We start from the raw sequence: 72,089 nt of genomic DNA on the forward strand, positions 1-72,089 counted from the left end.
CATAGGCACACATGCTTCCTCATACATATGCATGGGTGTTCCCCACTGGCATATAAACACATGCATCCTCGTACACATGCACACGTGTATCCACACCTGCACCCACATAGGCACACATGCTTCCTCATACATATGCATGGGTGTTCCCCACTGGCATATAAACACATGCATCCTCGTAAATATGCACACGTGTACCCACACCTGCACCCACATAGGCACACATGCTTCCTCATACATATGCATGGGTGTTCCCCACTGGCATATAAACACATGCATCCTCGTACATATGCACACGTGTACCCACGGGCGTAGGCACACATGCACCCGCCATACATATGCATGGGTGTTCCCCACTGGCATATAAACACATGCATCCTCGTACACATGCACACGTGTACCCACACCTGCACCCACATAGGCACACATGCTTCCTCATACATATGCATGGGTGTTCCCCACTGGCATATAAACACATGCATCCTCGTACATATGCACACGTGTACCCACGGGCGTAGGCACACATGCACCCGCCATACATGTTCAGAGGCATGCCTTTTCTAGTGCTGCGCCTGTCTCGCCCGCCAACATCTCTCCGCTTGTTTCACGCGTCACGGGGTTCCTTCTCTTTAATGGGGAATTAATAACCTGTAAGGATATTCACCTCTCCCCATCTCCCCTTTTCATCTGCTCGTTCTCTTGCCCTCACCCCTCCTTCCTTTCGCTGGGTTAGCTCTTTCTCTCCCTTCCACTCTTGCCCTTCCCTTTCTCCCTCCTCTCCCTTTCCCACCCTTCTCCCACTCCATCCTTCCCTCTCCCTTTCCATCTCTTTCCCTCCTCTCCCTTGCCTCCCTTCTCCCACACGTTCCTCTCCCCTTCCACCTTTCCCTCACTCCATCTTTTTTCTCCCTCCTCTCCCCTTCCACTCTCTCCCACTCCGCCATTGCCTATCACTCCTCTTCCTTTGTTACCTTTCTCCCACTCCTTCCTTTCCTCTCCCACTCTGCCCGTGAATCTTCCTCCTCTCTCTTTCCATCCTTTCCTCGCCCTTTCCACCTCTCTCCCTCTTCTCCCTTTGCTACCCTTCTCCCACTCCATCCTTTCCTTTCCCTTTCCACCTCCCTCCTCTCCCTTTGCTACCCTTCTCCCACTCCATCCTTTCCTCTCCCTTTCCACCTCTCTCCCTCCTCTCCCTTTGCTATCCTTTTCCCACTCCATCCTTTCCTCTCCCTTTCAACCTCTTTCCCTCTTCTCCCTTGCCTCCCTTCTCCCGCCACACTTTCCTCTCCCCTTCAACCTCTCTTCCACTCCATCTTTTCTTCTCCCTCCTCTCCCTTTCCACCTCTCTCCCACTCCGCCATTGCCTCTCCCCCTCTCGCTTGCCACCTTCTCCCACTCCATCCTTTCCTCTCCCACTCTGCCCGTCAGTCTCCCTCCTCTCTCTCTCTCTCCCTCTCTCTCCATCCGTGCCTCTCCCTTTCACCCTTCTCCCGCTCCCCCCCTTCCCCTGCCGTCCCTCCTCTCGACCCCCTGCGCTCGGTGGGATCGGCCTGCCCGGTGCAGGGGGCTGTGGAGCGGAGCCCTCTGCACAGAGCTGGCATTCCCCGCTGACAGCCTTTCATCCTTCCTTAGCGCTCCCTTTGGTGCGGAGTTTGCAGAGCGCGGCGCCCCGCCGGGTCCCCTAATCACTCCTCTATGAGTGACTCCAATATGCTCCCCCTTGATTAGGTGTGGGATGAAAAGGCTGGGGAGGGGGTCGCTTCTGTTTGCTTCCTACCCCTGCCCTTCCCGCCTCCCCCCAGCAGTGGGGTATAAAGCCCCCGTGCCCTGTCACTGCATCATTAGAAGAGTGACTGACTGGCTTCTGTCTGCTGCACGAGCTCCGCTCCTAGAAACCCTCCCTTGGACCTTCGCTGAGTGCCGGCGCTCCCCTCAAACTCCTGTGTACGAGAGCAGCAGAGAGACCCTGCCCCGGCCCTTCGGTGACTGTCCCGGCTGCTTGCTGCTGCGACTCGTGCTGTCTTCAGGGCGCTGCCTCCTTCTGTGCCCTCCGGTGATGCACACTCTGGGCGTCCGACTCTGCCTTGCCCTCGCCTCCCTGTGGCTGGTGGAGGGTGGGCTTCCTCGCCCAAAGGCTTTCCTGCCCATCCAGCCCGAGGTGGACCCGCAGCCTTCCAAAGGAGCTTCAGGTAAGGAGTCTCGGGGGTAATGGGGCCCTTGCTGGGAGACGCATAGGGTCTGCGGCGAGGGCACGCTCGCAATGGGATAACTCGGGTGTGTGTGGCAGTGCACTTACATGTTCGGGTGCGGATCTGGGGTGGTGCACAGAGCATTAAAGGGTGGAGGGGATACCCTGAGAGTGAGCGACCCGAGGGTGCTATGGCGTACACCGAACAGGGTCTGCGGGGTATTATATAGCTTCACATTCGTGTAAAAGTCTTCGAGGAACTACAAGAACTAATAACATAATAAAAACGTATCCGCGGCTTACTGCCTTCTACCCGCACTCCCGCAGCTCTTAGAACCTCGAGCTACAGCTTTTACACTGTATAAGACGCTTATCTTGAAAGCCTCCCTCGCAACTCCCCAGTCGGTCTCACTAGCTGCAACGAGCGAACTCTATAGAGCGATCTATATAACAAGCGATGCATAACTGTATCTGTATGTTAGGAGCGGCCTGTGCGGTTCAACCCGCGGTATAATGGAATTGCGCATCTGTGCTTAACCACTGTCTTCCGCTGGCGATACATAATGACCGATCTATGCTAAGCGATCTATTAATAACGACCGATCTATACTGAGCGATCTATGAAGCGATGCGTCAAATACCGAGTGGGCCTGGTGTTATTGATGTTCCACAGTCTTTCCCAAGCGATCTATAGTAACCAGTGTATGCCAACGTTATGTGTAAAAAAGTGATGTTGAGGGCGTGTGCAAGCGATCTATACACGCGAACTTAGACAGAGGTTCTAACAAGCACGTGCCAAGTGATCGCTGAGTGGTTTATGGCATCCCACTTTCCCAAATGGTATGGGGCTACAGCAAGGTGGGCGATGTTAGAACCTGAGCCGTGATTTCCGCGAATTAATTGTGAACAGTCACGCAGCTCATTGCAAAGCGCCGTGGCCGTCCAGTAATCTCGTTACATTGAGTCCTTTTCTTCCTCGTCCCAAAATGTCAGACTCTGAAATGGGGTGTTCCTTGTAGGGGGGATTGGATGTGAGGGTGACAGCTGGAGTATCGACTTAGGCCTGTACGTCTTAGTGGTGGAATCGAGGGGGAAATGCGCAAAAAAAAACATATATGGTCAAATTCTGTGCAAAACAGAGTTCAGAGCCTCGCCCTTCTTTCGACCCTAAAGTCCCACGATTTGAAGGATGTGTCAGGGTTTAGTTTAGAAGGGCTCGGCTCATGCGCCACGAGTCCCACAAGAGGGGGCACCCACTGCAGCGGAAAAGGCTGGACAGCGCCTCCGCCTCCCGTGAGGAGAAGTGACCCCCCCACCGCCAGCCCGCCACCTCACAATTTACGTTAGGGAGGGTAAATCGCCAGCCTCACATACCAGACAATACCAGACTAATGGCATCGAACGAGCCATGTTTTCCCCCAGTGGTAGACAGATGTGTGCAAATTTAAACAGGAGTCCATATAGACTGGGTGTGTCGGTTTCATCTCCATAGCGACTGGGTGTGCAGCAACGCGATTTAACACACGGCGTGCTTTGCTTTCATAAACCCCTTCAGTGATAAGAGTATGCATAGACTTGATTAAAGCTCAGACGTTGTGCATTGGAAAAAAAACGTAATAGATTGTTTACAGGCACACGACAGTTCTAATATTATCACGTGTTTCCAGTGTGTCACTTCAAAGTGATGGAAAAAAAACGGCATGCCATCATTGGCCACTTTCAAAGTCGACTTGCAATTGGCCAGTGCTGTGAGATATGTTTATCGCGCTAACCAATCGCAACAGTTCATGGTCATGCACGATTCCCGCAGCCAACATTGTATTGGGGTGTGACAGCGATCACATGTACACTGGAAGGCGGTGGGGCCTGCAGCAGACCCCAGGACCCCCGCCCGTAGCCTGCCCTGTTATTCCCCCAGGGCCAGCCCCCTTATACGGCACGTTTTATGCCTAGTATTTATTTATCATAAAACCCCCCTACGTGAGAAAGCAGAACTCCGACAGACATCTGGTTTTTAAGCTATAGGAATGTTTCCAGAATTTCTGCCAAGCTGCGGAACGTTTTCTGCAATGATGGAATTTGGCGAACGAAAAAAGAAGCCAGAGAGTTCGATTTTGGTTGGGAATCGATCGTGTATGAGATCGGGTCTGCGGTCACCGATCTCCGCGCTGTGGCAGCCATTTCACGCCTGTCAGTATCAATCAATCCTTTGTGATGCATTTATTCTCAAATCTGCGATGTACAAGTGTTTGTGATGTCACCTCAATCCATCCGAAGTCTTTCTTTCTCATCTGTGATGCCTAGGCCTGTGTGACGTCACACGCCCGCCTGTGATCTCTATGACATCATTAAGTAGGCAGCTAACTGGTGCCGTCTCTTCTGTGCGTTTTCATTGCCCCTCTAACCGGCCGCATTTGACGGGTGCCATGCACTCTCAAGGGTGGCTCCATTACCCACATAGACTTCAACGGGCGTTCATCTGCCCACAATACAACTCCCCGATGTCACTGCGCCTGGAAACACCAGTAGTTGAGAGATTGTTTTGAGCCACCCGGGCGCCATTTTTGAAAGCAGTGCTCGAGTCCCCACGTGTGCCCCCGGTTCCCCAAAGACAATCAGGCAGAGTACACATCGGAGCTGTCATGTTTGCGCTTCTCCGTGTTTCCGTGTGCTCCGGCTGTGACAACCTCTGTGTCAATTTGTCGAGATGTTTCAGTGTAAAGGGTTCCCTCTGTGTAGGGCAACATGGGGGCAAATGCCGCAGGGACAGGGGGCGTGTGTCCTGGTGATGTCTATTCATGCCAAACTATTGAGCGACCTGTTCACTGGGGATCGGCCGAAGCCTCGGGACTATGGCAGCTCTGAGGGTGTCGGATGTCTGCAAAATACAGTCAAAGTAGGCACCAAACATGACTCTGTTGTCTGCCATAAATTACATTTAAGACTGCCCACATTTGCATACTAAAGCAGGACACCCATGGCGTTATTGTAAAAACGGACAGAAGCAAACTCTGGAAAGAACAGCCATATGGACATACGAAGAGAGTTACGGTACACGCAGGTTTAGTGGCACTATCAGGCTGTGCTGGTGCAAAGGCTATTTTTTTTACACCCCTGGTACTTGCCTAATGGTGCACTTGCGGAGAAACACAAAATATATGTATGTACTCATAGGTAGTAGTAGAGCAGGTTGGAGCAACTCCAAGAAGAACATTGTAGAAACAAGGGACAATTCACATAGATACAATCACGCCAAGTGGCTTGAATAAGGAAAGAATATGCGGCATGACTAAGTTAGGCGAAAAGAGATAATGCAAGGAGGTAAAGAAAAGTATTGATTCTACGTCATCCTGCATGTGTCTGACCACACTCAGAGCCACGTTTCCTTATTGATTTATTTAAGGGTTAAAAAGATGGGAAATACTTTAACAGACTAGATTCAGGCGAAGGGGAATTTCTTGCAGTTTTAGGCCGGTTGATTTTCAGAACACGCAAGCTTCCAAAAGGACCGGTCTGGGACGGCCTCCTCTCTGCAGCTGTGACTGGGATCTCGTTCGACATCCATGTGATCATTTCTTGGCAAAGGATGGAAGGAACACCCTAAAAAAAAAATCAGATATTTGCATTCCTTGTGGGATGAGAGCAGGACGCCAGAGGACTCATCATTGTGTGTACACCGATGCAAGCGCTGCTCTGCGGTGGGAAGAAGCATTCCCGGGCAGGGGACGGGCGTCAAAGTGTCCTGTCATACGGCGAAAGAAGGCAACATGAGGAAGCCTGAGTGCAAGAATTTCCCAAAAATGAGCAAGCACAGTCTCTGCCTTTTAACACTGGTTTGCGTCATACCCTTAGCATAGAATCAGGTTGCAAGCACACAACGTTCCCATTGTGTACAGTATCGAGTAGAGGTGAAGACTACACACCTCAATGTAGCAGAAGAATCTTGTGCAATTGCAAGCTGAGCCATTGAGGCACTGGATACCCCAGGTTGGAGAGACAGCTGGTAGGATGGGCGGGTTGGTTTGGGCACTGATTTGCAGGTAGGGGAGCCCTGAGTCTACTTTGCATGGCAGAGAGCTTCACCTCGCTCCTTGTGTTTTGTACAAGATTGCCCCCAACGCAGGGTAGGGGAAACATCTCCTTTAAGAGTTTTGCCCGGGGCCATTAATCCACTTAACCACGGTGAAGCACGGGCTATGCCAACTTGGCATTTTTGGTTAATGGGCATGGTTTATATGTCTTGTTTTAGGTTGGTGGTATATATGGGTGGTTTGGTGGGGGGCTGCTGTTTTGTGGGATGTGGGTGGAAAACTCTGGTCTTAATTTGTGTAGAAAGGAGTCCCTACATTTGTTTGGTTTCTGGACAGAGTAACTGCTGGCCTTGGTTTGACTTCAGGGTAAAGAAGCAGACCTACCTTGGTTGTAGACAGGGTAGTCCCACGGCTTGGGTTAGGGCATGGGAGGGTAGTCCCATGGCTTGGGTTAGGGCATGGGAGGGTAGTCCCACGCCTTGGGTTAGGGCACAGGAGTGTTGTTTTACGGCTTGGGTTAGGGCACAGGAGGGTAGTGCCATGGCTTGGGTTAGGGCACGGGAGGGTGGTCCCACGGCCTGGGTTAGGGCACAGGAGGGTAGCCACATGGCTAGGGTTAGGGCACAGGAGGGTAGTCCCATGGCTTTGGGTAGGGCACGGGAGGGTAGTCCCACGGCTTGGGTTAGGGCACGGGAGGGTTGTCCCATTGCTTGGGTTAGGGCACAGGAGGGTAGTCCCATGGCTTGGGTTAGGACACGGGAGGGTAGTCCCACGGCTTGGGATAGGGCACAGGAGGGTAGTCACATGGCTAGGGCACAGGAGTGTAGTCCCACGGCTTGGGTTAGGGCACGGGAGCGTAGTCCCACGTCCCACAGCTTGGGTTAGGCATGAGAGGGTTGTCCCATGGCTTGGGTTAGGGCACAGGAGGGTAGTCCCATGGCTTGGGTTAGAGCACGGGAGGGTAGACCCACGGCTTGGGTCAGGGCACAGGAGGGTTGTCCCACGGCTTGGGATAGGGCATGGAAGGGTAGTCCCATGGCTTAGGTTAGGGCACGGGAGGGTAGTCCCACAGCTTGGTTTAGGGCACGGTAGGGTAGTCCCACGGTTTGACTTAGCGTATGGGAGGGTAGACCCATGGCTTGGGTTAGGGCACAGGAGGGTAATCCCACAACTTTGCGTTAGGGCACGGGAGGGTAGTACCAGGGCTTGGGTTAGGGCCTGGGAGGGTAGTCCCACGGCTTGGGTTAGGGCATGAAAGGGTGGTACCAGAGCTTGGGTTAGGGCATGGGAGAGTTTTCCCATGGCTTTGTTTGACTTTGGAATAAGGTTCATTATGTACATTCTATCATGAAATTCTTCTAAAACTGATGTTATTTTATGATTATAACAAAAATTCATCAAATTATTATGTTCGTATATTGAAAAGTTGTTTCAACAGCTAAATCAATAAAAAAAAAAAAATAAGGTTCATTATTATTTCCAGCAAAGAGGTGGTGGTGTGCCCATGTCTTTGTATGATACCCCCGTGGCATTACTTCAATCAAAGAGATGGTACCCTCCATGTCTTCATATGGGCTCCGCTTTTGGGTAAAGGATCCTTTTGCTTTGACTGGTTCTCATGGAGTGTGTCTCTCTTTCCACAGGTTGCTCGTTTGGAGGCAGGTTTCACGCTCTTGAAGACTCATGGCACCCCGATCTTGGAGAGCCCTTTGGGGTGATGCACTGTGTGGTGTGCTACTGTGAGCCGGTAAGTGTAGCAGAATGTCTTTCCTTTGTTTACTCATTTGTAAGGTTTGAAAAGCTCACCAGGGCAGGGAGAGCTTGAAAGTCCTGACCAACGTGTAGCCATGTTCCCAACAGTTGAGCACACCAAGAAACCATACAAAGTGTAGTTTGCGGCCAGCAGACAGAGATGTCACGCTAGTGCGCTGTGAAACATCATGTTGCTTAAGAGTCCAGGACAGCAAAGGGCTAGAACCTCCAGACGAGAAGAAATGAGTTCATCCTCATTGGCTTAAACGGAGATACACCAGCCCTTTCCTTCAGAGCTCCCTCTCAGTGGCTTTAATGGAGTTACACTGGCCAATTCCTATAGTTCTCCCTCAGTGGGTTTAATGGGGTACACCAGCCCTTCCCTTCAGAGTTCACTCTCATTCGCTTTATTGGAGTTACACTGGTCCTTCCCTCCAGAGTTCCCTCTCAGTGGCTTTAATGGAGTTACACTGGTCCTTCCCTCCAGAGTTCCCTCTCAGTGGCGTTAATGGAGTTACACTGGTCCTTCCCTTCAGAGTTCCCTCTGGGTGGCTTTAATGGAGTTACACTGGCCCTTCCCTTCAGAATTCCTTCTCAGTGGCTTTAATGGAGATACACTGGTCCTTCCCCATAGGGTTCCAAGGTCCACCCTCAGTGAGCAGGACAGATACATTGGCCTTTCCATCTAGGGCGTGCTCTCAGTGGCCCAAATAGAGCGAGACCATTCCTTCATTGCAGAGCACGCTCTCAGAGGACTAACTGGAGATAAACTGGCCTAACATTTGAGAGTCAACTTTCAAAGGCCTCATTGGAGATCTACCGGCTTCAGCGGATCCACACCGGCCTCTTCGACCCGGCAGCTCTCCGTAATGTCAGTGTAAATACGCTGGCCCCAATGGGGATGCACTGGCCGCTACCCCCATAGTCAGCCTGTGGCCTCCGAAGACCTACACTTACTGGGGGACTCCGCTCATAGGTGCCAAGTGGTCCCACGTAGTGTCTCATCTTAACCTAGTCCTGGCTCTAGTGTTGGCTCTCAGTGGCCTGGCTGGAGGTACACAGACATCTCCCTCCACATGTTTGCCCCAGTGGCCTGGCTGGAGGTACACAGACATCTCCCTCCACATGTTAACCCCCAGTGGCCTGGCTGGAGGTACACAGGCATCTCCCTCCACATGTTTGCCCCAGTGGCCTGGCTGGAGGTACACAGACATCTCCCTCCACATGTTAACCCCCAGTGGCCTCGCTGGAGATACACGGGCATCTCCCTCCACATGTTTGCCCCAGTGGCCTGGCTGGAGATACACGGGCATCTCCCTCCACATGTTTGCCCCAGTGGCCTGGCTGGAGGTACACAGGCATCTCCCTCCACATGTTTGCCCCAGTGGCCTGGCTGGAGGTACACTGACGTGTTCATTTAGTGCAAGCACTCATTGGCCTGGCAGGTCCGGCCTGGAAGCACCACCGGCCTCTTGGTGCGTGGCGGGCCACACAAAGCCTCCGCACGCGGCCTTCCCCTCTTTAAATTAGCCAGGCCCATAGTGGCAGGCGCCATTCTTTCCCAATTAGGACCGATTAGTCAGCGTGTGGCGAGAATCCACATTCCTCGGAAGAGGGACCCTGAAGCCCCACCCTGGGAGGCAATCATTGCCAGCGCCTATTCTCTGTGAGCTATGCGAGGGTAGGGGCCGAACTAGATGGGCTTTTCCATAGAGAGATGACAATAGGAGGGACAAAAAAACCTTCCCCCCTCCAGCTCTCCGGCTGTCCTCTGAATTGCGCTCCCTTGGCATTTGCGATCCAGTCTACGCTTCCCTCGACCAGAGGGCTTCGATATTCGGACAGGTTCATCGGGGCTCAGTACTCAGCCAAGTTACTTTCCCGCGGGCAGTGGGGCGCATTATATGGCCAGGTTCTCTTACACTCTTCCCAGTGCGGTGAGGCTCACTGTTGAGAAACGTTACTTTCCCTCACGAGGTCGGGCTCAGTGTTGAGAAACGTTACTTTCCCTCAAGAGTGTTGAGAAACGTTACGTGGAATGTTCCCTCAGATGTTGGGGGCTGAGTACTCAGACATGTTACTTTGCCTCACGAGGCGGGGCTCAGTGCCCAGGTACCCAGACATGGTATTTTTCCTCACGAGGTGGGGCTCAGTACTTGTACATTGTACTTTCCCTCACGAGGCGGGCCTCCGTACGCAGACACGGTATTGTACCTCGTGCGGTGGGCTCATTATTCTGTGAGGCTGCCCCTTCCCTGTGAGGAGGGGCTCTGCGTTGGGAAACGTAACTTGCACACACGTGGCGGGGGCTCAGTAATCCGACAGGCTGCCGCCTCGCCCCAGCTGGGCTCAGTATCCTGGCAAGCTGCGTGATGCTCTCTGGTGGGGGCTCACTCTTCGGACCCGTGCCCTCCCCTCGTGCAGTCGAGCTCACCCTATTCGCACAGGTGACCTCCTTTTCACACACAATTTGCTTTCTTTTTTTCCACAGCAGCGGAACCGAAGGGGAAAGGCTGTGGGCAAAGTGAGCTGCAAGAACATCAAACAAGACTGCCCGACTCCGGCCTGCGCCCACTCCATCCTGCTGCCCGGGCAGTGCTGCAGAACCTGCCCCAAGGGTAAGATACTTGGAGGCACCTTTTCTGCCCCACGCACCATCTCTTTTGATGTCCTCTCTCGCGTGGTGCACGCGCTGGGACACTCCTCCAAACTATGCGGTGCAGTGGCCCCCCAGCAATCAGTTCAGTAAGGGCATGTGAGCTTCGGGGTATTGGGGGCCCTGTTGCCTTGGATGATTCCTGCGCAATACTCCTTTATGCTAAGACGCCTCTGTGGTTTACAGGATTCGCCACGAGGACAGGGCATAGGGGGTGCGGCTGCAATGCACAGCAACACGTCCTAGGCCACTGAGCTATACTGAACATCTTTATGAACAGTGCATCCAATCTTTTTTTAATTTTTTATGTGCATTCTGGGACTTGTAGTCCTCTAGATAATGTGAGGAAAGCACGATTATGCTTGTAATATGTATGAGATTTTAAAGTGAGAACATAGCTTGAAATGCAAAGGGGATACAGGCAGGGGGTTACAAGTAGGGCGTACGCGGGTAGCAAAAGTGCTGGGTGGGGGAACTACCGACCCAGAGCTGGCTATGCTTCTTACCCCTGATCTGAGACTACTATTTGAGAGGGCTGCATACGCCACAGCGCATCGTGGCGTCGCACACCGTGCACTCCAAACACAGTGCCACGGCCTCTGTGATTGGCGACGAGCCGCTGCTTCCCAGTGTCCAAGGCAAGAACACAGCTAAGAAGAAAGGTTCGTCTTTCTTGGGGTTGCCTAGAAACCCAGCTGTGCTGGACACAGCAGTGATGCATGCTGTGGCATGAACACGTGACGGAGAGCGCATTGTTTTGCTTTTCACATTGCAAGTTCAGGACTACAACTCTCAAAAGGCAAAGAAATGGGCAGGGTCGACAGACTGGGCCTCAGATAACATAGGGCATGTTAGAATATGTAGTGTTTGTAAAGGTTTGGGGGGTGGTTGCTGTGAGTGTGAGGGGCTTTACAAAGTGAGATGCACGCTGGGGAATTGGCGCTTAGAGTGCTGTGGACGTTTCCGGGTAACTACTGTGAAAGGATTTTATATAAGTAAAATAAAGGGGTGACTTTTGCGTTTCAAGGCAATAGTACATAGCCATGTTCAAAGGGGAGGCGTGTACGCCCAGTCTGCATGAGACCATGAGTCTGCAACCTTTGGACTACGAATCCAATGACCCCATCACCTTGACTGTGATGGTTAGGGCTGATGGGAGTTGTAGTCCAAAACATCCACAGATCCAAAGGTTGCAGACCCTGACCTAGGCCTATAGTCCTCCTTTTCTCTCTCACACTTGCTGTATCCCAAACGTTAGCAGATGGCTCTGTGTCACACTACTACAGTCCTGGGACTTGCTTTCACGTCAGCTTCACACGAGTCCATGTTATTCTATTAAAGAAAGCCAAGACTACAGCTCCCAGAATGCACTTGATGGTGATTTGGAAGCCTAGGTGCATTACAATCACCTGGAAACCTTATGCCTCCCCCTCTGTTATTGGCTCTCAATGTCTCTCTGTTATTCTCCCTCTAGTGCCTTCTTTCACTTCCTTCCACCTGTCTTATGTCTACTTTCCTGTTGTGTTTATCAACTTATCTTTTGCTTCCGTGCTTTGGCTGCGCCTGGTAGACACCACGATGCATGGTCAGGGCAGTTGACTCCCTAAACTAACTTTCTCCTTTTGTACCGATGCAGTTTCTCACACGACTAATGAGAAGAAGACCGACCTCAACTACGATGGCTTTGAATATTTCCAGGAGAAGGACGACGACTTGCACAAGACCTACAACGATCGCTCGTACCTGAGTTCGGAAGACGTGTCCCAGGACGACAGCCGCGTTGGTAATTCTTGCACTAAAGTGGAGTTACTGGCTCTAGGGGCGTTGCACTGGGTCAGAGGCTTGCATGGCTTCCGAGGTTCAGGCTGGTGATTCTAGTTATGTCCCCTCCCATTCTAAACCTCGTATTCTCCTTGGTCACCAGAGACCATCTCTTTCTTCTCAGCTGTCAAAGACCCTCTCTCCAGCCATGCAATGTCCATGCCCATCTCGAACCATGGGGGGCCCGCCTGTCTTTCCAAATATGAACAGGTTCCTTATCTCTGCACGGGCTCCTGTTCTCCCAAATCATTGGTTGGTCTCTCCTCCATTTCAGCTATCATGACTAATCCTGCAACCAGACATGGTGTTCTTCCATCTACAATGGCCCTTTCCCCTCTCCAACATGTTTTACTCTAGTGTAATCCAGAGAATTGCACTACAGTAATTCAATGTCTTGCTCACTCTTCATTCAGTTGAGGGCCTTCTTTTTCCCCAGCACTATAAAGATCCTGTCTTCCAGTAATTGGATGTCCCCTCTGTCTGCACACCGATCAGAGGGTTGTATTCCTTGTAAATTGGCCATCTTCCCCATCTGGGGAGACCTTACTTTGATGTGTGGACTATAAGAAGCAGTCCTCTTGGTGCGTATGTTATTTCTTCCACATGTACCCTGAGTCTTCCTATTCAAAACATGCCCCCTGGATTACCCCAGTTGACATTAAAACGACTATTTTGATATAGTGTTTGCCTGTGGGTAACATGACCACCCATTTTGTTTGTTGTTCCAGTAGGGTCAATCTTGTTGAACATTTCCTGTTCATCTAGTGACTTGGGGTGGCCTTTCCTCACCCTTCTTGTTCAATGATTGCACTTAAACGAGTGTTACTGACTTCTCTAGTTGTGATGCTCTCTAGGCCATGTTTACTGGGTTTACTTGGGGGTGGACCTTTCCTCAATGCTCTTGCTAACTGGGAAGAGTGGCCTTTCTTCCCCCCTCTTATTTGTCTCTGGCTTGACAGTGTCATCACCCTCTTGTTTTGATGCTGCATTGGCGTTGTGCTTGTGGTTGCAGGGGGTGACGCTTTTTCGCCCCTCTTACTTGTCTCTTGCATGACAGTGTCCTCACCTTCTTGTTTTGATGCTGCATTGGAGCTGTGCGTGTGGTTGCATGGGGTGACTTTCCTCACCACTCTTGTCTTTCAGTTTCAGTTGCTTGAGGATAACTTTTGCTCACTCTCTTTGTTTGAAAGCTGTATGTTTTTTGTGTGCATTTGGTTGTATGGCGGATGAACTCTCTTTACCCCCCTTTTTCGTGATTGCAAGCCCCCCCCCTTTACGCACTGATATAATTTGGGATTTTCATGTGGGTGACCAATCCATGTCCTCGTACGGGATCTGTGCGCTTTAGATCATTTTTACCAACACGTTTTCTTCCCCCTGCAGAGTTTGTGGCACTTCTGACCAGCCCATTGCAGTCCTGGCTGCCGGTGTCAAGTGGCGTGGCCAAGGCTCGCTTCACCCTGCTCCGCTCCAGCCTCCTTTTCTCCATCAGCTATGAACGGTAAGGGCATCCCTCAGCTTTGCCGGTGTATATAGTAGCGTGTCTACACTGAAGGCTCTACAATGGTTATAAGTGAAAATGTGTTGCTGGGTGTGTAGAAAACGTACCTTGGATCCGAAAGTTCTGAAACTTTATGTAAAATCTACTCCAGAACACCTCTGTATGCAAAGGTTTTCTGGGGTAGACTTTACATAAAGGTTCAGACCTTCGCATGTAACAGCGCAGAACTTCCACCCAACCTCATAATCGATCAAGGCAGATCCTAACACCTGAGCTCCTGCCTGAACCCACACTTCCCACAGCTAAGCCTCCATCTTCCATTGGTCTTCCAAACACAGGCTTTCCAAGCGCACTCCCATACTCATTTCACAACTCATAACAAGCACTAATCTTCCTTGATGACTTTAGATGACCTAGGGAGGCGTCCTAGATGGTGCCACAGTTCCAAAAACCAAGCTTCCCAGGCAAACTCACAGTGATTAGCACTATCTGACCCAACACCAACTACACTTGCACGTTCTCAATGTCACTGGACCTAGTAAGATCATCGTTTTGTCCTTCCTTGTTCCCCTCCCTTGCCTCGTCGCGCTCTGAAACACTTGTGTATGAGCGTGATACAAATAAAATATCATATCATATCATAACACTAGTCTTCCTTACTGACCCCACACTATGCCTCCCCGGAGCCTTTCTTCCCAGATGACACCAAGCTTCCTAGGTGACCTCATAGAGATTAGCGCAAGCTCCTTAGCTGACCATACACTTCTTAAAGCCGAGCTTTCTCCGGGCCCAGACTTACCAAGACCACGCTTCCTTACGTACGTATCCTGCATTCCTAACACAAATGCTCTTTACTGACGGTAGATTATCGAACCCTGGGCTTCCTAGGTGACTCTGTGCTTCCTCACTCCAAGCTGCCACAGTGGCGCTACAGTGCTTAGAAGCACACCCTCCTGAGCTGACCTTCTACTTCCTAAAGCCAAGCTTCCATCCCAATCCCAAACTGCTGACTCCAGGCCCCCTTATTCACTCTACACTGCATAACTCGATAGATGGCTCTATACTTTCCCAAAACGAGCTTCCCTACTCAAGTCAGTCTCACTTTATTATCTAAGTACCCTAACTACTACACATTTCTTCCAGCTGCCCCCCTCCTGTGCGACCCCACACTTCCTAGCAGCACACTTCTTCCCTTGTCTGAAGCCTCAGGAGTGACCCCAGCATTTCTTCCTTCAAGGGGCCCGTACAATCCTACTTCCCATCCCAATCGTCAATACAGTGTGGTTCAACAATCCACGCTTAGATGATATTAACTATATGCATTGACCTGAAGTATGAAATTAATGACTATGTAAAATGAATTGAAGAATTATGGAGGAAAAGCAAGTATGATTTTCTGTGCACGCGAGGTGAAACATAACCTCAAAAATACTCATGTTAATGATATAATATGAATAAAGTTATAACCAACACTAATTAATGAACATGAGGCGAACATGAATGTGAAAGCATGTGCTCCTAGCCAGTTAAGTGCAATGTGGATGTTAATACCCACGCTGGCATGTGTGGCAAGCCCCCAGGCATTCTTGTGAAAGCCCTGGTGTCAAAGCCCAGTTCACATTTCCAATACATTTCTTACAAGCAAAACCATAATTAGGCTGATGATGGCTACTTATGGAGATGTGACCGCTTCCTCTCTTATTCAGGTGCAGGGTGTGTTTCTGTACATTCATTTCCCAAATTACTAAATTGCTTCCAGTTCCCATTGTGGCCTCCAGCTGCCATCGCCGCGTGCATTTCGCTGAATCTTCGTGTGCATTTAGCAGTCTTCTATTTCCTGTGCATAACCCTGTGCTTCGAGGTCATCAGTCGGTCGACAATCAATGTGCTTGCTTGTTAATTGCTAATTGTAGTTGTTTCAGGGGTTAAATCCCAATCGTTGTCATCACTGTGTGACGCTAGCCCCCAACCCCTCATTTTCTGAACCAAGTAGCAGAACAGCTTTAGCAGAACTAAGCGTGCTTCCATTGAGAACCCACCAATGACATCAGGGGTCTGCCACCTTTGGCTCTCCAGATGTTTTGGACTGCAACTCCCATCAGCCCTAGCCAGCATAGACAATAGTGAGGGATCCTGGGAGCCTCAGTCCAAAACATCTGGAGAGCCACAGGTTGCAGACCCCTGAATTACACGCTCTAATTCCAGTAGAAGGGGGTCCTGTGTTGAATGGAGAGTGCTAACAGAGCTGTGCTTTGAACGGGTAGCACTATCATCAGAGATGTCCAAAGACCGCACACCTTCCTTTCACTCTGCAACAGCCCTAGCTTGCAACCAAGTTTCCCGACTTCCCATCAAGGTGTCTGTTCCCCTCGCCCCTTTTCTTAGCCAAGCCCCAACGCTTCTGTTCATTGCCCAGAATTGACAGATTTGTGTGTTTTTATTGCCAGGTTGGGAAGACCCATACGTGTCCGATTCACGGATCTGGATGGCACAGTGCTGTTTGAGCATCCTGTCAACAGGATGGCCGCTCCGCAAGCAAACATGGTGAGTGTGGGTGTGTGGGCTTCATCGGAACGTTCGGATAATTTGCATCTTTCGACGCTTCTTGCCTCGCTTACCTGGTCTGACAAGTACCTCTCCTGCCTTTTGCTTCCTGCAGATCTGCGGAATGTGGAGGAATGCCCACAAGTCCTCACTCCACATGCTGAAGACAGCTCAGATCCACGTGTCCCTGGTGATGGCTTCCCGCTCAGAGGGCGAGATCCGGGGCCGGATCATCAAGCACCGTGCCCTGTTTGCAGGTAAGCGACCGACTCGGTCCCAAGTGACCCTCCATGACTTCTGGACTTTCCAAGGTGGATGAGATGGTCAAAGGGGTGAAAAGGGGAGACGTGGTCCTCTGGGTGTGTTGTCCACTGTGAAAGCTCTTGGCCAAGTCATGTTATTCTGGGCAAATTACTTCTTGTGTCTCAGTTACTGGATGTTAAGTTACATTGCATGTGTGTCTTCATCGTCCGCGTAGTTCTCTGAAAACTGTGGCGTGTCCTCCTCGTGGCAGGTCTCACCTTTAGAATCGTTGTTATTCTGATTCGCCTGTGCACGCTATGAGCACTGTCATCCCAAAAATCTTATTCACTTAACGATTACTCTGCATGCAAGAGACAAACATTTGTCCTGATATTCTCCAGAAAAGGGAACATTTCAGTGACCCTGGTAGCCAGAGGTTCCCCAGTGGGAATATGTGATGGATGGTACTGCATGTATCAGCATTGCACGCTTAGCTCGTGCTGTCTTTCACCCGTGGGTTGGCAGCAAATGAGTCAATCCTGGAAAGAGGCAAGTGGGGCTGGTTTCGGTTGATCCGGAGTCAATGTGAGATTAGTCCACTCACTGCTCGTCATGTCTTGAAGGTCTCTTTCCTTAAGGGGGTCTCACGTTTTTCTTTGCTCCTTGCAGAAACCTTCAGCGCTATCCTGACGCCCGAGGACCCTGAGCTCCCAGGCTTGGGGGGAATCGCCATGATGACCTTGAGTGACGTGGAGGACAACTTGCACTTCATCCTCATGTCCAAGGGGCTTCTGGACCGTGCTGGGAAAGGTGAGTCCATCCGATGTGTGGCTACTGGTCTCCAAGTGGCCTGTAGAGGCTGTCTATGGAGGGATGGCCCACAGCTGCTCATGGCACGCAACCCTACGATTGATAGCACAAATCTTGGGACCATTTTAGACAGTGTTCAGGATCTACATTAAAGGGAGCCAGGGGTCAAGATGGCTGGCGTATTGCTTATTCACCCCTCATGTCCTGGTTCAATGCAAACTACTCAGTTCTGATAGTCCTTACCATGTGCAGACCTGCTCTGTGGACCATCAGGAATGTGTAGGAGGCCTCAATTTAGGGCACAAGTCGAGGGTACATGTGGGTGGACCGAGTACCTCCACTTTTTGCAGAGGGCACCTTGATGTGCTAATTTCTGGTGATGCCACATTCAATTGATATGATATGATAGGTTATTTATAATGCGCTTAAAAGCGTGGGCCCGGGGATTAAACCTGTGTTGCTCTGTGTCATCTTGCTTCCAAGGCGAGCACGTTGCTACTGAGCTATCCTCCCGAGAGAATTGGTATGTTAAGGTCCCCCCTTTTTTATTAGGAATTTCAAATCACAGAGAGCAGGCATTTATCACACTCGATCGCTGGCATATCTGGTAGTCGGAGTCTTCCTTCTTGGCATTCTGATCACAGAACCTCAAGGTTACATGGGCATGGATTCAGAAACTCTTACTCACCCTGAAGATGTGCAAAATCATATGAGCAGAAAGTGACCCCCGCCCCATCTCTTACTCTTGCAGGTCGCGCCATGATTCCAGTTCAACTCCGGATCCTCCACCAGAACCACGTGCTGCGGGAGATGAACGCCAACATCACAGCCCAGGTAAGCTTCACCTGGGGTAGGTGGGATCCAGGTGTTAGCAGGGGCGATAGCTGGATATGAGTTACAGATGACTGCCAGGAGCAACCTTCCACTCTGAAGCATATTTTGAGTGATAGTGGGACTGTGCTCTGTTTCCAATGGGCTCCTTTGGGTTGGCCCCTTTTACTGGTAGTGGTGCTGCCAGTGACGTCACCCAATGGAGTCTTGCTGTACTATGGAGCTTTCCGACGACCGCTCACATAGCCCTGCTGTTAAGGGTTTAATTGGGGGAGTCAGTGAAGTTTGAGTCCTCCCTTAAAAAATAGCCTGTGTGGCACAGGCATGTCATTGGGATTTACACAGCACACCACTGCCATTTGCATAGTCTCCAGGCGCTCTGGTGGATCTTAAAGAGTGGCAGTGGGCTAGGGTCGGGGGGGAGGGGGTGGAATGCAAGATAGCTATGCTGCTCTGTCGATGCATGCAGTTCAGAACAACCCGGGCATTGATTAACCACGTGTTTCAACCTTCTTCCCCCAAAACAATAAGGTGTATCGACCACTTTCATGCAGAATGCAGCTGGGGTGGTACTGGGATGGTAAAATGCTCACAAGCTCTAATTATTGCCAGATCCTGGGGGCAAGGCCTCAAAAACTTTGGGATAAAATGCAATAGGTTCAGCACCTGACTAATCAGCGGTAGGCACCAGTTGAATTGTTGAGACACAATCAGACACTGGCTTAACGCAGGGACCTTCCCCAAACACTGCAGGGACCACCTTTTAACAGGAAGGAAAAGAAGACTCTACTCTTCAACGAGCAGCTCGTCAGCCTCTGATCTGGAAGCCCACATGGCCGCCTTCCCTTGCCTTGTCACCCCCCCAACCATCTTTGCTCTTGTACCCCTCCTTTCCATTGAACGGTGCTCTGTTGTTTCCCAACTTGATTTGCGCTCTAAAAAAGCTCATGTAGGAAAATCCATTTGAGCCGAGTCACACACTCCACAGCACCCCTAGTAGCCATCGCTGGAAGTTCACCTCCAGTCCTGAGCGACAACAGGAAGGCATTGTGGGTATGAAAATGAGTCCAAATGCAAACCTTTTCTCCAGGAAATTGCCTTTGTCTAAGAAGGCAGCGCTACTTTATACATAGCTTAATCAACCCAAGACAGACATATATATATATATATATACATCAAGAGACCACCATTTAGCACTGGAGAAGACCTGTCTGACCACCTCACATGTGCAGCCCTGGAGCTGTTCCCACGTGTGGACAGCTGTTCCTCATCTGGTGGGCTCTGCCTGACTGCTTCCCCTGTACAGTAATTGTCTTTGCGGGGGAGTCGGGCACCCCATGGGGTGCAGGAAGGTTCTTGCATTGTGTCGGAGTCCCTCTTTGAAGTCTGGACCCAGTGTAGGGGAGCATGACGCGTTCTCTCTGGCTGCACCTTCCCTGGGTGCTGCATCCTCCCACCTCTGCACCAGCCGGAAGGGAAGCGCTTTCATCTGATAGTATTGACATCAGTTTGAGCACAAAACCTCTCAGCAGTGGAATCAGTGCACACACAGAATGTCTCATTATCGTAGTTAGTGGGTGCACCAAACCTCATGCATTGGAATGAGTGAGCAAAGAGCCCCATTGGAATCAGTGCACACACCCCTCCCCCTTTGTTAGCTTCCCACTCCCTTATATTGCTCCCTTGTGGTCTGCTTCCCTCACTGTGTACTTCACAGTAGTTTACCAAAGCTAAGTCTGTGCTCAATAAATATAATAATAATAATAATAATAATAATAATAATAATAATAATAATAATAATAATAATAATAATAATAATAATAATACTAACAACACACCTATGCTTTCTCCATGGACATCAGTAGATGCATGGAAGGTAGCACCTTCAATGTGCAGACCGCACCTCATACTTTTGAAATAAGTATTCTCACAGAACCCCATACATTTCTTATGCATTTACAGAGAACCCTCTCAAATTAGTGCATGCATAGGATCTCTCAACATTGACAGCTATTGCCAATGCATGAGTGCTTGCACAACCTCTTACAGCAGTGTTGTCAATCTCCAGGCTCCAAGGGCCAGGATACTGATGGGTTTTCAGGATATCCCTCATTAATATTCATGAGGAAACATGTGCATGCATTTAGAATCATTGTATGCAAATTTATCTTAGGAATATTAATGAGGGGTATCCTAAAACCTGAAATGGATCCGACCCTCGAGCCCTGGACAACCATGTCTTAGAGCAATCAGTGCATATACAGAAGCTCTGACCGTAGGTCTCAGAGAATGCCACTGGAATCCGAGCATACACCAAGCGTCTTACCATTATAATCAGTGGGGTTACGGAACCCACCACAGTAAAAGTAAGTGGACACATTGAACCCACTACCAGATGACGTACTGGATGACCAGAATCTACCACTGGTGTCAAGGGTGTGATTAAGGATAAACCTGTGTGTGTGATCGGTTTCCTCTCATAATAGTCTGCCTTGGTTGAGAGTACACAATCTGCCACAAAAAGCTTCAGATTACTTTCCTAACCCAGAGCGTTTGCCATCATTTTTTGAAAACATTGACCACTGAGGCTATTCTCTCCATAGCGACTACTTCTGCATGCTACGTCTCGACAAGCTCGAGGCATCCATTGGTCCCTACATTTCCCCTGATAGTCTGTAACCCGTTTATCCAGCTCAGAAGGGAATGGTGGGTTGCTGATATCTTCTGTTTGTCCCGCAGAAGTGCTCTTTTCTCAGATAGTTCTGGCTTGAAGGCCTTGTCTCAGTCCAAGCTCTTGCCCTATTCCCTCAGATTGTAAACACCCTGTTCGCAATGAAATCAGGCAGTCCTGGATGTTGTGTAGGCCACCACCACGAGGCATGCCACCAAGCCCTCATAGAGTGCATCTCAGAATGCCATCTCAAACTCTACAAAGGATCATCCCATTCCTTCCAACACTCACCTCTTTGTCTCTCTCTCAATCTCTTTCTGCCCTACCCCAGGATCAAGACTTTGCAGAGGTGGTGTTGGACCTGTCCACGCGAGAGATGTACCTGCTGGCACATGGGCAGCTTCAGATCACCCTGGAAACGCAGGGCAAGCAGAGTCACCGGATTTCAGGCTACATCACTGGAAAGAAGACTTGTGACAGTGAGTGACATAGCCCTGATGGGTGTGGGGTCAATAGTATGTGGTTCATGTGTCCCTGTTTATTTTCTGATCACCTTCCCACCCTCTCCTTTACTGTTCCGGAGGGTTTGCTTATCACCCCTCCCTCCCATTACATGGGGGACACCCCTGTCACCCCCATTTGTTTTGTTTCGAAATATGGATGTGAAATCAATTACTGTTGAGTCATCATTACTGCGGTTAAGTTACCTTCTCCCGGGCTTGGGGTTGGGCTTGGGAGAAAGGGACAAAGCAAATTGATTGCTGAGTGCATTGAAAACAAGAGCCACTCTGGCGCCTAGCGGCGGCTTTGGAGGCGCGGTGGTGGGCTGAAAAGTGGGTGGCACCAGAAAGGGGGGGGCATCCTGGCACCGACATCATTAGCGGGCACCTCTGCTGAGCGCCAGAAGCATAGAGCCAAGAGGTCTCAGGCAGGGTATAAAGAGGGAGAGTGAGGTGCTCTAACTCTCTTTTACCCCTGCCTGAGATTGCTGGAGCTGTAGAGGCTAACCCAAGGAGAGATAAGGGTCCTACATGCAAAGGGATCTCTGATACTTTGGGGTACGGTTGAGTTGGGAAGATTGTCCTGTGTTCCACCAAAGACATGTGGACTTTTACATAGGGAGAGCGGAGTACACATAGAGTACACATAAAGTCAGTGGCACTGTATTAGGGAAAGTGAAAGCGCACATAGAGTGAGTGAACTGTGCATAGGCAGCGTGGAATTGCGCAAAGAATGTGGAACTACATTAGTGAAAGTGGATCTACCCGAACGCCAAGTGGAACTGCACGAAAGGCGTGTGGGCCGCACAGATGGAGCGTGGAAATACATAGAGAGGGTAAAACTACATCAGGCAGCTTAAAACTACTTGGGGTGTAAGTTAACCACACAAAGAGAAGGTAGAATGGCATTGAGAGGGCATGGAACTGCATTATAGTAAGGCAACCTGTACATAGAAAGAGTAACACTCCATATAGTGAAGGTTCTATAGGAGGCGAGTTAGGTTGCATAGAGGGATGTTTGTTCTGATTGTAAATGTGTTATAAGGAGAGACGGTTTGTCAACGAGGGTTAGTGCCCTATTGGGAGGGTGTTATGCTCTGATGGGGCCTGTTTCGTATGGTTGCAGGAGTGTGTTGTTGCTTCATTGTTCTATTGCAAGTATCATTATCACAATGTCGCCCTTGTACTCCTCTTTCAGCTATTCAGAGCGTTCTGTCTGGGGGAGATGCCCTGAGCGCCACCAAAACTGGAGCTGTGGGTTCGGCCAAATTCACTCTACATGCCAACGGAACACTGGAATACCAGGTATAGAAGAAGACACCATACCACACCTCGGTCACGTGTCAAATGTTCACTGCATGGTCAATGCTCGCAAATGGTTACAGTGCCCTGGGTTATCTAAGCATTGAGGGTGCCCATTCGTTGCTGTATGTTTCATCTTCCTGATAATTTGCGGAACCCATCTCAATATATGTCTTTGGGTTTCAGGGCATTCAGGATGCCCACCTGATAACTCTACGCTGCAGGTAGCCAAGTACCAGGCAGTGCCCATCATTGTTTTGAGTGCGCCCTGGGGCTTCTAAGCATTGGGCAGTGCCCACACTTTCCCTGTGAGTCCCTCAGCATTTAAACATTGAGCAGTGCCCATCCTGTCTTTTGTGCTCTGAGGTCTGAGCAGTCATGCTCGCTTCTCTGGGTGGGTATCAGTGGACCGGGCAGTCGCCGGCAAGTGGGATGGCCGATGAACCTCTCCTTTACTGGGTTTATACCCCATGGGCATATTAAGACAGGGGTCACACAACTTCTTCTGCTGACCAATTGTGTTCTACAGGTGCAAGTAGCCGCGACAGAGACAGAAGTGGTTGGAATTACTCTGGAGACCAAACCCAGGAGGAAAACCCGGCGCACTGTCCTACATGACATGACGGGAGACTACAGCAATGGGCTGGTAAGTGCAATGGCAGAGCAGTAACAATAAGATGGGGTATACTACGAGATTTGGGCTGGGGAATTGGAGGGGGTCGATCCCTTCATGAAAGGTCTGTAGTGCTGCATTTGGTAGGGGGTCTTCTGTTCGATAGGGTCGAATGATAATTCTGCTTGCTGCATCCCTGTAATAGACATGATTACCTCTAAAACCTCCCGGTGGTCCAAACAGTTTTGATTATGATAGACTTTATCACCTGCACAGAAGTAATCTGGGGCCCCCGTCCCCCATATCACAAACATGGTCTTTCTGAGTCAGGCGCTTTCATATATCCATTCACCAAGCACGTGATGCCTGTGTATGGTGTGGATCAAATGCTTGCCTTGCACATGTCCAAAATGTAAACATCATAACACATCGCCAGATACAGCTCCAAACTATCTTGTGTTGGTGAGACGATTGGTAGTACAGCTTTTGTTGATGGCACCTTTGACCAATCAGGGGCTACTGTATTTTGAAATGATCACATCCGGGAAACCAGATGTGGGTGGAGGTAAAGGGTAAGTGCCCCCCTCACGTTCACCCTGGTGCCCAGTGCGCACCCCGGCCTCCAACTGACGTCCTATTATCCCCCGCACCCTCCAGCAACAAAAGCTGCCTCCGCTACTGTCTGCAAAGATGGAGAGATGATTCCATGGGAATGACCAGCAGCCTCACTGCCTCCTCCTTTTGTTTTTTAGGCCTCTGGTGTGTGGGAGCAGATGAATGCGCGCGATTTGCACATGCTACTCCAGAGCGAGCTTTTCATCAACGTGGCAACCCAAGAGTTTGAGGAGGGGGAACTTCGGGGCCAGATCACGTCCCTGCCTTACAGCGGGTTGTGGGCCCGGTATCAAGGTAAGTCCATACTCATGCGCCACTGGTTGGTTATATTTATGCCACACGGGCCTGGGCCTGATGTCAAGGTAAATCAACATGCATGCTTCACTGGTTGACCATATTTACGCCATAGAAGATATCAAGGTAAGTCTATACTCATGCCGTACTGGTTGATGATATTTACGCCATAGGGTTGTAGGCCTGATATCAAAGTTGCTCATGACACCGTGGTTGGTCATGTTTCTGCTGTGCTGCCACTGTGGGCCTGGTAGCCAGGTAAATCCACACTCATGAACCCCCAAACCCATTTCCTCCGCAGGAGTGAAAGCAAGAAAAGTCCTTAAGCCCATCATACCCACTTCACACACTATGTTGTGGATGCACCATCGCCTACTTTGATAAATTAGTGGGGGTCCTACAGTCTTCAGCAGGTCAGCGTCCAAGTCCTCTATTCCACCAACCTCTCAGATCAAGGAGCAGTCTCACATTGGGCCCATTGTTAGAGGGGCAGAAGGGTGGGGGCTTTGAACCCGGGGAAAGGGGTGACTGTGCAGTGAGTGGGGAGTGGAGCTGGCTTGGAGAATGAGGAAGAAGTCTTTGCAGTGGTCGGGGATGGCAAGGGCTTTGGAGGTCAGCAGGGCCTTTGTCTTTGGGACAATGGCAGTGGTTTGGGCTTTGCTGAGGTCTTGGAGGGTCCTTCCTGCGGGGAGGGATGGCGGGGGCCTGTTTTTGGAGAGTGGCCGGCCTCTGGGAGCTGATGAAGCATTCTTGAGCTGTCAGCGGTGAGGTGATCCGGGAATGCCTTCACTGGGCCGGGGAGTGCAGCTGCACAGGGCGGTCCTCGGGGGGTAATTATTAGCTCCATTCAGAACATGTCAGAGGTAAACTGGGGTAGCCAGCAGAAGGGGAGAGAAGCAGCAAGGGAGGGGGGCGATGGGACAAGGGATTAAACGTGTGAGGTAAAGACACCAAGGGGGGAGAAGAAAGGAGTGGCACGGGTAGAAATGGGAAGAGGTGAAATGCCAGAGAAGAGACAGAGAGCACAATTAAAGCGAGAGAGAGAGAGGGGGGGGGGGTCGAGAGCATGTAGACACACAGAGATGAGAGAGGGGGAGCAGCAAGGAAAAGAGGAAGGAGTGTAAGGAGAGGGGAGCAAAGCAGACCTGAATGGGAGAAGGCAAGCAGGTGTGAAAAGCAGTGGGAGAGGCTAGTAGAAAGCTGTTAAGAGACAACGAGAGGCCTCTAGCGCGATATATGAGGAGAGAGAGAGGAAGCAGCAGCCGAGGGGCCGTGAAGAGTGCGAAAGGTCGGAGGTAGAGAAAGTGAGGGAGCTGGGGGGACGCCGAGAGCAAGAATGTGCGAGAGAGGACACGGGAGGCAGATGGGCAAAATCAGAACAAGAGCCGAGCAAGGAAGCACTGAAAGACCCACCGGGTAAGAGACAGACGAGCGGAGAAAGAGGCGCCAAGACGCGCACGCGAGCGAGAGCCGGGGCAGAGGGAGCAGGCAGGTCTAAGACGGCCACAGCGCCGCGGAGACAGGCGAGCCGAGAGCCTTCACCTCACATCTGGTCCTCATTTTCCGTCCTGACACACTGATCCTGTTTGCTGGCACAGATGGTTGAATTCTTGGCTCAAGTTTTCCGTCATGTTCAAATTATTCCTTGAAATTCCTTGTTTGAAATCCTTGGCCGCAGCTCCAGCATCGGAGTGCGCCTGACCTGCCCGAGCTGTCACTGGTTGCAGCGACAAAGGTTCGCCATAGCAACGGGGGCTCGGGTACCACAGAGAGGGAGGGAAAGCTTGGTACCTGAGGGATGGGTAGGGGGGCAGACGTTTGTCCACTGACCAACATTGACAAGGTCCTCTTTACCGAAGCAGAGATGTCACAGGGGGGCGCATCTGGCCTTAAACATAGAGGGGACACAGAGAACTTAGGTGTTTCTGTCTGGCCCTCATGAATGCGGATATGACCCCAGTATCCCCATGTTGCAAAATGTTTTTAGTATGTGTACATCTCTGTCTATCCTGGCGCCCCAGTTTCCTTATATGACAAATGTGAGAGTGCTTAGAAAGAGGTTCACCTTGAGAGTTAAGTGCATGGTCCCTATTGTGAAGGCGGTTGGGGTGCGCGAGTTTGGGTCAGAGATTTAGTCAACTGGAGCTGGTAATTGACTCTATCCTGGGTTCCTTCTAATCCCATTGTGGCTGAAATGGGCTTCTGCCATGTTGCAAGTGTGAAAAAAAGTTGTCCATTCCATAGAGGGTATGGCTGTCATGCTACATCATCAAACATAAGGTTGGCTGTAATGGGGGTTGCTGTAACCCGACACTGGCCCTACCCATATTGTCCAGTTAGGCAATTCCTGGCACCCCGGGGCAACTGGCCGTGCCGCATGTGGCTGTCTGTGGGCAGCGGGCCTTAAAAAAGCCTGGTGCCCCTTTACCCTACCCCGGGGCACCTGGCAATTCCTGGTATCCAGACTGCGGCATGGATGAGATCCCCTCTAACATCCTCTTTGCTGCAATTTTTCCCCTCAATTCATAGATTGGCTGTAATGAGGTCCCTCTACTGGGGAAATGAGGGAAGCCACATCCTCTTTGCTGCAATTTTCCACCTCAATTCATAGGTTGGCTGTAATGAGGTCCCTCTACTGGGGAAATGAGGGAAGCCACATCCTCTTTGCTGCAATTTTCCACCTCAATTCATAAGTTGGCTGTAATGAGGTCCTCTCTACTGGGTAAATGAGGGAAGCCACATCCTCTTTGCTGCAATTTTCCACCTCAATTCATAGATTGGCTGTAATGAGGTCCCTCTACTGGGGAAATGAGGGGAGCTGTCCTTTCTTCTGCTGCTTCAATGATGCGTTCCCTGCCAGCTGCCATTGACTATAATGGAGTGCTCCCTAACCTGAGGTTGGCAGAAGCTCGATCCATTCTAACCTGGGGTATTCAGGTGCAAGATTTGTATAACCAGTGGTTGGGAGAAACTGGGTCCCATCTCATCAGGGGTTGCCTGCAAATGGGTGCCTCTAGCCTAAACCTCTGTACGGTTCCTCCATTCTCTGTTTGCAGTATATGGGGGCCTTCTTACTTTAAGATGGCAGTGCCTGGGTTCAGCCTACACTGAGGCTGGCAGCTGAAAGGCTCCAGCTGTGCACAGGCTGAAAGTAATGAGCTCCTCTCTGCCCTGTTTCGCAAAGATCTTCTTATGATCCTGTAGTATGTCTTCTAACTGGTGGCCTTACTGTGTTTCTCTCTCCCTGTCTTTCTATAGAGCTCCCCATCCCATTGGCGGGCCAGTTTGTCATCCCTCCAATCCGGACGGCCTCTGCGGGACATGCCTGGATCTCATTGGACGAGCACTGCCATCTGCACTACGAGATCGTGGTCACGGGGCTCGGAAAGCCTGATGACGCCACCCTTAACGTTCATCTCCATGGCTTTGCCGAGATCGGAGAGACGCGGGACAACAGCCAGGAACACAAGCGTTTACTGAAGGGCTTCTACGGCTCCGAGGTGAGAGGGAAATCCCCCGGTGGAGGGGACACCAGACTCTCTGCTAGGATCTCAGGGTGGCCCTGGTGTGTAATGTGGGGACCATGCGAAGTGTGTATACCACCAAGGGGTGGGGGGCTCATGTGGCATCTGGGAAGGGGTGCGGCAGCAAGTAAGGCTGGCAAATATACAAGGAGGGGTCAGCCTGAGCAGGACACTCGGGCAGACATTTAAATAAGTTGTGCCCTCAGGGCAAGTGAGGAGATCCAGAGAGCTGTGGGGGCAAAAAGTGTCATGGAAAAGAAATGCCGCGCTAGATAGGTACAACCCTTAAAACACCACGAGATGGTGATGCTGGTGAAAAGTAGGGTCAAGAGCTTGCTGAGTGAGGGTGGTGGAGTTATTTAAAGGACTGTATGTGGTAGGCATGCACAATACAAAAGGTCAAGGTCAGGCCTATTATAGTACAGAAATGGCTATGGCATGGAACACCAGAGGAACAAGGAGGCCAGGGAAGCACCAAGAGGCAAATGTGGGCAACAAAGGGGCACCCAGTGGTAGTTAAGAATGGCACACTTAGGCTACACAAGGGGGTTCTTGGATGAAGGGAAGTGCCTGCATCAGGTGGTTCCTGGGCAGCTCAAACATTATAAAGGGGAGACATAAAGTGAGAGATGGGGTCACCAATGGTGGGAGCATCACAAAAACACAGCCTCTGTCTCTATTCAACCACAAGTTCTCTTCAGGAATGGCCAATGCAGCTGCCAGGCTGTGCCATGTGTGCAGGTGGTTATGAAATTAGAATGTGCCCACTTGGCCCTCTGCTAAACCCACTGGCTCATTTCACAGCATGACTAAATAGGGATTTGCTGGGCGTGTCTCTTTGGCCTGGCCGGGTCAGACTTTGGGTAACCTCACAACTTCTGGGTACTGCAATCTAGAGAGGTATAGACGGCATTCAGCTACAGAGGAAGCAAGCAAAAAGATCAAACACAAAAGCATCGCATCATTTTGCCACACGTTGATATGTGGGTTTTTATCTGCTTGGGTACCATCTCAAAAGATGACCTAATGATGAATTCAAGCCATTTACAGTGTTTGGCATGGAGTTTGGGTGTAGAGTTCTCTGGCGCAGTGCCCGTGTAACACCAGGTCTCTCACCACCTCAAGTCATTAGGGCACCAGTCAAAGGCAGGGTAAGGCTAAGAAAACGAACCTGACCAGGTAACCACAGGCCCTGGACGTGCCTGCAACTCGAACGTGGGTGGCGCAGAGGGCTGCAGAGAGCGGAGAAACGCCACTAGGGCCCTACCAGGCACTTTGGGCAGGAGCCGGGCAAGATCTGATGCGCCTGTGGTGGAGGCTCTGCTCCAGCTCCCTGTCACTGCTGGGAAGGCCGCAGGGGCGTCAGGATTCCCTCCAGGAAAACAAGCCCCTACCATGACACAGCAAACCCACGAAAACATGTGTGCGGCCGCCTTCCCAGCACAGCTGTGGCCAGAAGAAATAAACAGAGGAAGGTAGGAGGGACAGCCAGGCGGGCGGCACATGAGCAATGGCTTGTGCGAGATGGAGGGAAGGACGAGGTATTCAGAGGAGTGGGAAGGACCCGGAAGTGGCAGAAAGAGGCACGCAGGAAAAGGCCTGCTCGAGGAAATGGCGGCAAAGAGGGATGGGAGGGGGGGGGGCAGAGATGCGACGCAGAGGGGCGGGGTGAGCAGAAGTGTTGGGGAGGGATTGGGACACCGAGAAACCCGGTGGAATGTACATATATAAATTAGAATCAATTCTGACTTGCTTAATGCCTGTTTACATAATTCAAAACAAACTTTGCAAAGGCTTGGCCGACTTAGCATGCAATAAACGCGTTTATCACGAGCGAGGAAGAGGCGAAGGGGTGGGCAGAAGAGGGGAACATGGGGAAGACAGAGGGAGGGAAAGGGAAACAGGGAGGAGAGAGGCCATGAAGGAGAGGAAGAAGGGAAGAGAGGGGGCGAGTGTTATAGAGGAGAGTAGTGGAGAAAACAAGCAAAGACTCGGGAAGGAGGGGTGAACAAATAAAGAGTGTAATAAGTAAGGAAATAAATCATTTTAAAGAGATTTGTGTGTACTTTTTTAAGTGAATGTGAAAGGTGAAAGACTTATTGTAAGTGAACCCACGTATAAATAAATAAATACATGTATAAAACAGGAGAGAGGGGAACAGAAATAGCGAGGAGGCGACAAAGGAGGAGTGAAGAGAGAAAGCGAATGGGAGAAAGAGACAGCGACAAAGAGGGGAGGAAGGAGAGGCAGAGAGGTTGGGGAGGTTAGAGAATGAAAGAGGAAGTAGTCGTCGAAAAAAGAGGAGCAAAACCTGTGCATCCAAGAGCACAAGAAAGGGTGCATTTGGGAAGAGGGAAGGAAAAGCAGAACGTCAGAGAAAAAGATAGAGGGGAAACAGGAGCAGGTGGACACAAGTGGGTTGAGGACGTGAATGAGAGCAGCAGTCAGGAAAACACGGGGGGTTATTGACTGGTTGGAGACCTGTAGCGAGTTCAGTTCAGCATAAGAAGAGGCCCGAGTAAAATATGTGGGTGGAAGGTGAGTGAGGGTGAGCAAAGGTGAGTGAGCAAAGTATTCATCCCTGTCCTTCTTTCGCTCCTCAGGCTCAAGGCATCGTGAAGGACCTCGACAAAGAACTTCTGAGTCACCTGGCCAAGGGATCGGCCTTCATCCAAGTCAGCACCAAAGTGAACCCCAGAGGCGAGATACGCGGCAGGGTGAGTGCAGAGAAGCTTTCTGCTTGGAATAGCAGGATGTACCTGAGTGCTCAGGGCCTTAGAACCCAGAGGAACCCCGGTGATGTCAGACATCAATGAGCAGAGGTACTTCAGGCTGCAGGATGCTTGTGTAGCGTCAGGCATCTGGGTGGTCCTGGGCGTCTGACCATAGTGTGCCCTGGAAAGCAAGGTCTATTGGTGCATATCCGAACTGCAGAACATGACAGCATACACATACATACCCCAGTCTACTCTTCCTAACTTCTGGGATTCCACAACCCTTACTTGGTCTCCAGAATTGCTCTCCCTAACACCAGGGGCCATCCGTTGGCCCCCTGGTGTCCCATGTCTTTGTCAATGATGGCCTTGTTTTGTTCCAACCCCCTCCTTTGGATGGTGTGATTTCAAGAAAAGTGCAATGTTGTCACAGATGGTGGCGTGGCGGCATGCTGTGATATCACGCTGAGCAATGAGTTATCATTAAAAAGACATGACATCTCAGCGAGTCTGTTGTGTGGCCGCTGAGTGGAGACAATGCCACGCAGATCTTGCCCTGTCACTCAGCAGGTGGCTCCATTTTTCAGTCTGTTTTCTGATCTGTGATGCAGCCACCATCTTCTTACTTTCTCTGCAATTCTTTCAGGTGCACATCCCCAACAGCTGTGAGTCGGGGCGCCTTACCGTGTCCCCAGAGGATCCGGAGTATGAGTATGAAGGCCTGGAAGATGGCAAGCAAAGGGACCCCGAGGATATTAAGAAGGACCCTCAATCCTGCTTCTTTGAAGGCCAGACCAGGGCCCATGGATCTCGCTGGGCACCCGAGTATGACAAGAAGTGCTCTGTGTGCAGCTGCCAGGTAAGTTCACCACCAGCTGACAACCAGCCTTAGTCCAATGTCCCATGGTGGCTCCACGTGGCCGAATGGAAGTTGTAGGAAGCTGAGCGGCTCCCATGAGAGTAATTCGGAAATCCGGGGCTCAAATGAGAATCATGCTGTCTTTCAACATCTCCATGACTCCAGAGCTGTCTGAGAGCTGATGGGCTTCAATTGACCGCATTAAAATTGATGCATACACAGCGGCCCCTCAGTCACTCATGCCACACACTGAGAGTGATACGTCCTGATGCTTCCGAGAGAGGGGGACTGGACCCATGTGTCCAGCTGAGAGCTGCACCGAGCAAAGTGCCCCCTCGAAGATTAATTGATCCCATGTGATTGCTGATGGAACCCATTAAGAGTAGTACTCACCCCATGCAGACTATTGAGATAATATGTGCATTTGTGGTAATGCCTCAATGTGAGTAGTTTTGACTTTGGGCCATATTGCAAGTGACACATGACAGTGATTTCAGGGACCATGCTGTGAGTGACCCTGACTGAAGGTGTCACACTACAAGTGACCTTGACTCCAGGGCCCATGCTGTGAGTGACCCTCACTCTAGGGGACAAACTGTGGCTTTGACACAAGAGGCCATTCTGTAAGGAACCTTAGCTTCCAAAGGCCTTACCATGCGTGAGGGGCCCTGTCTCCCAGAACCATTGGGGGTGAACCTTCAAGGAGTGCATGGTCAGAGGCCCGACCGAACCTTTGGAAAATCTGAGGGAATTTAGTTTTAATTGCATGCTTCCCTCCCCTCTAAGCTCGTCTTCACAAATGTATTCCTATTATCTACATTCTGACAATTCTCTATGCCCCCCCCGCTACCATTGTAATTTGCGTCTTTCTGCTTTTTGTACCCATACTCTCATTCTCCTATTGTCTTGTTCGAGTTCCCCCGTAAATGATTTTCTCTACCCCTTGCTCTCTCCCTTCATCTCCCCCAGGCTATAACTCCCTTCTCTCTCTTGCAGAAACGCACTGTGATCTGCGACCCCATCATCTGCCAGCCCCTGAACTGTACCCAGGTGGTACACTTGGAAGGCCGCTGCTGTCCCATCTGTAAAGGTAGGTGCCCTACAGCACAGGGAACCATCCCCTTCGCGGGATGAAGGGAGCAGTTGCTGTCAGTGGGCTGGCCCAGTGGGTTCTTCCGAAGGGTGGGTGCACTCATCCCGGATCTGAATCATGTGGAGAGTGGGTTGTTAGGTTATTCTCTAAGATTGATTTGATGATTAAATCAGTGGAGTGAAGAGAGAGGTTCTCCTGGGATGTAATTTGGTTGGTCAAAGTCTCCTGTGCTAAATGAACCCGTTTTTATGTGTTATCAAGTGATGTTTCTCCTGTTTTATATGCTGTGGTTCTAGTGGGCAGTGATTTTGTGGGTGTCATGTATGATGAGATGCTTTTGGCCATGGACAATGAAATCTATGATCACTTGGGACAACATGCTTGAAATTCTGTTTTATGGGATCGTTTGAACTTGGTCCTACTGGGTGGTTTCTGTGGTGACAGTGGTATATCTGGCAACATGCACTGGTGATTGCATTGTAGTGCTTGCTTCCCTGGTTGATGACATGTGTATTCTCTTGAATTATAGGCTGCTTAGGGAGCTAGTGAATGGGGTTCTTGTTCATCTGGGTTACTATGTGATTCTTCTTCTAGATGCTTGTGAGGCTGGTTTATGAATTGACTTTGATACAGGGTGCTTGTCCATCTGGGTCGTGCAGTGTCTAACCTCCTGCATAATGGAGAACGAACTACAGGGTGTTATTAAATCCCGATTCTCATTAGTTAGGTGATGCTTTTGTGTCTGCTTCTGCTGTGATGTTTCAATCCCTTATCTATCAAAATCCAATTTTATGTTTAGTGTTTGACAATCCTCACCTGACATTCTCTCTGTCTTTCCTAATAAAACAGAGATAAAAGAAGTGAAGATAGAGGTGAAGCCTACGGCTACAAATGAGGGTAAGTGTTGCGTAAGTTCCTTGTTCCACTGTTGTCCCTTTCCTCATCCTTCCTCTGCTTTATCACAATTCTCTCCCACCTTTCCCTGAATCGTCTGCGCACTGTCTTAATCTATTTGTATGGAAAGTAGTGGATTTCCAGAACCTACTGTTCTTCCTCTTGTACTAATCCACTTTAAGATGTTTTTCTGTAATCATTACCAAGCTCTTGCGGACCACCAGTTCACAAATCACACCTATGCTGTTCATGAGCAACCCCAGAAATGCCCCAAAACATCTCATGACATTTTTGTATGATATGATAAATCCCAGATGCTAGCACGTTGTGTTAAGGGTCTACTCTAAAGGATCTGAGTGGGTGTGGGGAGTCTAAATTGATCCTCTGTACTTCTTAATAATAGCTACACACCAGGCTGGCAAAATAGTTTTGTTAATGGCCTACACACCTGACTTCAAGCTTTTCTATCTCAAAGCCAGAAGGCTTGTACTCTCCGAGATGTCTCCAAACATAATGGCACACAGCGTTGCCGGATTGCAGAGGATTATGGTCACTGTATGCTGAATTCACATGCCTTCTGCATCCCTCATCTAATATCATGAGCCCTGTCATCCCAAGGCTCCTCTTTCAATATCGTGAGCCTGTTCATCCCAAGACTCCTCTTTCAATATCATGAGCCTGGTCATCCCAAGACTCCTCTTTCAATATCACGAGCCTGTTCATCCCAAGACTCCTCTTTAAATATCATGAGCCTGGTCATCCCAAGACTCCTCTTTCAATATCGTGAGCCTGTTCATCCCAAGACTCCTCTTTCAATATCGTGAGCCTGGTTATCCCAAGACTCCACTTTCAATATCACGAGCCTGTTCACCCCAAGACTCCTCTTTCAATATCGTGAGCCTGTTCATCCCAAGACTCCTCTTTCAATATCATGAGCCTGGTCATCCCAAGACTCCTCTTTCAATATCGTGAGCCTGTTCATCCCAAGACTCCTCTTTCAATATCATGATCCTGTTCATCCCAAGACTCCTCTTTCAATATCATGAGCCTGGTCATCCCAAGACTCCTCTTTCAATATCATGAACCTGGTCATCCCAAGACTCCTCTTTCAATATCGTGAGCCTGTTCATCCCAAGACTCCTCTTTCAATATCGTGAGCCTGTTCATCCCAAGACTCCACTTTCAATATCATGAGCCTGGTCATCCCAAGACTCCTTTTTCAATATCACGAGCCTGTTCATCCCAAGACTCCTCTTTCAATATCATGAGCCTGGTCATCCCAAGACTCCTGTTTCAATATCATGAGCCTGGTCATCTCCAGACTCCTCTTTCAATATCACGAGCCTGGTTATTCCCAGGTTCCTCTTACATTATTATGGCATTAGTCATGCTGAGACTTCCTTTCATTGTTATTAACCTGCTCATTCTCATATTCCCCTCCTGTTATTATGGGACTGTTCATACCAAGTCATCTCTTTCATGGGGTTGGTCATCTTTCAGATGTCTTCCCCAATAATTACAGAGCTAGCCACTTTCACATTCCTCTTTCGATATTGTAAGTCTGGTGACATTTTGAGACCACGTGATCTCTCAGGAATATGAACCTATTGTGATGAGTCTGGTCACTTACAGACATAGTTCTGAGGCTCATCTGACTGGTTCTTTTAAAGCCTCCAGCTGGTTTGAATCCGAATCTTACCAAAAAGCCCTGGGTGTGATCACCGTTCCCAATCCAAATTCACTATCAGGATGATGTTCATTTCCTGATTCCTCCAACAATGCCAAGGCTGATCTCTGGCAAACCCATCCTCTGATATCACCAGTTGAATCACTGTTGGATTCCCTCAAAGTATTGATAATTGTTTCCCTGAATATTGTGAGTCAGGTCACCCCCAGACTGCTCTACTCTTGTTTATAGGATGGTCCCTGGCAGATTCCTATCCTTCTGCCTTGCCGCTCTTAATCTCATCCCACTCCTTTTGCATTCGCTAATTCAATGCTCCCGCATTTAATCTTGTGAGGCTGCCAAAAGCTATCAATGAAGATGAAAGGGTGAGATCAGAACACCAGTATTAAAGGTGATAAAGATTGTAATGGTGATTATGGTAATGACTGTGAGGATGGTAATACAAAGGATGATAATTGTAATGAAGTTAGTAATGATAGCATTATTAATACCCATATTGATAATAATGGTCTCAATTATGAGTACAATAATATTGAAAATGTAACCGTTTGCCACCTCATCTTTGGAAGGGCTAATCTTTTCCACCTCAATTTCATTCCAGGCTGCTACTTTGATGGAGATAAGAGCTGGCGGGCAGCCGGCACTCGCTGGCACCCTGTGGTGCCTCCCTTTGGGCTCATCAAATGTGCCATCTGTACATGCAAGGTATGTAGCACCCAACATCAGTCCCCTTCCTGCACCTGCAGGATGTGTAATGCAGCATCAGTTCCCTCAACACTCCGCCTCGAGAAGTGTGTTACACCAGTCATCAACTCCTCACTCGCCTCAGATGTCCAAGACACCTGTACCATCAACAAACACCCTGGATCAATCACCCCTCTTACCACTGTACCAGCAAGGTTACACCGCCTGATCAACCTCTCCATCCCTCATACCTTCCAGCAAGGAAAATGCCTCCTTAATGCCCCATCATTCCCCACATGGACTAGTACCTGCAAGACGCTCTTGATTACCGCCACAACTATACTGCCCGGTTAAGGAAGACCTCTCGCCAGTCCCTTTACCCCCAGCATGGCATTATCCTGAGACGTTCACCCTTGACATTATAACATCATATTTTACATAGCACTTTGTGCTGGATTTTTCCCGCTTCTAAGCACTGCAAGAATAGGTGTTATTATTGCCTAATAGTTTATGCTACTCAAAGTGTTCGACCTCAGAAGGATGAAAGATTGTACCCCTGCAGAATTCAAGCCTGTATTTTGGAGGCTGAGCAAAGATGTCAGACTCAAGAGCTTATATGCTTCTTGACACACTCCCATTGACACTCCCTATGGCATGCTTGATGGCAAACCTTAACTGTCACATGCTCCATGACATCTTACAATGGCAGACTCCCTACGTCATACCCTCTGGGGCATGCGCCAGTGGATTTATGCTGTGACACGATCCCTGCATGTTCACTCTTTCATATTCTTGCAGTGATACTCCCCTTGCCCGCTCTCTGCAATGGTCCTGTCTAATGTGTACAATGGTCTTTTTTCTCCTTTCTTAGGGTTCAACTGGTGAAGTGCACTGTGAGAAAGTGCAATGCCCGCGTCTCACTTGTGCAAATCCAGTCCGTGTTGCCCCTGCTGACTGCTGCAAGCAATGCCCAGGTATGTACCAATGATGTGACCTGTGCACCACTGGGATCATGCAGGCGGTGCTTACCCATACACATCATGATGCACTAGGCAAGGCACTGCAACCAGAAACTCTCCAAATGTGTTGAACTCTGACCCCTCTATTGAATATGGTGGCTAGGGCTGATGGGAGTTGTAGTCCAAAGCATCTGGAGAGCCAAAGGTTGCAGACTTCTGCACTGGGGTTTACCCAGATGTCAGTCAGTGCCACAGTGAATGCTGGAAGCACCTCCTTCTGTCCTAGGATGGGGTCTATGTGCACTTCCCTCCCACACCGTGTAATTGCTGGACAGCAGCACCGTCTGCCCTTCCAATATTGAGAACCCACAGAAGGTTCTTCCAATGTCCCTTAATAGTGATTTTGCATTTTCCTTGCAGTGGTTGAGACGAGCCCCTTTGAACTCTCTGAGATGATGCAATCAGATGGTCCCAGAGCCTGCAAGTTTGGGAGACACTGGTACCCCAACAACGAGAGCTGGCACCCTACTGTGCCTCCCTTCGGGGAGATGAAGTGCATCACCTGCTGGTGTGTGGTGAGTATCCCACGATCTTGCCCATCTAGGGCGTTTCTTCAACTACAAGGGTGGTGCCCGGGGTAACCTTGAACGTTTCAGGGGAGGGAATCCAGGGCTCAGAAACAGCCAACCAATTCTACAAATATAACCCTCACCCTTTATTTCGATAGCCGAAGCCCTTCCATGGATATTAACGTGCAAAGACTCACTCCAGTGTTACATTGTATCATTTTAGATATTTCTCGAAAATGTTAAAACAATATGTAGGTGCTGCCCCTTCTCAACCTCACTAGCCCAATGTATCTGTCTGAGAATCCCTGCGTTGTAATGAGAGAGAATGGGCGAGGGATTGGAATTATAAGGTCCACTCCACTCTCTCCTCTCCCCCTGCTCATCACAGCAAACTGTGTGCCTCCTGCCACCTGCCTGTATAGCCCTGACTATGTCCCCTGCCTGTATCCCACTGCTTGTATCCCCCTGACGGTGTCCCCATGCCTGTATCCCCCTGTGTCCCCCTGCATGTATCCTACGGCCTATATCCCCGTGTCCCCCTGCCTGTAACCCACTGCCTTTATCCCCCTAACTGTGTGCCCCTGCCTCTATCCCACTGCCTGTATCCCCCTGACTATGTCCCCATGCCTGTATCCCCCAGATTGTGTCCCCCTGCCTGTATCCCCCGGACTGTGTCCCCCTGCCTGTATCCCCCAGACTGTGTCCCCCTGCCTGTATCCCCCGGACTGTGTCCCCCTGCCTGTATCCCCCGGACTGTGTCCCCCTGCCTGTATCCCCCAGACTGTGTCCCCCTGCCTGTATCCCCCAGACTGTGTCCCCCTGCCTGTATCCCCCTGTGTCCCCCTGCCTGTATCCCCCTGACTGCCTCCTCTATGTACAGTCCTCTGTTGTTTTCCGGTTAGGTTTGCGCTTTATAAATCCCATGTAGACAGAGGGTTCAACTTATGTATATCAAAGATTGTGAGAACATGGATTTGCACAGCTTCAATTACGATAATTTTGAAATACCCCACAAGTGTTAATGCAATGCCTTGGTCCCCTTTTTCCTACAGAACGGTGTGCCCCAGTGCAGACGCCAGGAGTGCACCGCAGCCACCTGCGCCACTAACAATAAGAACAGGTGCTGTTCCAAGTGCAGAGGTCAGTAGAAGTCCACCTGTCCTTGATGTATGTCCTTTCATGTTAGGTCCGGCATAATGCAACATTGTTGTCATCCTTGCGAGATGGCGTGAGATCAGATTTAATGTCAGTGGTCTTGTATAGTGCCCTTCTCCCACAATTGGTGGGCTGGCTGCGCACATGTACTCACTGTCACTGAAACAGTGATTCAAGTTTGCCTCTGTGTGATGTGTGATGCATCTTCCAGTGTGCTTTCCGGGAGGTTTGTGGGCCTCCTAGTGTCTACCCATCTTTCAATCTTATCAGTTGAATACACCAGTCAGTCTTCAGCCCTGGTGATTTTTATTTTCCTTTTTCGCTGTCAGTTTTTCTGTGATTGACAGCATGCCTCTGTCAGGCAATCGCTGCAGCTGTCTTTTGTCAATTCCTCTGGCTCCATTTGTCTTTCAGTCTCTCTCTCTCTTTCTCTCTCTCTCTCACTAGCTAGCCTTTTGGTTGTAGCCTCTGCTTGTAACTGGGGCTACAACCAGACCCGAGGCAATAGCCCCCCTGGCCCTCCCCTAGCAACGTCTCTCCCTCTCTCTTCGGTTCTATGTCTTCAGATCAGATGGCTCTTTCACTCCCCCTAGCTTCCTTTCGCTCTCTTTCTCTCCCCATCTTCCTCTCGCTCTGCTTCTCTCCCCTATCTTCCTCTCGCTCTCTTTCTCTCCCCTGTCTTCCTCTCGCTCTCTTTCTCTCCCCTGTCTTCCTCTCGCTCTCTTTCTCTCCCCTGTCTTCCTCTCGCTCTCTTTCTCTCCCCCATCTTCCCCTCGCTCTCTTTCCCTCCCCTGTCTTCCTCTCACTCTCTTTCTCTCCCCCATCCTCCTCTTGCTCTCTTTCTCTCTCCTGTCTTCCTCTCACTCTCTTTATCTCCCCCATCTTCCTCTTGGTCTCTTTCTCTCCCCTGTCTTCCTCTCACTCTCTTTCTCTCCCGTGTCTTCCTCTCGCTCTCCACTCCCCCTGTCTTTCTCTCACTCATTTTCTCTCCCCATCTTCCTCTCGCTCTCTTTCTCTCCCCATCTTCCTCTCGCTCTGTTTCTCTCCCCTATCTTCCTCTCGCTCACTTTCTCTCCCCTGTCTTCCTCTCGCTCTCTTTCTCTCCCCCATCTTCCCCTCGCTCTCTTTCCCTCCCCTGTCTTCCTCTCACTCTCTTTCTCTCCCCCATCTTCCTCTTGCTCTCTTTCTCTCTCCTGTCTTCCTCTCGCTCTCTTTCTCTCCCCTGTCTTCCTCTCACTCTCTTTCTCTCCCGTGTCTTCCTCTCGCTCTCCACTCCCCCTATCTTTCTCTCACTCATTTTCTCTCCCCATCTTCCTCTCGCTCTCTTTCTCTCCCCATCTTCCTCTCGCTCTGTTTCTCTCCCCTATCTTCCTCTCGCTCACTTTCTCTCCCCTGTCTTCCTCTCGCTCTCTTTCTCTCCCCCATCTTCCCCTCGCTCTCTTTCCCTCCCCTGTCTTCCTCTCACTCTCTTTCTCTCCCCCATCTTCCTCTTGCTCTCTTTCTCTCTCCTGTCTTCCTCTCACTCTCTTTCTCTCCCCCATCTTCCTCTTGGTCTCTTTCTCTCCCCTGTCTTCCTCTCACTCTCTTTCTCTCCCGTGTCTTCCTCTCGCTCTCCACTCCCCCTATCTTTCTCTCACTCATTTTCTCTTCCCTATCTCCCTCTTGCTCTCTTTCTCATCCAGTATCGCTCTCTTGACTTTGTGCCTTTGTTTTTACTGTGTGCTTCCCATTGGTCTTATGGTCTTGGGCATATCAGGTGTGCTTTAGAGAAAGATTTTACCAATAGTTTGCTCCACGTGTAGCCTGTGACATGCCCCTCTAATGTCTTTCTTCTCTACCCCTATATAGACAGCTCAGTGGATGATGAGAGTGATAAGTTGAGAGAAGATGTGCGCAGACCCACCTGGAGCTCCTAGACCTGGTTTATGTGGACGCCATAGAGTGAAGGCTGCAGTGACTAGAGGAGTGATCAAATGAAAGAAGCCGTGACGCGAGGAAACACTGCTTCCAATTCTGAGCCTGAAAACCTATTGATGAGACACTGGACTCATGCAGCAAACGCCCCCTGGAGGGACCTTGTGATGCGACACTGGACTTATGCAACCCCCCATCTTATATGAGATGGGAAAGAGTGATGAGACTCTGGACTCATGCAAACCCCATCTTATATGAGATGGGGAGGAGTGATGAGACTCTGGACTCATGCAAACCCCTCTGGTAGGATGAGGGGAATGCCTGATGCGATACATGCACACATTTGTTTCTGATTGGATGGAGGTGCGACAAAAAAATTGACTCCTGAAAAGAATACCAGCTTGGAGGTGACCAGTGTGACATATTGTTGAACTCCTGTGAACATCTTCTCTTACTACTATAGGAGGTGTGGCAAGATGCTGGAATAGTGCTACTCCTTCTCATTGGCAGATGGGAGCTGTGATGGATACTCGAGGTCCTTTCTCTTCTCTCTTGGTTAGATATTATTGCCCATGAGACATTACTGAATAACCAGATACTGTTCTTGTGGACTGTGCTCCCGTCTGTCACAGCATGAAATAGAGTTTCTCCTCGGCAGAGGGGCTGATGTATCCAGCAGGCCACACCCTTCCTGGTGCACGAACCCACCTTCCTACCCTGGCCTTCTCTTCTTCCGCGAGGTGCAGCTTTCTTTAGGAGGACTTCTCATCTTGCACAGTGGCCTTGTAGCTTAGATGCGAGACAAGGGTAACTTTTCAAACTGTTTATGAGGTTAAAAAGCTCAGATATCAGCATCATGGAGAAACTGCAGTCTTACTACTTCTTTGTGAGGGCTACTGTCTAGTAGGGTCCCAAGATCGGCTTACTTTGGGTCCTCTAGTCTTGTACAAAGAATATCCCCAAGGGGCACAGACGAAGCATCCCTTTACCTCCAGCCAGTTTCTACTCAGTCATTATGGTCATTATCAGCCAACAACCGGCTTAACAAGGGCTATTTAGTCATATACCAGAATATTATATGCCAAAAAGAGGCGCCACCTGCTTAACATGCCATATCTTCTCCGATACAAGGACGTATTTGCTCAGAGCCCAGCAGTTAGGTTAAAAAGGGTTTACAACCCACATAAAGACCAATGTGGACACACCTAGTAGCCATAGTCATACACAGAATGGACAGTTTCCCCCCAGGGTTCCAGATGCTACTCCACAAGGACCTTTTCAAGGCCTTCCTCATGCTCCTAATGTCCTGCCTTCCCAGAATGTCTGACGTCAGGTACTTTCCCCACATGCACACAGGCTCCCACTCCAAAACAGGGACTCGTGTACTCGCACTCATGAACGCACCATGCCCCTGGAACCCTTTACTTATATGTCTGAGGTCACCACGGGGCCCTATTCACACATCGGTCATGGATCCTCATGAAGCTTTACTTCCTGAGCAGGCGGAGGGAGGTAAAGCAGCAGTCAGACTTTGGAGAATACATGGGAGGGGAGTAGTAGTGGTGGGAACTATTCCAGCGTAGAGATTAAGCCAAGCCGAGAGTAGCCAGCCCCTAACTTGCTGAACATTAGAGATGAAGGTTCCATAAATTAGGGAATTCATCTGCCCCTCAACAAATCATAGAGGCCATCAGATACCACATCCTACAGGCTAAGGAGAGGCATTCAGGATCGACGTCTGTGAGTGCGTACTCAGTGGTCATGGTCCCTCCTTGGCAGGGCAAAAGACGGAGCCGTCTGCACCAATATCAACAAACATCCCAAGGCTGCCTTGTACATATTGTAAATATGTGTTTCTTTTCTTTTTTAATTGTTTATTTATCATGTCTGTGTGTGTCCTCTATTTCTGTGGTGACCCCCCCAACCCCTCGCATAGTTCAGAGGCGACGGCCCATGTCTAAAGATTCCATCATTGATCGAGAGTGTTAAACATGTAGCCAGTCCAACAGTGAGCGATGGCGGTGCACACATAGGTTCTGTGAGCGATGGTCCATCCCCCGGCATGTGATGAGTTCTTCAGTGAGTCGTGATCACCCTTCCTTACAGTATAGACTCTTAAGAGTCCTGGGCAGTCTGCTACGTGTAGATGTCCCACCAGCGGGGGTGATTACAAAGAGAGAAAGCATCCACCAGTCTTAGGTATTGCACTTCCAGGAGAGATTCCAAAAAAGGACTTGCACCATGATCAAGAGTCAACCAGTGACGGATCATGCCCTACACGAAGATGTCCAAAAAATGAGGGTGTCCCAAATATATAGAAAGTTCCCAAGTGACAATCTTGTGCATGCAGGACGTGGTTGATGGCCTAAACACGCAGATTGCTTTAGAATAGGGTGATCAAATCTCCACCCCTACTGCCCACCTTCACTCTAACCCCCCATGAAGTGGTTGCCAGGCCATATGGATGATCCACAGTATGCAGCGAATCCATCCTTATGGGCTCATTTCCACCATGTAGAGCTTCCTTGAGAAAGTGTAAGAACTCCATTTGCGAGAAACAATCCCATGCCCAGGTCTAGGTGTTCCCGCTGGGAGGGGGTGGGCGATCTCCCGCCTGCAGAGAACTATCAGCGAGTTGCGGGTGGTGCTTCCACCTGTAAAGATTTCTTTTTTTTTTTTACTGTCGTTAATGTATTTATTAAATGTGAAATAAAACCAATTGAAATGGCGACATGTCTCCAGTTTGATCAGTTCAGCGCTGCATGTCTATGCAAATGAGAGCGGCGCACTACACCAAGTGACTTTGAAGTTGATGCTGACTTCCCACTGGTGGGGCACTCAAGTCCTAATGAGGGTTTATCAATCACTGAGTGTCAAGGTACACCGTCTAGAGCAGGGGTCTCCAACCTTTACGTTGGCAAGAGCTACTTGTAGTTAATGGGCAATAGGCAGGAGCCACTGCAGTTGTGATGTCCATGAGTATGAGAATGTGTACCAAGATTTGTTCAGTTTATTTGCTCTTTACATACAAAAGGAACAACACATGCATTTACCATATTAACAACTCAAAAACATGTTTATTTGATTCTTTTTTTTATTAGTAGCCACCTCCTAAAATGTTTTGAGCATATCAGATTGTAGGAAGCTATGCGTGGCATTCAATGTGAAGGCTGACACTGCTTGCTATCCACCAGTGCTCTTTAATTTGGTGCGTAGCTTGAAACAGCACAGCACTCAGATATTGTCAGATGGGATCAAAGGCTTGATTTCAGGAAGTTCATCTGAAAAAGGCAGATTCACAGAGGTAAACAAGCATAGTGCAGATACACTCCTTGTCAGAGTGTTTGCACCTACGTGAACACCTGACATGGCAGACATACATTCAGGACAGTTTTCAAAATCTTTTACAACAGACTCTGGAGTCGCTGTCTTCTACACAATTTACCATCGATAAAAGTACATTTGTTTTTCATCAAATAATTAGCAACTTTGAAGGGTGCCTCTTTAACAGCATTTGCATTGAAGCATTTAGCTTACCTACTTTTTAGGATCGCAGACAGCTTCCTTTAGGAACATTATTTTCATAATGTGTGTGTATTATTGCAAAATGCCTATCAACGTTACACTTTTTACCCACTGTGATTTGGGCACTGTAGATTAAAGATGCACATTTTCTTTTTATGCTGGAAGAAAAGAAATTGATTTTCCTCTCTGGATGGAAATGGACATCTTTTGCCTTTGTGTTGGATGGTGCATCCACATCTGCCTCCAGGATTCCAAGAACGGTAGTTTGTGTCTTTTTTGGGGCTGCATGTGCAAAAAACAATTTTAGGAGTATTTCAATCAATGTATTTAAATCAGCATATACCATGTTTTGCTTTGTCAAAATAAAATTCTCTGCCAGTTTAGCGTATCCCCAATTCATGCACATTTCTCACATTCCAAGTCACAGAATTCAGCCAAGAAAAAGTAGGCCAAACCCTACTTTGCTGACTACCCTTAAATGCTTTTATGTAAAAATAATTGGCAAGATTGAAAAAATGAACATGTGGAAACCATGTGATCAATTTATATGCAAAAAGTGTAAATCACAGGGCTAAAATAGCATTCAGTTGTATAGCAATGACTTGAAACATGCACGAATCATATAAAAACCCAGGCGGACAATATACACATCATTACATAAACATTTTGAGTAAAGAGTATGGTAGTTAGGGGTGACTAATTCATAATGGGTAGCAACCTGATACCCATCTGCCCTTTAGGAGGGAGGCAGTAACACAGGGAACAGCTCACAGGATCACCTCCTCTCCATGCAGGAGTCATGCAGGTCTGGTGCATGACCAATGGGCCATGCCTGGCTTGCACGTGCAGCTCCCTCAGACATATTGGAATATTCCATGTGTTTGATAATTACTTGTAAATTGGATGGTGTTTTGCCCAATTGTTAACAAAAACACTGCACATAAATTGCACCATTTCAACCGAGTATTGAAAGGCTGAAAACCCCCTGTTTTTTGCACATTTCGACTTTACATTGCTGTTTAGTTTTTAAAGATACGGGCCTCATTCCGAGTTGGGCGGTAAGGGTTAACGGTCACCGGTAAGGAGCCCGGTGCCGTTAAACCCTTATCGCCCCATTCCGAGGTCCCTTAGCGTGAGCCGCAAAGGATGTGTGGTCTGACCACACGTTCTTTGCGGGTCCCGCTAAGGGACCAGGGCGCTGATAACAGGCCTGCTATTCGCAGGCCCGTAATTAGCGCCTCCTCCATTCCCATTGAGCCCTATGGGGGCTCAAATAGGTATGGGGAATGGTTGGTTGAATGGGGACTTACCGGGTCCACACAGGTCCAAATGCCCCGGTAAGTCCCCATTCAACCAGACCGGACCCTGACCCGGTTTTGGAGGCAGCCATGGCACAAATAGCGCCATGGCTATCTCCAAACTCGGAATGAGGCCCGTAGTGGCAAGCACCAGAATGCAGTCCGCTAGTAATTTTTCACATTTACATAAGTGTCAAATTGCTGTTATTGGTTGGATTCCTATATTATCACAGCAAATTCTATCTTAACCTTTAATAGAGTTGGGGTACTACTGCTATAAAAGAGAGAACTCAGTATCTTCATTTAAAAATAAATCAGTTTCACCATAAACATCAACACTTAACATTAGATGTACGTTTTTTCTTGCAAGCTGGCACGGATTGTCTTTTTTCTACACACACGCACACACACATCCACACAGAGCAAAACACGATTACACCTGTAGCTTTATTTTCCCCATTCTGATTGAAAGTCTTCACGTACTAGTATGCAAAGTAATGCTAACCAAAAAGAATCTAAAGAAACACAGTGAGACTGAAACGATCCCAACCCCAGCTTTGTTTCAAATGGCATGTACATTTATGCACCCCTTTGCTTTTTAATCAGCCAGCATTTGTACCATTTCCTATTTGCTTTTGTTATTGATTTGTAACCCCTCGTGTGACACTGTCTGAGCCCTTCAAGCCCAGATGCAGACCCTCCTCTCACTGTGCACACAGCTTTTGACTGTTTGCTTTGCAAGAAGTAGAGGTCGAGGCGGCAGAGGAAGATGCCCATGGATTTCAGACAGCAAAATAAACAGAGAGTGATCATTTTGGTTTCTGATGCAAAGAGCTACTGAGAAGCCCCAGGAGAGCTACCAGTAGCACACGATCTACTGGTTGGAGACAAAGGGTCTACCGCATTCCTCATGGGGTGAAATGATCAGCTGTCATCGGACTACTACGCTGTGCCTACTGAGTAGCCAGCTGGTGTAGAATCCAGCAGGGTCCCCCGAAATCCCAGAATATGTCCCATCTGCATGTATATAAGCACTGATCTATTAAATGTTGATAACTCAGAGTCATATTTTATGTGAAGTGACTAGTACTTGCCACGTGTAAGTCAAGGGTAAGTCAGAGTTACTCAGAGTAACGTATTATGCAAATCAAATAGCCTTTCCACGTGTAAATTGAGGGTAAGTCAGAGTTACTCAAAGTAACGTTTTATGTGGATTGATTACTACTGTCCACGTGTAAGTCAAGGGTAAGTCAGAGTTACTCAGAGTAACTGCTTATGCAAATTAAATATTCTTTCCATGTGCAAGTGAAGGGTAAGCCAGAGTTACTCAGGGTAATATCTTATCCAAATCTAATAGCCCTCTCCACATATAAGTCACTAGTAACCCAGAGTTACTCAGAGTAGCTTCTTTTGTGAACCGACCCATAAGAATATTCCATAAAGAAAACACAAACATGTTTGCAAATCTGGGGAACGATTGTGCTAATTCAGCAGCTTGGGTACAACATAGAAGACGAAAGGAGTCAGAGTTGAACTGACTTCTTCAATCATCCCACAATTAATTGTGCATTTAATCCAGTATTTTGTATCTCGGTAACTATGAAGTCCCTCGCTTTAAGGAATAGTATCTCTCACCCCAAAAACTTGACTTGCCAAACTGTTGGACAATGCAGTCTTAGTGTTTGGTTAAGTGGTGGCAGCACATCCTTAAACTAACTTGTTCCTAAGCGACAGATTCCAAGACAATGTAATGATGCCTGTGAATGCATGTTCAGCGTGTACTTTCAGCGCAGCGGACCAGTTCAGTCTGTACCACTGGACTAATTATCACTTTGCCTTGGGCTAGGAGTTTCTCAACCTACAATGTTAAGAGGGAACAGATCTTTTCTTGCTGACACTACGCCGGTTTCCTTGTGCCCCAGTGGAACCATGTGAAAAGCGAAAAGCCCGCAATTATGGGTCGCTGGGTTTGGCGGGCAGGGACGGGCTGGGGGGAGAAGGAGCAGGAGGATGCCTGTTGGAACCAGTGGGGGGACTATGGAGGCAGCAATTTTTGCAGGCTCAGGTGTGGCGGGGAGGGGGCATGGCGGCGCCAATCCTGGGGGCATAAATAATTCCCTGGTGGGATGAGGTGAGCACAGGTCTTGACCTCGTCCTGCCTCGATTGTCGCCGCCATGCCTGCACCTCCACCTGGAGCCCTTGAGCCTCCAGGGAGTTATTTTTCCCATCCCACCCACCCTGTTTTAGGAGGAGTTGGGGGTGAGCAGGTGGACGAGGACCCTGGGGACACTGAGATCCCTTTCCGGGAGATTCCGGAGCCAGAATGGGGCACAGCGACCAGAGGCTCCCGGCGGGGAAGGGGGCAGCTGGACCCGGTAAGAAAGGGAGGCTGCCTCCCGGTGATGCCTCCCGTGAAGGGCATGATGGGGAGGGGACAGGGCCTCACCACCATGCATCACCCCGTGTGGGGCGGAGAGCCATGGTCGGCCTGGACTACTTTCTAGCAGAATATGTTGTTATGTGTAAATGGTTAATAGTGTGTATTATATGTAACGTCACATTTTTGGGAGTGCATTTATGATTTGCTGTAAGATTAAAATGTGGCCGGTTTTGGCATCCAAAGAAGTTATGTGTCACGTGTGTTCACTCTTCGCCTATGCATGCCCCCTTGCTCAGCTCGCTGCTCATTGCCAGGGGCAAGCAAAGGCTGCTTCTTTTTCGTAGCTCACCTTTGGTAGCACATTGGAGCTAAAGAAAAATGGTTTTGGAGGTCGTTCTCTTTATAGGAGATGTAGCCTAACATGATGGGAGTCAATTTCAAATAATAATATGCCCATTCCCGAGTCAATTGTAAAAAGCACCTTTTTATTACTGAGTACACGCTAGGAAGCAAATTTCACCACAAGTGATGTAATGTGGTCTTGTCCATTGCAACATCTGCTATGTTTTGGCCTCTTAGCCGTTTACAGTTTTTGAAGCATTTAATGAAGATACATTTCAAAAGGCTGTATGAGCATTTTACAAACAACCATCCTCAGAGGGATGTTATGTTATGTTCACAGTGTTTTATATAGCGTCGTAGTTTGAGAGGCCTGGCTCGTCTGAGACTGGACCTATTTTTGTGCCCATGAATTGGTAACCATAACTTTATCTACAAAAAGAAAAAGAGCAGGGGAAAGATCATGGGAGAGAGGGGATAAGCGCCTCCGACAAATGAGAGATGGACGGGAGAAGATTATTCTGTAATAGCACACAGGTGCATATCAGCCCTGTCAAGTGTACCATAGACTTGATGTAGCAAAAATGGGTTTATTCTAATCTGTATGAAATTAGCTGGAATGTGTTACAAGGCAGATTTGGAGACTCGGGAATTAGTACACTGTAATATTTAGATGCACGAGGGGCTCGAGATGTGCTCAGGAAATCCTAAAAGATTTGGTGACTTAATTGTCCAGTCCCTCCTTTACCTAGTACCATGGGTCCAACTCCAGAATATTTATTCTGGGACTGCCACACCAGAGGGACGAATGTAGCCTATTAAAGAGTACACTGTCACGGAATGTGTGTGTTTGTGGGTAACAGAGGGGTGGAAGTGGAGGGAGGTACGGTGCGGTAGACACATTCCAGAATGTGTTGAAAGCCAAGCACACTAAATTACAAGAGACTTTCTCTGGATCAGATTTTGCAGTTTGGGAACTTTCCCAATTCCAAATGGAGTTGATGAATTGGCATAATATAATCACTGCGCCAGTTCAACTCCTCTGCCATAGGCTGAAATCTTTATGTAAACAAGTATGTCACATACGAGTAATGCTCTACGAACAGACATCCAAGAGCAAATATGCGCAATGGAGCCAGAGAACAAATAGTTCATAAAACACATGAAAAGTATAAACACGGTTATGCAACATGAAGAAGACACCCGTGGGCCTTACATAATCATAAGAGCTGCTGAGAGATTCGGTGACCCCCAGAAACTTGGGCTGTACTAATTAAGTGAATGTCCTCCCCTAAAATAACAGGCATTAATACTGATGAGGCAGTGCGATAGTAAGAACAATCCATATTAGAGGGTGCATTTCAGAACTTGTTTTATGATAAGTAAATCTATGCAATGCATGCCATTTGTCTTGTTTAGGTGGACTTTCACCTCTGGTCTGAGGTCTCACCAAAATGCAAGGGGTAGAAGAAGGCACATCACACACCCTCTGCCATCATCCTAAGTGACAACAGATGACATTTGACTCTCCCATTTGACATATGATCATTTGCTCTGGTGCCACCACAGGAAGTGGCATTGCAAGGGTAAATTAAACACAATTAAGCTTGATCTAAGCAGACAAAAGGCAATCTTAGTTTTTAGCCATATATTAACTACGGTTTCTGTCACCATATATAATGTGTGTAGTCATGATAGGTCAGGACCACTGCTTTAGCATGCTGGTAATGCTTCATATTGCCATCCACTGTCACATTATATTGGTAAAAGCCTCACATGCCAGGAATAGCCGTAATATGTTAAATACGGCTTCACATGTCAGGCATTACCATAAAATGCGGTACCCCGTTGTTTCATAAACTTTCTTTTAAAAGTCTGCAGTTTGGTCATACACTTTGGGTCGATTCAGCCAACTATCTATACATACACATGTATAGGGATGTAGGAGTAGGGGAGTAGGGAGGTAGGTCTGGGGGTTGGAGGGTTGGAGACGTGGGGTAGGGAGGGAGATATGCGGGTGACCCCGATAACAAGAAAAGGTGGAATTCAGGTGGACCAAAACAAGTGAAGCCCACTGCAGCGTTTCAAAAGAAAGTCTTTTAAACAATATAGAACCATACAACGCTAAGTGCGACCTCATATGCTTTATAGAGCCATCTTATACCAAAATAATCCCAGACAGCATCTGTAATCAGTGTATGCAAGCTACAACCACACATGCCCAAGTGCTGTAATCATCGCCAAGTGCAGACCCATTCACCCGAGTATTGTCATGTTATGCAAGGCAAAGCCTGAAATGATTGATTCATGATTCTGCTGGCTTTTGTATGGTGCAAACTTAACTCAATCATTTTTGATGATCTGCTAGGTCTTTTTTTAACACTCTATTTGCCACCATGAAGCAGTCTGGCAAAATAATTATGTAGTTTACTACATTTTCAAAACTCACCCCAGAGTACAGCCCTCTTGGCTGAAGACAATTCAATTCTTCATAGCTTTTCTGACACAAATTCCAATCAGTTAGCATTCTGCACACACTTCCTAGTGCCTCACTGCATTCCCGATATGTCAAGGTTCTGTGGGCCTTTGCGACAGCACCCCAAATGCATCTTTTCAACTGGATGCATGCAGACTCTCATTCCCCCCCCCCACTCTTGCTCTCCAAGCATTTTTGTATATTCTTCCTCTAACCTCATGGTTGGGTTCCTCAGGCACCTCTGCATATTGCTCATCAGAATGTGGGGGTGGACCTTTAATCACCTTAATCCAAACCAAGCCCACCACTTTAGAAGCGAGTACACAGTTGTACATAAAGCACGTTTATTGTATAAAAGCTATGTGGAGCGGTTAAATGATGTTGCAGGACCAAACTATCCCAAGTCGCAGCAATGCAACATCAGTTGGCAGTTTAGATACTTTTTGCAACAATTTTAAACACTCCCATATACATGTATTACTTTCCACCCACCAAATATGATTGGACAAAACGTCATTCAAGAAATCCAATCTTTCCCCAATTCTTCCATTTTCATTGGTCAGGCTTATCTTCATTATTATCTTCAGATCATATTTTAAAACAAACCTCTTCGTCGGTGTAGTAGGTCCTGACTTAAGTGCATGGTTTAAACATTAGTGTTGAAAACATAATTAATTGATGGCAATAAATGGCAGAAAACCTTTAACTTTAACTATGATTGCACATGGTTTCGCTGACTTATTTTAGCAAATAGAGGTGGGTCTGCTTAACCATTATTTCCCTAGAACTATAGATAGTCATCTTCATCCCACAGACTCAGGTGCCTTTAAAAGACCGAAGTTATGTGGCAACATACAACCTCTGCAGACCTGGAAAAATACTTAACTGAACAAATGACTTATCCCCTCTAAATATTTTAATACAAAGGGCAAGATAAAATCTGTTCCCTTTCAACTTTTCCAATCTACAAGGCTCCCACTTTAATGCACAATTGAAACTCCTAAATAGGTTTAGGCATTTAGATTCTCCTGTGTTTTACTACTGACCAAAATAAACAACAAACGTCTTTTGGTCACGCTCTCAAACATCAGGAGATTATATTTACTATCTATGAAACTTATCATACCATAAACTCAAGGCTATTGCTGCAGATGCTGACCTCAACAGTTAAAGATTACTCATTTACCTGCAATTTGTCATCTGAAAACCTGTTCAGAAGTCAAAGTGCATTTTGCAAGAGCCCTGACCACTATGTTCAGATTCATTGTAAAAAGGGCATTTATATTGAAATTCACACATTTCTCATGTATTTATATTAAGGTATGTGTATGTTTTTATATTTGGTAGATTTGATACGTTATATTTCTGTGTGCGTGCAAGCTAATATTGGTCTGAAAAAAAAGTAAACCATGCTCAGTTTGCCGCACCCCCAGTCATCAATATGGCACTTGCAACACGAATTCCTCATAATAGAAGGGACCCTCCTTGACCACCCTGACATGCCCCCCTTTAGTTGATACTTTAACTAACAAATCATAATCATTCTCTTGGGGAACATCCCTACAACCATCTCTCCCCCAGTGTCAATATGGACATACTCCTCCTCTGAATCAACCCAACTCATCCCCCAACCATTTTCATAATCTACCCGATGCTACACACACTTTGGTGGAGGAAACAAAACAGCTTCAGTTTGAGTACTCGTATGGAATGAAGTAGTGGTGGCCCTAATCTTGGACAGGGTTACGATCACCATGGCCCCACCTATTGGTACTGTTAACACACACTCCAGGGTGAATACAACCCTCTCGGGAAATAAGCCATGAAATAGCTTGCCAGGATAACAAGGTTTAATTGTACAAAATACAAAATATCAGCAAAAGGCTCCGCGGCTCGTGAACGTTCTGCCTCCAGAATACATGACAGTGATTTTTGAGGCGGCCACATCGTCATAGATGACATCACATATAGGGTCTAAACTAGCACATTTAATTGGGTGGACAGTATACATAATCCTGCTCCATATGGGATGCCAGGCTACAATTGTTTGGTTCTTCTGTCCTCGGTCAGGCTCCACGTGGGTCAGGAGGGCTCATCTTGTTTTCTGGTGAAGGTCAGGTCACTCATGAAATACAGTGTTACATCTAATCTAGCACACTAAGACTACTACTACATCACTGTGGCATGCACCTGGGTGGCTCGGGGATTGGTGCCAGGGGGAAGGGAGGATGAAATACAGTCAAACTGACCCACACATGCTGGGCTTCGTTGATACCGCTCCTCTCACACCCAAGGTCTCCACCCGGGATTTGATCTATAATTTATCCCTCCCTGCACACCTCGTGTTACAAAGGATGTATTTTATGCTGGGGGTGTGAAACAGTTGTGCATGCTTGGATCTTTTATGGTCACTTGATTTGTGCTAAAACAGGGGGGGTTACTTGCTTATCATGGAATGCAGGTGTTTGTGGGTTGGGTCAGTGGAATAGGGTTGGCTTTGGGCTGGCTGGGTGGGAGTTAGAGGCGTTGTGGCAGCTTAGTGGTGAGGAATGGGCACTGCACAGAGCCTGGTGTTGCCTCACCCTCTTGCAGGGCGCATTCCTCTGAAAGATACAAAATGTTTGCAACAGTGAAGAGATATGGGGAAAGTGGACTTCTGTGAGAACTGGCGGTGTGGATTCATTCTGCCCTAATGATGTTGGGCCTAGTGAAATCTATCCATGGAGCTCGGCTGGTGCAGCGCGGGCATGCAAGCATGTTCTTTTGTCATAAATACCAAATGGTGTTCCTTTTTATGCGTCTCCTAATGCCATGCATCTGCTGTTCACGCTATATTACTTTCGCGCCAAGTTTCATAGTGTGGTTCTCTGCCCCCTTATACACTACACTGTCTCATAGCAAATTTGCCTCTCCTGAAAGCGCTTAGGGGGTGGGATATACTAATTTCCATCCCAACAGTACCTAAGCAGAGCAACAACAAAAAACAATTTGACAGGAGCAAAAAAGACAAACAGAGGCATCAAAATCTTCCAGCCTCAGTTTCCATGACTTCTTTCAGTTTATGCCATTCTCAGTGTCATTTGGAGGTACAAATGTACAGCAGGTACTCCCTATTTGCCGGCATACTCTGCCCTCCATTGCTATCAAGAGGTCGAGTAAGTACTTGTTTTGCAAAGTTATGAGCCTCAGTGCCTGCAATTCTTCCTTAATGGCAATAAACACTGACTCTGAAGTGTTCACAAAGAGCAAGAGTTCATACCTTGTCACCTGGAATCATTTGGTATTTGTTGTTGCTTGAATGCCAGGTGCCAGGAGGGAGGAAGAAATGTTTCTGTGTGGCTAAACAGCCGATATCGATCAGGAACGTCTGCTAAGGCCTGTGAGGATGCTGCTGAGAGGTAGTTGTACCTTTTCCTTTGTAAACATTGTCTGAGATTTGGTCCGTCAAGAATAGTGTCTGATTTGTCCTTATGTGGTGATGAAGGGGACGCAAGGGGCAGAGGGGACAAAGGGGGCACAGATGTAATTTCAGGCATTGGATGAGCCAGAATCAAATGCTCTTCAAGGACTGGCACATGAAGGGTAGAGAGACTGCAGACACCTCGTCAGGCTGGACACAACTGCCTGTATGCACGCTGTCCACAAATCCAGAACTTGTGGAGAAGGCCAGCTGTATGGCCAGCCAAATCCGCGTTAATGCAGTTCCCATTTGTGCCAACACGCACCGTGCCATCACCCTTAAAACATAGAGAAAAATGGGTAAGTGTCTGTATTTTAACAGGTTTTTCTGGTTCTATGAGCCACGTCAGAACCTGCAAATGATTTTTCCATACTGTCCCACACTCTTTGTTTATTTTTGCCACCCTTTCTTCTGAGAATCCCCTCATTTTCCCAGCTCTGAAACTCTTCACGCATTGTTCCCATCGATTTTTAGAAAAAATAGCTCCACCCAAAATCAATTGAACTCTTTCAGTACACCTAATATCTTTGTGCTCTGCCCTCTCGGCAATTGAACAGTCCTCATCACTGGGTATAACTGATGCTGTAATTGACTGCCTTTTAAACTGCCCTCGAACCCTGCACAGGGCTAAGTGTACTAGGCATAGCACATCTGCTACCTTCATTTCATTTGGAATAAACACTCTAGGAATGCCAGAAGCATGGGTAATGAGAGAGCAGATGTAGCAATATCCTACAGATATCTCTCTCCCCACCTTCCTCATATGGCTGTACCATATTTTGTCAGCTGCGAAACCATGTGCATCCATTATGGGATTTAATTATCATCATCATTATCAAAAAAACATTTTCAACATTTCATTTTCTTCTTAATATTTTCTTCTCATATTTCATAAGGTTAGACAATTCTAATTGGTTTCCATTTGTCATCTTCAGACATGATGACCCAAGGGCCAACAAAAAACATTAATTGCTACACAATTTACAGTCATAAACATTCCTTTTGTTATACACAAATTATTTAAACTCCAGATCTCCATCCACACCCCCCCCCTCACACTGAAATAAACAGTGAATCCCTTAGGGTGTGCTTAACGTATATGCCTGCTCCCGTGCAGGTGAAGGGTTGCCGGTATCCCTTTGAGTGTCTTTTAGGTGGATCCAACTCTTATTGCCCTCCATCTTCACAGCAGCCAGTGTTGCATAGACTACTGTGTGTGGACCATGGAAACGCCACTCGTTCCAGTGACGCACAACGGGGCGGATGTACACTCTGTCTCCGGGAGAAGCTGTATCTTGTGCTGGTCATCGGTAGCCTCGCCGTTATCCCCTGTTGTCTATTGGTGAAAAGACACAATCTGTGAAGATATAATATTGACACTTTTTGTACACAGAGACCAACCTCAAGCCACTGGGAGAATGGACAAGCCATTATAATTAAATATTTGAAGTTACTGTACCTCATTATCATAACCAAACATCGATATGGAGCTCCTTGAATGGACCTGAGGGCCTGGGTAAGACCCCCCTCACTGACCTCATGATATTTCCGGGATTGAATTCCTTGCACACTACACAATTCCCTATGAATCTACGTACCTTTTCTTGTAAGTTAGGGATAAATCAATCCACTTGGAGCTTTGCTGCAATGTGTCATCAAAAAGTATGAGATGGGTAATGTAGTTGATTTAGGACCAAAAGAAGCAGCTCTACAGGCATTACTACCTTCCCTGTCACCTCCTGTCTCCAGAGCAAATCTGTGGATTAGAGAACACATTCTGTCTTTTTTCAGAGCTCCTGTTCATCTCGAGGGGCTTTCCCTTGTATTTCTAATATTTGGTGCACTGGGACTGCGGTGTACAGGGCTGGTAACTGTACTTGTTGGGACATGGTTTCCTTTTACTGAGAATCTGTGAAAGGAAAATATGCTGCTTCCTTCACCGCCTGTCTCTGCCTATTTCTGTCACTTCAAAAGCTGTTGAATTATTGTGGTTAGTGGAGGCAGTGCACTTCACTAGACCTTTCTCTGCTGTCAAGGTTAACACTTCAATCAGCTGGGATAACAGTGCAGCATGCTGGACAGGGGACCATCAGACCTCCTAAATCCTCTTCTCTGTCATCTTGATAACCCAGAATGAGCGATGGAATTGACGTACGCTGAGTCAGAATAAACAGTGACTGCCTTCCCCTTACACATTTCTAGCACCTCTATAAGTGCCACCACTTTCACAACTTGTGCAAAGTAATGAGAAGGCAACTATTACTTCAGTCCGACCCGGTACTCCCCATCCACAAGATCCACGACAGCTGCCCCCGTATGCCTTTCACCCATCTCTCGCTTGATGGTCAAAGAACCATCAACAAAAATCACCTTGCCCCCTGCAGGGCATCCTCTTCCACATTCACCCTCTCTTCTTCTTCTTCCTCATATGTGGTGCAATTGTGAACAATATGCTTAATTTCACTGTGACTGGCTAAGGTGTATTTTGAACTGTGGTAGCAGTCTCTGGCATTTCCTTCCTTCGTGCGGCGCATCAGGCCGAAATAAAAACTCAATTGGTAACCGCCATGTCTGATTTCTGATCCCCGGTACACAACTCAGCAAAACCATCAACCCAAAAAGAAACAATGCTGTATGCACGGGAACCACCCTCATCACACTGTTGTTACAATAGGTCTGAAAAATGTGCTGCTTCCCTTAACAGATGCAACCCTGGGGTTGAACATGCAATACCTTCATCCATGAAAGCAATTCATGTCCGCAACTTTCTCAGGATGTCCCTTCCCAAAAGATTTGCTGCGGTACCCATACAATACAACAAAGGGGCTGATACATGTTGGTTACTCACCTTAATACGAAGATCTTTAGTATAAGGAACCGACAGGACAGCCCCCGAGAATCTCTGTGTCCATCTTCTTTACTGACAAGGGGAACTCACATTCCTTAATACAAGACGTGGTAGCACCTGTGTCAATCATGAATGAAAACATTTAGTCACCTACCTGCACACCTATCTGGGGTTCCTCTTCCGGATTGGTGGTAATGGACAGGACTGGACACATCAGAGATCCTTGTGGGCTGTCCTACTCCTGGTATATGTTAGCACCTTGGAGAGGTAAAAGGGATTTACCCCGAAAACACTCGCTCCAGTGTAGTGCACAACTGTTCCGTGGGGTAAAGGATTATTGTCCCATGTCTGCATTGATCCTTTTGCTGGCATGGTTGATGGGTTCCCAAAGGTCTGTGAAGCCCAAGTTGCTGGGTTCTGTTCAACCCTTGCCTGCTGCAATTGCACCAAACCTGGGACATATGGCAGGGTTGGGGGCCTGGATCTGTTGAGCTCCCATGTTAAAGTACAGTGGCCGTTCATGACAATCCAGTGCCACGTGCCCAACGTACCACATAATCAACACTGAATCCCATAAAATCCTCCATATGTATTTCCTGTTGGCCCATTAAACCCGGGGACACATTCCTCCGAAACCACCAAATGACCCACTTACCTGTGGAATTGGTCCTCTGGCATCAGAAATCCTCTCATTTACCTCGGCCCGGGAACATATCCGTTCACCAACCCTGCATCATACCTGGTTCACTGTCTCCTTGTTCTCCCTGTTGCCTCTGCTGTCCCTCCACAGAATTTGTAATGAATGCTCATTCTAAGCAAATCTTTGTCAATTTCTTTTGAACAAAGTTAGCCTCTGCTTTTTGTGCCTGCTCTACATTCTCCATCACTTTTTCCTGTCTTCTCTTGCAGAAATGCACAATGTTTGCATGACTTTCTGGCCAACTCTTGTCCTCCATCCCTACTACTTTATATACATCGTGCTGTACTTCTTTCAGAAGCTTCTTCTCCCGTTTCTGCCCTCCACATGTGTGCAGCAGGATCATCATCCAATTTCGTTTTAGCTAAAATAGAATTGCTATTATGTGTATCAGGGTACATAATCCACAAGGCCCCCCTTACCTGTGCCCTAAAATTATTAAAAGCTGCCCCATCATGAGTATTTGTATTTAACTGAACTCCGGATACCCTGATTTTTTCTAAAGCTCATCTGACCGCTCCACCATTAGAGTCACAAATAAGCTCTTCATGTCCTCTATGGCCAACATGACACAAGCAGTATGCTTCTCCAATGAATAAATCCACTTCCCCGCCCCTGCAGTGAGCAAAGGGAATGTCTTCATTACGTTACTCCGGTTCATGGGTGACCACGGGACATAAAACATCCTTCCCAGAACCTACTGAGTTATACATGTTTTTACTGGTGCTTCCCCCTGTGAAGGGGGGGTGTCTATACTCCTGCTCTCTATATGACTGAGGAGAGGCACAGAGGCCCCCAGCCAAGATTCTCTATTGTTGGTATCAATGGACGAGCAATGAAGGCCTAGCTTCTCAGGAGGGGATGCAGGCTGGTTCTGAAGTACAGTGTAGTTCACAAGCACCCACAAAGGAATGTCCACACACCATGTTATCTAAAACATAGTCTTTATATAAATAAGGTTCAATGTTATATACACAATCACGATAATACACTTTGTGCTCCGACAATTATAAAATGGTAAATATATACAGTTCTAGGTGATAGCACGATTACTCTGATCCCATTAAAATGCATCAACTTCACTCAGTTCAAATAGCATAAGAATCAACACAGCAAAACAATATCAACCATAGATTTAAGAAGAAGACAAGTTAGTTATACAATTGGCAGAATACTGAGCCCCTACCGTCAGGCACAGTTCTGTATTAAGATCCCCCAACCTGGGCAACCTGTAAATGAAGATGCAATACGAGCCCAGTCCATATATTGTCTATTAGAGTCTTCTCTTCTTCTATAGTATGCAACACAAATGTACCTTGTGTTGTAGAGTTCTTCATTGGGGATCCGGTGGGCCCTTCTTGAGTGCACTCCCTTTCAGACAGGAGCCACAGGTCGTCGAACTTCCGAGATGATGAAAAGGTGAACGTTGTCGTTGAGGCAGCAGCTTCAGCCTTTGTGGTGCTCATTGACGATCGGTTGAAAAAAGGTCCTGCAACAGGGGAGGTGTGCGGTGCACCTTGATGACGATGGTTCATTGCCATAAAGAGTCATTGAAGAACTTTTGCCCAGCAAGGGCGTCGAGTCGTCAGCGTCTGGCATCGGCGACGGGATGCAACCACGGCTGGCTTCAGTAGCTTCATCAGCGCCTCTGAGGTCTTCGGGTGGCGGGAAACCCACAAGAGGATTCTCCTCAGTCATCGGCAGCCTTGACTTTGTCAGGCAGGACGTAAGCGGTCAACCAGAATGAGCAAGGGAGTCCTTGCCTTGAATCAAATGTTCTTTAGGTAAAGGGAGCACAGCAGCTCCGGTCAGCGATGACGGTCATCGACGGTGGACAGCTGTCTGGTGCTTCTCTTTGTTCTCCTCGGCAGGCCCCTTATCCAGTCGGCAGCCTTTCGTAGGTCTGTCTAGCAGGGAGCTTTGACAAAGATCAGCTGGTGCACAATGGTCCCTCGTAGCTCAGGGAGAGGTCTCCTATCCAGGTCCTCTCTTGGATCAGTTCTTGAACGCACAGCAGATTTCAGATTACAAGGAAGGGAACAGCAGTTCACCTTCTTCTTCCAGCTCGGCTTCGAGAGTAAGCATAAGTTTCAGTATCAGTTTCTACTTCAGCTTCTGAACGATTTCTAGCAGGGAGAGGCCCCCAGATATACTGTTGATCTCCCATTCACTCTGCTGGGTCGCACTCAGGCAATCAATCATTCAGAAGGGCATTCAGGCGGTCAGGTAGCCAATCAGGCGCACGGTGCATTCAGGCCATTCTTCTCCATCCATACACTCACAATACAGAATGTGGATTCGGTCAAGCACTCTGCCATTCAGCCCTACACAATGCATTCATACGAGTTTCGGGCAGGGCTGTCTCAGTCATTGTGTCAACTACCAGATACTAGACACCCATAACACAGAATGTGTATTCGTCACACACTCCATTCACCCAGGTCTCACCTAACGGGCGTACCCACAACATACAGTCATTGCGAAGGCTCCAGCCAGACTGGCCTGGAATTCCCCACAACACCATTTATGGAACTTCCACCCAACAGCCAGTTAAGGGGAAGGGACAGAGTCAGGGCTTCCCGGAACTTTGGGAAAAGTAAGGTAACAGGTGATAGAAAGCAAGAGGTCACAGGGGCCATCTTGTTTCCTATCATGAATCCACTGATTCCAATGACAAGGCCTGGGCATCCCAAAATGGAGGATGTGCAGGGTACCTATCAATTCAGCACAGAGCTGCCACCAGCCCATACTCTGCTCAGTGGCCCACACACTGGTGCCCAAAAACATACACTAGGAGTACAGGGTTGTACTCCCACCTATGGGTGCCATAAGGGTATCCCAAGGGTCTGTTCACCAAACCAAATACAGGAAGAGCCGCACCACGACGAGTGCCATGTGAACTCCTGCGTGGAAAACAAGACAGAACACATGATAAAAAGCAATAAAGGATAAGGATTTAGAGGTCCTGTCCCTCTGATGCTTTTCCAGCATCACACCCCCATCTCTCCCCTATCACTTACTACAGCCATGCAAATACCCTGGAGTGTACTTTGGTTCCATGGTGTGCTTTCTATTGCTGCTACTGGAGCGGGAGGTAGGGTGTCTCCTCATCCCATTCCCTCCTTCTTCCTCGTCTATTCTGGCTGCTGCATTACCTAACCCATCTACAGGCTTGGAAGCATAATCAGCACTATCATAGGGTGCCATCTTCCATACTCCCTGCTCAACCTCTGTACTCATTGGAGCAACCCTATTCTCCATGTCAACCTAAACCATTCTGATAACTGAGTTATCCAATCTAACAAGAACCTTCCTATGTCTGCACATTTCTGCTTCTAAATCCCTTACCTATCTTCTCACTTCCTCCCACTCTTCGTCTCTCTGCCGCTGTAACAGCATTACCTCTTCCTCTGCTTACTGTAGCGCTTCCTTCATCTTTTTCTTTCCTTTCGCAACTACCACTCTTCACAATCTATCCTTTATCCTTGCAAGAAGAGGCTTAACCTCTTCTTTATCTCTCATTTCCAATCCTTCCTCTGCTCTTCTAACTATCGGTCTTACTCTTTCTTGCTCCTCCATCCTTAATCTATCTGCTAACCTAGCAGTTGGGGGAGTTATCCCCTTCCCGCTCTCTGTTTTCAACCTCTCTGCAGCCCTAACCATTGAAGGAGTTACCCTTGTACTTTCCTCAAAATTCCAGTTCTTAAAAATCGTAACTGATGGAGGCGTTACCTCTGTCCGTCTTGCAACCACTGGAGTAGCTTCTTGGGAAAATGTTGGTACAAAATCAGGGTCTGTGTACCCCTTTGCAGGTGATAAAGGATAGCACCCATATGGTGTTGGTGCAAAAGATATTCCTGCACCCTCCTTTGTTCAGCCCTCCCCACACAATTTCAACATTATGGCCCTTCCTGCTTTTTTTTCATAAACCCTCCATAATTCCAAGATGGTTTACTGCTTTTCTAATTTCGAGCACTTGTGCTTTGTAGTTAAAAAAGTTATGCAGGTTCTCCAATAACCCTGTATCATAGGATCCTGCAGTAGGCTAAGAATGTATCCTTTTCCGCTTAGTCTCCCGCAACCATTCCCTATGATATATAAAAATGTACGCCTTGCAGTCGGGCAACACACGGCACAAATGATTCAACACAGTATTCATACTCCACTCCAATCTATCAAAAAAAATGTTCACAAAAAATCTAATAGTAAGCGGAACCTGCGGCACAAAAACAGTTTCACCCAAGAGCTCCCTTTTTATCCTTTCCCAATTTCTTAGTCGCCATTCACACTCATTCACCGTACTCGCCTATACCACAATTACCACACTTCACTATTTACTTTAATTCTACTTCTCACTCATACACAGAAGACAGCATTTTATCAAAAACACTTGCCGGCCAATATTTCGGAGATATCCCCACCACTCGAGCGTAGGAGAGGTGCAATGCTTTCCACTAGAGCACCGCTGTTCTCGCTCTCTCCTCATTTACTAATACAGCCTTCTCTGCTACAAGGCCGTCGTTTCCTGACTACAGGAAGTTTACCTTCATTACTGCGACTAACCAATAAAATTGAGGTGAGGGGTTCCGCCAGCAAAGCAAATACAAAAGAATGTCAAGGCCTTCTTCAGAAATATACCACCCCACCTTCAGGCGAGGGCTCCAGCCAACTGACAGACAAACTAAAGTGTATCAGGACAAGCGTCACACTGGGCGTGTGGTATAAGACACCCGCCTCACAGCTCTATAATTACAAACTAGGTACAAATATGTACAAAGGGCTTAGAACACAGAACAGTTCAACCATTCTATCAAAAAACATCCACTTTTCCAAACCCTGTAACCTCAACTAATTTCACACCTACACTCCAAATCTACACTTACCCCCTAAAAAAGGAACAAAAACCAAGACCCTTTAAATCAAAGAAACAACCCCCTTTCCCCTCTATTTCCACCTTGCTTTACACCCCCAGTCATGTTCTCACATGAACCTGAGTTGCTCCATTGTGGTGCTTTGTTAAATCGTTCCGCACTGCTATGCCGTGGCACCACGTCTCCGGGGAGCAGACTGACCTTTAAGCCATATGCCGTCAGCAGACCTCTTTTTCACTGTGCACGGAAGATCGGTCCCCGACGTGAGGTGCCACAGATGAGAGGTGTGGACATAAGACCCCCAATGTCTCAGAACACTTGGGCTCCTACCTTGGCTGACCAAATGTGGGGGTGGAACTTTAATCATTTAAACACCTTAACCCAAAACAGGCCCACCACTTAAAAAGCGAGTACACGGTTGTACATAAAGCAAGTTTATTGTACAAAACCTCCGGGGAGCGGTTGGATGGTGTTGCAGGATCAACCTAACCCAAGCCTCAACAATACAACATGAATTGGCAGTTTATATACTTTTTGCAACAATTTAAAAGCACTCCCAGATACATGTATTACTCTCCACCTACAAAATATTATCGGACAAACTTCTTCCAAGAAATCGCATCTTTCCCCAATTCTTCCATTTTCATTGGTCAGGCTTATCTTCGTTATTATCTTCAGATCATATTTTAAAACACACCTCTTCTAACACACCTCTTCTTGGGATTGGTTGTAGTAGGTTCTGACGTTGGTGCATGGTTTTAACATTATTATTGAAAACATAATTGCTAGCAATAACTGGCCTAAAACATTTAACTTTAAGTATGATTGCACATGGTCTTGCTGACTTATTTTAGCAAATAGCAAGGTCTGATTAAACATTATTTTTCTTAAACTATAGATAGCCATCTGCATTCCACAGACTTCTGGCGCCTTTAAAAGACCTAAGATATGCGGCTACATACAACCTCTGTTAACCTGGAAAAATACTTAACTGAACAAATGACTAATCCCCTCTAAAGATTTTAATACAAAGGGCAAGATAACATCTGTTCACTTGCAACTTTTCCAATCTACAGGGCTCCGACTTTATCGCACAACTGAAACTCCTAAATAGCTTTAGGCATTTAGCTTATGCCGTGTTCTACTACTGACCAGAATAAACAACAACATTCTTTGGTCACGCTGTCAAACATCAATAAATTATATCTACTATCTACGAGACTTAACAGACCATAAACTCAAGGCTATTTCTGCAGATGCTGACTGCAAAAGGTTGAGATTACTCGTTTACCTGCCTGTTGTTGTCTGAAAATCTGTATAGAAGTCAAATTGCATTTTGCAAGAGAGCCCTAACCACCATGTTCTGATTCATTGTCAAAAGGGCATTTATATTAAGATTCACAAATGTCTAATTTATTTATATTAAGGTACATGTATGTTTTTACATTTGGTAGATTTGATATGTTTTCTTTCTGCGTGCATCAGTTCTGAACAAAAAGTAAACCGTGCTCAGTTTGCCGCACCCCCAGTCATCAATATGGCGCTCACAACATGAATTGCTAATAATAGTAGGGACCCTCCTTGACCACCCCGACAAGAACACTGTTACCAACCATTCCTGCTCACTTTGACCACTGAGGGGGTGCTTTCTAGCCCTCATTGGAACTGAGAGCCACAGCGAAGGACATGAAATGTGCCTTACTCTGCATCCTTTGTTTCCCGGATCCTTCTGGTGCCATCCCCTCAGGTTCTGCATGTTCCCTCTTTGTTTAGTTGTACAATGCTGAACTTTCTGCTCTCCACTGATCAGCCTCCATGACACAAATGTATGCACACATCTGTGTTTCAGGAATCATATTGGCTTTTTGAAGTAGGTAGGGCACTGCGACCATCCTCAGGCAATTATGGCCTATGATAAAAGATGACTATACCCATTCCATTAAATGCCGCAATCCCCTGCTCGTTAGGTTTGTCTATTAGGTGGTGCTTAAGCACCACTTATAAACCACAACTATTGCAGTGGAATACAAATCGAAGGGAGCTAGCATGTGAGGAGGGACACATTGCAAGTGGGTTGTGTTTGTTTGTTACCCACCGACGGCTCATGTCTATGCTAATTCCCACCCACTACCTGCCCCTTGCTGTCCAGAAAGCTCCTGAGATCTCTTTGAGCTAGATGTTTCACACAGTAAGGTCAACGTTGAGCTGGGTATGGTTCTATGCAAGATCTCCAAATATTTGTGGTCAAACGTTTTTTAAAGCACGTTTTTAAAGCAAAAGGTGGGGGTGTTAGGGAGAATTAAAATTTCTGTGCTAATTTGAGCTCTTTGTGTGTTTTGCCTTTGGTGGGCTTCAGCCCTGAAGCCCGCCCCTGGCTCCAGTGTGTCTGGAAGGACAGGAAGTGAGGGAGGATCCTGAAAACTCACCTGTCTTTTGTCTCATGATGTGCATGAAAAACAAAACAGTTGTGACTGGCAGGCTGGCTGTCCGGGAAGGACAGCCACCCTGCTGGGTGATTGACAGCCTAGCGCTGTGAATGAATGAGAACAAGCTTAAAAGGCAAGGTTCTTGGAACTACAGGCAGAGTCGGCCACTGGAAGAAACATCCAAAGAAGAAATTGTGACGAGAAGCCCCTGCAACCTCCTGGACCTCGAAGTGCTGCTGTGCTTTCCTAATTTTTCGCATCGACAAAGAAACTCCGGGCGGAACAACTTCTCCCCTTGGGTTGGTGGGACCAACTAGCCCCGTAACAAACTCCACGTTGGCGCAATCCCCGACTTGCTGTGCCTCTCCAGTGCTGCAGAACCCCAATGCCAGGGGTCGACTGTCCATAACCGAGTGCAATGTCTTCCGCGAACAAATTCAGCCAAAAGCTCCAGGAGCCTCAAAAAGACACTCTAGAAGCAGAAAATCTAACTCCAAAGTCCCCTCACCAGACCCCAGGACCAAGGGAGCAAGAAAAGTCCAACCAGAAATATTGGTTCTGCATCAGTACTGTTTGCGAGGCACTGAAACTGCAAAGAGCTGCTGAATCGAGGAAGATCTGTAGCTGCCAAAGTCCTTTCCTGAGTACTGCCACAGGAGCCCACCAGACGTACTCCCTCTTGTCCCCACGACTAAGACCCAGGAACAAGGGCCTGCTTGGAAATGGCCCAAAATGTTGCCCTCGCAATTGCGACAGCTGAAATGCCTGACTTATTTTTTTAAACACCCCCTTTACACCACATATATATGTGGGGAGGTATGGGGTATTATAGTAATATGGGAGGGTTGCGGGGGTCTCCCCCCACATATCTATGTGCTGTAAAGGGGGATTCATGTTTCTTTTATAAAAGTCTGCATTTTCGGCCGTCGCAATTTTATGTGGTCGCAGTGATCACATAGATCCTCCTGCTTGGCTGTAGCAAGACGGAATACAGCTGAACCACCTTCTTCAAACCACAGGTATTTTGGTGGGTTGGAGTACCTACCTTATTGCCCTAAGTCATGTTTCTGCACTTGAGAAGTGCACTGGCTTACCTTTTCTGAGTTGATTTCAACTCCCATTGCACAGGCTTAACAGCTTGTGTTCCTTCAGTGATGTTCTTGAACTATCTGACTTTGTGAAAGACTTTACCCAAGAAGTGCATCAGAACTATAGACTTTGTCCAATTGACTTTGGCTGTCCTGGCTCTTTAAAAGCACCCTTCTGATCTATTGACTTTGGCATTGCTTGTCCCTTCATATGTTGTAATTTCTTTGACACTTTTACTGCTGGGAAAGGCTTATCTAGATTTCATTAGAGGATTCAAACTGTCTTCATGCTATGAGAAAGTGTGTTCTAACCTTTACATTTCCTTAAGCCTCCCTTCCTGAAACCACAAGTCTAAAAAGTATATTGGTGTTTAAGATAAATGCAATACTATCCTTGTTATTGAAGTCACTTCAGAGTGTAGGAGAAATGTATTAGCATGTCCAAAGAGTATTCATCAACTTTATTGACTTTGTAAAATGATTCCAAAGTTTTCTTGACCGTTCCAAGCAATTGTCTTTTTAAAGAATGCTTAACTAAAACTTATGTGTAAATAAATATTATACCTGAAACTTTGAGAGTGCAAGTGTTACTTGGTTACTTGTATTGACTGATTTCATCTGTACAAATCTACAGCTCACATTTACCCCTCTTGAAATAGGCCTGGCTGCTCAGTCACACTACCAACTAATACAGACCTATACCAAAAAGTGGATTACCTAATACCAATCAGATAAGTCTTGTGTAGTCTCACGCAGTGTGACTGTACCAATTCTTACCCAACACTGGTGGCAGGCTGTGGGATTTGTGTAGAGTGGTTACAGTCACTATTGGTTGTACTTGTGCCCAACTAAACCAGCCACAAGGCTAAGCTCCACCAAAAGATAAGCAACTTGTTACACATTTCTAATATGGATAACTTTAATGAGTCAGCCCTTACTAAACTGACTTTAGATCACTTGAAAGATTTATGTAAAACAAGGGGTCTGCCTCTGAAAGGAAGAAAAAGTGAAGTTATTACAAGGTTGTTAAGTCACCAAAGTATGGGGAGTAGGCCTGTGTCACCCACTAACCAAAATTATATGGAAGAGAATGATGAGGATGACTGTTTAGAGATAAACTCCAATGTGCAAGAAGAGGCAGAAGGGGGAGAGGAGTCTCAGGAAATGAGCAACCCTCTTCCACAACCTGCCCTTATGTCTCAGCCACTTCCTATCCTGATCCCATAAGGTCCAAATCTAAGACCAGAACACATATCACTTGAAAGACTAAGATTAGAGCTTGAATAAAAAAAAACCTGAAGTACATTCTGAAAGAAACCATCAGGAGGTGAAACTCAGAGAAAGAGAAATGCAGCATGAAATGGAAGAAAAGATGTCCATTGATTCTGCCTCCCTTTCAGGGTCTTCGAGGTCTACTAGTCCCAGGTAGCCTTGCCTGCCTAAAGAAGCTGTAAGTATATATGATCCTAAACTTGATGTGTTGGATTGGTTGAGTACGTTTGAATATTCCTATAGATTATACGAGAGATAAAAGGGAATTATTTGATTGCATGGCTCATGTCTAGGCTCTCCAAGAATGGTTGTGATTCTGTTATTGGGTTGAGTGCCGGTGACAGAAAAGACTATTTGTTAGTTAAGCTGGCATTAATAGCCAGATTTGGGAAGACTCCTTCCCAGTACCTTAAGAGGTTTAGGACCTTCATAAAGACTGATGGTACCCCCTTGGCTACCTGGGTATGTGAATGTTTGAATAATTTAGATGGTTGGGTTAAGGTTTACAGAGTGAATGCCTTTGAAGGAATGACAAACCTTTTTTTTACTTGAGACTATTTTTGAGGCCTGTTCTCCTGAACTGAGACAGCACTTGGCTGACTCTAAGGAAATTGATCCTAATAAGCTAGCACATGCTGCTGACTTATGGGTCGCCAACAGGGCCACTTCTAAGGATTCTGAGGCTACTCACAAGGGGACAGCAGCACATGAAAGAGGGTAACAAAAGTTCTAATTCCAACCACCCAAAAGAAGGCCAAAAACAACAAAATAAGGGTAGATCCCATGGGAAACCTAGTAGGTCTAGTGAACCCTCTGGTGCCAAACCAGAAGGAGGTCAACAGAAACCCCAATTTTTAAGAACATTTGGTAAATGCTTTGTATGTGGGTCTGTAGATCATGTGAAAGGGGAGGGATTCCAGATGTAAGGATGAACCTTCAGGGGTCCACACTGCCTCCCTAGCCTTCATCCCTGAGGTGAGAAGCACAAATGGCTAGTGTGCACTTTTAGCTATTGGCTGAAGTACCCATTAGAGTTCAAGACAGTGTATATTTAGTGTCCCTGGGTCTGTGGGAACAATAGAATGTGGATGTTTATAACGGTGTGCAGTCATAATGTCGACATCAATAATGTCGACAGTCAAAATGTCGACAAATTAATGTCGAAAAACAATAATGTCGACAAACAAAAATGTCGACATTATTCGATATTTTTTCGACATTAATTTAGTGTATGCATAATTAAATAAATAAATATATATATGATGTGTTGAGTATGAGGGGTGGTTGGGGGGGTGTGGGGGGGTGGCAGGGGGGTGTTGGGTGAGGGGGGGTTGGGGGGGGACCCCCCCATAGTAAATACAATTTTTATTTATTTAATTATTGAATAAATAAATAAATAAATAAATAAATAAATAAATAATTGGTATGTGTTGAGTATGAGGGGTGAAAGGGTGGTTGGGGGGGTGTGGGGGGGCGGCAGGGGGGTGTTGGGTGAGGGGGGGTTGGGGGGGGGACCCCCCCATAGTAAATACAATTTTTATTTATTTAATTATTGAATAAATAAATAAATAAATAAATAAATAAATAAATAAATAATTGGTATGTGTTGAGTATGAGGGGTGAAAGGGTGGTTGGGGGGTGTGGGGGGGGGGTGGCAGGGGGGTGTTGGGTGAGGTGTTGATAGTTTTAAGGGTTTATAGTCATAATGTCAACAAAAAAAAATGTCGACATTTTTTTTTCGAAAAAATGACTTTTTACATTATAAGTATAGGATGTCGACATTATTATTTTCGACATTTTTTTTTCGACATTTTTGTCTGTCGACATTTTTTTTTCGACATTATGACTATAAACCGTTTATAACACCAAAGAGTATTATAAGAACAGTGTTCTGGTAGATGGTCAGGAGACTCCTGCCATTAAAGACACTTGGGCAAGCATAACAGTGGTTGATGATAATTTCTTCAAACCTGTGGATGTAGCTAAGCCACCCATAGATCCCACTAAACTTGCTGGAGGCCCTATCCAAATGGTTCCTTTTCTGCCAGGTCTCATCCAGTGCAATAACATGACTGTTAGTATCCCTGTTAGTGTACAGAATGAAGTGCCTGGGAGAGTCCTGTTGGGGAATGACTTGAAAGCTCTTGGAGTAGTGTCTAGTACTCCCAGGCAACCCAGCAAAAAGAAACAGGAGCAAACAAGATTGGCCAGAGAAGCAACCTTAGGAGACTCTCAGTTTGAGGTTAAGGAGACATCCAATGCCCCAATCAACAGGAAGGCGCCTTCAACCTCTAAGAGGAGAAGAGAGACTAAGGGGAAATCCAGGGTCTCTGGTAAGAAGAAAGATCTGAAACCAAAACCTGTTCACAAAACAGGAGAGTCCCAGGTCACACCTGTGACCCTTTCTCCAGCTGATGCTAAGTGGAAGGACCAACCAAATTCAGAGGAAACAGCTGCTGGTGACACAGAGCTAGAAGAAAATATTCCCTGCATTGGAGATATGGATTCTAGAGACCACCCTGATCTGCAGAATTTACTTGCAGAAGGTGGACCTTCTAGGGCAGCCTTCAGTAGAGGACAAAGGGGTGTCCCTCTCTAGAAGGTCTGCGACAATAGACAGCTTCCCAGCTGGCAAGGCAAGGGCCAGGGTAGCATAGGCTTTTCTGGGAGGATGGCCTCCTCTACAGTGAACCTACTGAGTCTACCCCAGGGGACTACAGGAGACTGGTAGTACCTCAGCACGTGAGGCCAAAGTTCCTACAGTTGGAACATGAGATCTCTCTCACTGGTTACTTGAGTTTCAAGAGGACCAAGAGAGGCTATCTATGAACTTCTACTGGCCCAGGATGGGTGCAGATGTAGATAAATTCTGTAGGAGCTGCCACACTTGCCAAACTTCTGGCAAGAGTTGGTCCAAGACTGCGACACCTTTAGTGCCCCTCCCTGTGGTGGGAGTCCCCTTTGAGAGGGTGGGGATTGACATTGTTGGTCCCTTAGACCCTACAACGTCCTCAGGCAACCGTTTTCTATTGGTTGTGGAAAACCATGCTACCAGATATCCTGATGCCATACCTATGACAACTGTTACCACTCAGGCAGTGGCTAAGGCCTTCCTTGGTATTTTTACCAGTGTGGGCTTTCCTAAGGAAGTCATCTCTGACAGGGGATCACACTTTATTTCACACTAAATGCAGATCATGTGCAAGAACTGTGGAGTGACTTACAAGTTCTCAACAGCCTACCATCCTCAAACAAATGGGTCAATGAAGAGCATGATAGGTGCCTTAGAAGAACCCATTAGAAGAAAGTGGGACCTTCTACTGCCATGCCTTCTCTTTGCTTATAGAGAAGTCCCTCAAGACTGGGTGGGTTTTAGCCCCTTTGAGCTTCTGCATGGTCATCCAGTCAGAGGCCCTTTGGCCCTGATTAAGGAAGATTTGGAGAGTGCTCCTTCCCTACAGCCAGTGAGAGTCGCTGACTATGTGCTAGGCCTTAGGAGAAGGATGGCACTGATGATGGCATAAGCATCAGAAAACCTGAAAGCTGATCAGGTTCTGGTCAAGCATTGGCACAACCAGAAGGCCAACATGGTGGAGTTTACTCCAGACCATTTGTATTGGTTATGGTTCCTACAAGGCAGAGGGCGTTACAGGATGAAGCATCGGCCTTAGGGGGCCACGTGCAGCTCAAAAGCAGCGTGACGATCCCGTGCCTGGAATGAGGTGATGGAGGAGACGGACAGTTGGAAGAAGGAAGTGAAAGTGAGCCATTGCCAGTGGGGCTCAATTTACGAACCTCTTATATTCCCCTCAACATAAGTTTAGTAAATAAAGCCCTGTTGTTATGAGCCTACCTTTTCTTGTCGCATCTATGAATTATATTACAAGTGGCGATGAGGATGTTTCTGTGAGCCCCACTGTGCCAGCTGAGACATTAATCGGCTCTACGATAGAGGTGAGAGCCACCCTTCTCAGCGGCGCTGCATTACTGAACGACGCGCTGCGTCGAGATTCCCATTAATTATCGTGTGCCGAAGAATGGGTAAGGCCTGATAATTGAAAGTGTGTTCCCCATCAACTTCTGCGTTAATAAAGCAGAAGTTGGTTAAATACAACAGATGACTCACCGTTACACCCTGGGCTCCATAGACTGTTGTGCTCCACTCACACAATCAGTAAAGAAAACAAAACGGTCTCAGTCTAACTACCATCTACATGAAATAGAGGCCCAAGCAGCAGCACTAGAGCATCACCACTTGCACGAAATAGAGGTGCATCTTAAAGTGGAGAGTTGAATTATAAAGTCAGGTGGGTTGAAAGACATTTTTTTTCTTTGCCTCTCAGTACACACCAACTTCATGAGCACAACTGACATTCGGTTACTGCATAGCATTATGGCTGCCAGTCATGAACATCACAGGGAATATCTCATGTTGCAATTTAAATTAACTCACAGGGAAACAATAATAAAGTGAACTTCCATCAACCATTCTATTTCAACCAGCATAACATCTGTCAATTAAGTGCACCACTGCTTGATGTTCCATGAGACACGCGTCCTGTTGCCCACACAGTGAGAGCATAATACGCTCTCATGCTGCAAGTTAAATTAACTCACAGGGAGACCATACTAAAGCATTTCAAACAGGCAGAAAATCATTGAAGGTCTCCATCTCACAGTGAACGGGACCTATCAAAGTGTAATAAACCAGATTTACCAACCAGGAGCATCAATAATTGTTAACCCTATCGCCACCATCGGTCATTATGCATTTATCAGTGTACATCCCCACACATTTTTCTTGCCCGAGATAGGGGAACCCACCATTCCAAAAGGTGGATAACATTGTTTGAAAATAATGCGAGTGTGGTTTGTGGACAGAACTGCAGCGTGGACAGAAGAAAATCTCTATTATTACATTGTCTGGATCTCGCAGGACAAGAAAAGTTTAAAGATCTGCCAGAACTCCCCGAAACTGAAAGCAAGG

General features: G+C 47.6%; 1 protein-coding gene across 2 annotated transcripts; it reads left to right on the forward strand.

Moving 5' to 3' along the window:
* The first annotated feature begins 1,428 nt into the window (after positions 1-1,428).
* Positions 1,429-43,150, forward strand: CHRD (chordin). Of its 2 annotated transcripts, none has more exons than XM_069618785.1 (23): positions 1,429-2,186; positions 7,860-7,963; positions 10,460-10,586; positions 12,261-12,407; positions 13,829-13,946; positions 16,394-16,490; positions 16,606-16,747; positions 17,403-17,543; positions 18,295-18,377; positions 21,377-21,524; positions 22,744-22,850; positions 23,377-23,493; positions 24,213-24,369; positions 27,628-27,869; positions 30,497-30,610; positions 31,254-31,466; positions 32,463-32,556; positions 33,409-33,456; positions 35,742-35,845; positions 36,696-36,798; positions 37,204-37,358; positions 38,405-38,492; positions 40,356-43,150. In XM_069618785.1, the coding sequence occupies exons 1-23, from the start codon at positions 1,733-1,735 to the stop codon at positions 40,421-40,423; spliced, it is 3,171 nt and encodes a 1,056-aa protein (XP_069474886.1). In that variant the 5' UTR covers positions 1,429-1,732; the 3' UTR covers positions 40,424-43,150. The 2 variants fall into 2 exon arrangements, with proteins under 2 accessions (XP_069474886.1, XP_069474887.1); XM_069618786.1 differs by lacking the exon at positions 1,429-2,186 and adding an exon at positions 4,057-4,375.
* The last annotated feature ends 28,939 nt before the right edge of the window (positions 43,151-72,089 follow it).

The sequence above is a fragment of the Ambystoma mexicanum genome, chromosome 10 (genome assembly GCF_040938575.1).
Source record: "Ambystoma mexicanum isolate Mex_15411 chromosome 10, UKY_AmexF1_1, whole genome shotgun sequence".
NCBI lineage: Eukaryota > Metazoa > Chordata > Amphibia > Caudata > Ambystomatidae > Ambystoma > Ambystoma mexicanum.

Bases quoted from the DNA above. Each gene is read 5' to 3' on its own strand.
- CHRD (XM_069618785.1), top strand. From the start codon at position 1,733: ATGAAAAGGCTGGGGAGGGGGTCGCTTCTGTTTGCTTCCTACCCCTGC. The intron at 10,587-12,260 runs GTAAGATACTTG...GTACCGATGCAG, and splicing joins CTGCAGAACCTGCCCCAAGG to TTTCTCACACGACTAATGAG. The intron at 35,846-36,695 runs GTATGTAGCACC...CTCCTTTCTTAG, and splicing joins GTGCCATCTGTACATGCAAG to GGTTCAACTGGTGAAGTGCA.